General features: G+C 41.4%; 1 protein-coding gene and 1 non-coding gene across 2 annotated transcripts; both read right to left on the bottom strand.

Annotated features, from left to right (window-relative positions):
* Positions 1 to 1,317: 1,317 nt before the first annotated feature.
* Positions 1,318 to 40,124, bottom strand: LOC123486462 (polypeptide N-acetylgalactosaminyltransferase 18-like; the record flags this gene model as incomplete). The annotated part of the gene is given in 4 exon segments (XM_045217791.1): positions 1,318 to 1,501; positions 4,643 to 4,809; positions 4,919 to 5,114; positions 39,317 to 40,124. Coding segments are annotated over 4 exon segments (788 nt in total), but the record flags the coding sequence as incomplete, so codon positions are not given.
* Positions 40,125 to 41,333: 1,209 nt separating this feature from the next.
* On the bottom strand, positions 41,334 to 41,408 carry trnaa-cgc. The gene has a single exon. It is a non-coding gene; the product is annotated as a tRNA-Ala (tRNA).
* Positions 41,409 to 62,041: the final 20,633 nt, after the last annotated feature.

Below are 62,041 nucleotides of genomic sequence, written 5' to 3'. Positions count from 1 at the left end.
TTCCCAAACAAATTTACTGAGCTTGAGCAATGTTGATAAAAACGATGGCTATATGTTACCCTAATAAGAGTAGTGCAAGGTTGGTAAAATTGTATTCAAAATTATTCACAGTTATGTTCATGGCTGCCAAAGGTGCTTCACCAATTATTAACTTTTTTAAATTCATTTGTAAAATGTTCTATAAATGTTTATTCACTTTGAAAAATCTAATTGAATCTGTGAACAACAGATGCATATCTCTAGATATCCATAGATTAGGGCCTAATATTTTTTTTTTTCATTTGACAGATTTCCTTATATGAACTGTAACTCAGTAAAATCTTTGAAATTGTTGCATGTTGCGTTTATATTTTTCTTCAGCGTAGTTCTACTCACTAAAGGTCATTTGAAGTCTTCTACATAGGTGTTTTGAGTTTTCCATTATAGACCAGATAGTACACATCAAGATAGACAGAAAATATGTTGCTGACTGGCACTTAACTGGTATTAGACAAAATGTGCACAGTTCCTGATAATTGAATGTAGAGTAGACTGATGTGATAAATAAATATAGCAGTCAGTCACCCTCTCTTGTTTAATGACAGCCATTTTTCAATCAATCATTTAAAATAACAACGTTAGAGCTCCACAAATACGTATGGAATTACATTGGGAAAATGACAGGTCATCAGCAGACACCGCACAAATAGCATCAGACTTGTTCTGTACAAAAAGGCCTCTGATCAATGTTAATATGAATAGCCAACATGTTTGTGTGCATAAAAGACAGGCTGAGAGCCTCATGCACTCTCCTTTTCAAGCACTGCAGTCGCATTGAACCAAATGATTTAATTAGTCGAAGACACAAAATCGGGTAGCTGGGAGGAGTGAGGAGGCCTCCGAAATGTCTGTTCTGAGATCTGTGCCAAAGCACCTCAGGAGTGAGTGGAGTTTTTTGGGATTGAGCCCAGGCTCTTCAGAGATATACGTGTCGGTCGGTCGACCGGTCAAGCTGTGGAGAGAATGATTAACAGGCACATAAACTCTGTCAGACGACAGAAAGCCCTGATACACTACGTTGCCATGAACAACATATCTCAACTCCAGTCAGCAGCATGTCAGCACTCCTGAGCTGAGGGCAGTCACATAGTATATTATTCTGACAACCCTCTCATCTATCACAGTTATGTAATAGCTATATTAAGTCATTACTGAGAAAATGCAGCACTTATCAATTATACCAGTCTTGCATATTCATACAGCAAAGATCATAAATAGACATGAAATGTTTTTAGCTGTTGGATAGTGGAACATACACGTGGCATCCCAGTCCCTTACCATCCGATGTTGAACTCCACGTGGGCATCAAACAGGGCAACGACGGGGGCACTGGAGGCTCTCCACCCACTGACCCTGGAGCGGATCAGCCCCTCCTGCTTGTCGTGGCGGACCACCTTGATGAAGTCTGGCCGCTGGGAGTTGGTTTCCTTCACAAAGTTCTGCAGGTTCTCCTTCAGCTCAGCTATAGAAACATTAATAGAGAGACACATACAGTACAGAAAGAGAGAAAAAGGGAGAGAAGTTTTACAGAGTCTGTCTGTCTGACCTTTACAAAGAACCAGAGTGGCTGAAACATTGTTGAATGAAACTCTGGGAAGCCTTGAAACAGTGTGTAGGTATTTCTCATTATGTCTTATAATATACTGCACCTGTGAAATTTTGCAGGTTTTCCTACTTACAAAGCATGTAGAGGTCTGTAATTTGTATCATAGGTACACTTCAGCTGTGAGAGACGGAATCTAAAACAAAAATCCAGAAGATCACATTGTATGATTTTTATGTAATTAATTTGCATTTTATTGCATGACATAAGTATTTGATACATCAGAAAAGCAGAACTTAATATTTGGTACAGAAACCTGTTTGCAATTACAGAGATCATACGTTTCCTGTAGGTCTTGACCAGGTTTGCACACACTGCAGCAGGGATTTTGGCCCATCCTTCAGGTTTCGGGGCTGTCGCTGGGCAATACGGACTTTCAGCTCCCTCCAAAGATTTTCTATTGGGTTCAGGTCTGGAGACTGGCTAGGCCACTCCAGGACCTTGAGATGCTTCTTACGGAGCCACTCCTTAGTTGCCCTGGCTGTGTGTTTCGTGTCGTTGTCATGCTGGAAGACCCAGCCACGACCCATCTTCAATGCTCTTACTCAGGAAGGTTTTGGCCAAGATCTCGCGATACATGGCCCCATCCATCCTCCCCTCAATACGGTGCAGTCGTCCTGTCCCCTTTGCAGAAATGCATCCTCAAAGAATGATGTTTCCACCTCCATGCTTCACGGTTGGGATGGTGTTCTTGGGGTTGTACTCATCCTTCTTCTTCCTCCAAACACGGCGAGTGGAGTTTAGACCAAAAAGCTATATTTTTGTCTCATCAGACCACATGACCTTCTCCCATTCCTCCTCTGGATCATCCAGATGGTCATTGGCAAACTTCAGACGGGCCTGGACATGCGCTGGCTTGAGCAGGGGGGACCTTGCGTACGCTGCAGGATTTTAATCCATGACGGCGTAGTGTGTTACTAATGGTTTTCTTTGAGACTGTGGTCCCAGCTCTCTTCAGGTCATTGACCAGGTCCTGCCGTGTAGTTCTGGGCTGATCCCTCACCTTCCTCATGATCATTGATGCCCCACGAGGTGAGATCTTGCATGGAGCCCCAGAACGAGGGTGATTGACCGTCATCTGGAACTACTTCCATTTTCTAATAATTGCGCCAACAGTTGTTGCCTTCTCACCAAGCTGCTTGCCTATTGTCCTGTAGTCCATCCCAGCCTTGTGCAGTCTACAATTTTATCCCTGATGTCCTTACACAGCTCTCTGGTCTTGGCCATTGTGGAGAGGTTGGAGTCTGTTTGATTGAGTGTGTGGACAGGTGTATTTTATACAGGTAACGAGTTCAAACAGGTGCAGTTAATACAGGTAATGAGTGGAGAACAGGAGGGCTTCTTAAAGAAAAACTAACAGTTCTGTGAGAGCCAGAATTCTTACTGGTTGGTAGGTGATCAAATACTTATGTCATGCAATAAAATGCAAATTAATTACTTAAAAATCATACAATGTGATTTTCTGGATTTTTGTTTTAGATTCCGTCTCTCACAGCTGAAGTGTACCTATGATACAAATTACAGACCTCTACATGCTTTGTAAGTAGGAAAACCTGCAAAATCGGCAGTGTATCAAATACTTGTTCTCCCCACTGTATGTACCTTGGACTATTGACTCTAACTACACATTTGAAAAGTGCTTTACAGTCCCAAGTTCTATTTATTCCACAGTGTAAATGGGATTTCAAATAAATAATATTGCTGTTGTGAAAGGTCCTCTGGAAATATCCTATTATTGATGTCTATCAGCATCGTCTGGTTGAGGGAAGTCAATTCTACTTTCCCACAAGCTCCATCTGCCATCTGTTTGTTTTAATTTGCTAGGTGGTCATGGCAGTGTCTCACCATGGCAACCAGATGGAGTGATTGGGACATGAAGGGCGAGGACTGGTCATCAATGTCTGTTTTCATTACAGTAGTGTTGGGGAGTTAGCTGAGACACTTCATGGGACAATGGCTTTCAGACATGTTCTTTATGACAATATTGATTATTCAACCATGAACTGATTAGGATTAACCAAGTAATATCCAGCAATAGTTAGCGGTGAAAATACAGTAATTTAACTCGTTAAGAAATGAAGAGGACAAATAAGAGGACTAAGGTCGATTTGGTTAATTGGATTGTCATGGGAAGTAATCCCAGCTGACCCTATGAGACACCCCACTCAGGATGGGGAGCCGTTAGCCAGACTCCTGAAACTGTACAGACGGGAAGAGTCGCATTGTTCAAAGTGAGCCAACTGCCAAGGAATTAATTAGAATACCAATGGTCATAAAGGAAACTTTTACAGCTTCATTTCCACTCTCAGCAATACTCTGCATCTCAGCTATACAGCTCCGTTTTCCAATTAATTTACATTACAGAAGCTCCTCTTTTTTTATGTAATGATTCAACATTTACATCCTGAAATTGGAGGCCTTAATAAAAATATCAATTCAAAAGAAGCAGTCAGTTTTTTTAATCCCTCTGCCAGACTCTTTTGACCCTCATTTGTCATCTCAACAGATATGTTCAGTAAAGTATGCAGCTAAAACACCTTCATACAAATGATCAGTCTAGGTAAAATAGAGCCTTTAAATCCCCTCTGGCTCTATAGCTGATTAGTATGCAGGTCGGTCCTGCGGAAATAACTAGCCTAACAAATGACTTAATTCGGAGCCGTGTGAAAGTAATCCATTAAATTGGCAGGCAACACCAACACATTTTTAAAAGATATTGTAAATGTGTATGGGGTAAGATACATTATGAGTTTATTACCAGTAATAAGATTATAGAGAAACTCCTGATGTACTGTCGGTCCTCAAGCATGTCAAGTGTGAATGGATACACAGTGCTTTCAGAAAGTATTCACACCCCTTGACTTTTTCCACATTTTGTTGTGTTACTTCCTGGATTTAGAAGTTATTTAATTTAAGATAGTAAGCAGTCTGAATGGATTCCTGTTGACAATGCAGTGTGTATACTTTGTAGGCTACATTTAGAAGGAATGTAGGAGTTACCATTGTTGCTGTTGTCATCGACCAGGATGATCTCCTTAAGGAGGTGGGAGGGAGTCCTGTTCATGGCTGTGTGGATGGAGCGCAGGATGACCGACAGGGCCTCGTTCACAAAAATAAAGATGATACTTACTTGTGGGAGATTGGTGGGGTACGACATGTTTCTGCACCTGAGGAGAAACAGCAAACAGACAAGATATGAACAAGAACCTTCTGTCAGATTTTTTTTTTTTTATGGACAATAAAAAGGAGCCAACAAAAGGGTCAAAGGTCATGTACCCATCAGGTCTGAGGTCTGGGATGGGTCTGGCCAGAGAGAGGCGGTCACTGAGGTAGCCGTTGTAGCCGTAGTACTGGAACTTCTTCAGCGCCACCCGACGACTCTCAGGACCGAGGTCATGACCCCAGCGGACAAACAGGGAGGAGTCTGAGAGGGACTCCCCTACTTTTTCATCACTACCCTTCTGGGGCAACTCTGTAAGCAAGAGAGAGAGAAAGGAGAGTGGTAAAATGGTGTGTGCCTGGGCTATAGAAAGAATACATGTTTACATTCATGCCGCCTACTGCACATACTGTAGCTTACATTAAAAATAGTTATACCAGTGGGGAAAAGCATGATCACAGGCACAATTCCTGGAATGCATTAGCATTTGAATTGATCCATCTAAAACGCTGCAATGTGTTACTGCAGCCTTGGACAACTGATGCCAGTCTTGCATATTCCTACTTTTCCTGTGGTCTACTGAAAGCAGCAAAACCAAACAGGTTAGTCCTACTATATCACATTGTCTGGACAAGACAATCATTTCTCCTTCACTCAACACCACTATTGTGAGCTGAAAGAATGCAACGCAATGGAATGTTGCTAAGGTATTTATGATGCCGGGAAATGTCCTCACAAACCACAGCGAGAGATGAAGGACTTGGTGCAGGTAATTAATGAATGCTAATTATCAGCCAAGATTATTTAATTATAGCCACTGCATTGCACTCTCTCTCAGCACTAAGTCATTCATCTCTGCCACGACTGGGATCCCAACATTTGCATTTGCTACTCTGAGGGCAAAACTTAATCTGAGGAGGAGGATGTTGACATGAAGGGCTCGGCTACACAGTCGCTCCTCACAGCACCATAATACTCAGATCCTGATCATAAATATATTTCTATGGATAGGTGTGGTTTCGGGTTAATATCCAATGACAATGTCTCTTTGACAGAACACTCCCCTGTAGCTCAGTTGGTAGAGCATGGCGCTTGCATACGCCAGGGTTGTGGGTTAGTTTCCCACGGGGGGCCAGTATGAAAATGTATGCACTCACTAACTGTAAGTCGCTCTGGATAAGAGCGTCTGCTAAATGACTCAAATGTAAAATGTAATTGGAGCCTAAATTAACAATATTTTGCACAGTGTTAAATACATTTAAATGAAGTCAGATAATTAATATTTACATAGAGGCTTTATGGATAACATAAAATAGAGCTCAAAAGGTCACCCACCAAATATGACAAAAGAAAAGGCGTCGTCTTTTGTTCACAGAAGTACTTATGGAATATAGACTACCAGTCAAACGTTTGGACACACCTACTAATTCAAGGGTTTTCCTTTATTTTTACATTGTAGAATAATAATGAAGACATCAAAACTATGAAATAACTCATATGGAACCATATAACCAAAAAAGTGTTAAACAAATCAAAATATATTTTATATTTGAGATTCTTCAAATAGCCACCCTTTGCCTTGATGACAGCTTTGCACACTCTTGGCATTCTCTCAACCAGCTTCATGAGGTAGTCACTTGGAATGCATTTCAATTAACCAAAGAGCTCTCCAAGGATGTCAGGGACAAGAATGTAGACCTACACAAGGCTGGAATGGGCTACAAGACCATCGCCAAGCAGCTTGGTGAGAAGGTGACAACAGTTGGTGCGATTATTCGCAAATGGAAGAAACACAAAATAACTGTCAATCTCCCTCGGCCTGGGGCTCCATGCAAGATCTCACCTCGTGGAGTTGCAATGATCATGAGAACGGTGAGGAATCAGCCCAGAACTACACGGGAGGATCTTGTCAATGATCTCAAGGCAGCTGGGACCATAGTCACCAAGACAATTGGTAACACACTACGCCGTGAAGGACTGAAATCCTGCAGCGCCCGCAAGGTCCCCCTGCTCAAGAAAGCACATATACAGGGCCGTCTGAAGTTTGCCAATGAACATCTGAATGATTCAGAGGAGAACTGGGTGAAAGTGTTGTGGTCAGATGAGACCAAAATCGAGCTCTTTGGCATCAACTCAACTCGCCGTGTTTGGAGGAGGAGGAATGCTGCCTATGACCCCAAGAACACCATCCCCACCGTCAAACATGGAGGTGGAAACATTATGCTTTGGGGGTGTTTTTCTGCTAAGGGGACAGGACAACTTCACCGCATCAAAGGGACGATGGACGGGGCCATGTACCGTCAAATCTTGGGTGAGAACCTCCTTCCCTCAGCCAGGGCATTGAAAATGGGTCATGGATGGGTAATTCCAGCATGACAATGACCCAAAACACACGGCCAAGGCAACAAAGGAGTGACTCAAGAAGAAGCACATTAAGGTCCTGGAGTGGCCTAGCCAGTCTCCAGACCTTAATCCCATAGAAAATCTGTGGAGGGAGCTGAAGGTTCAGGTTGCCAAAAGTCAGCCTCAAAAATCTTAATGACTTGGAGAAGATCTGCAAAGAGGAGTGGAACAACATCCCTCCTGAGATGTGTGCAAACCTGGTGGCCAACTACAAGAAACGTCTGACCTCTGTGATTGCCAACAAGGGTTTTGCCACCAAGTACTAAGTCATGTTTCGCAGAGGGGTCAAATACTTATTTCCCTCATTAAAATGCAAATCAATTTATAACATTTTTGACATGCGTTTTTCTGGATTTTGTTGTTGTTATTCTGTCTCTCACTGTTCAAATAATCCTACCATTAAAATTATAGACTGATCATGTCTTTGTCAGTGGGCAAACGTACAAAATCAGCAGGGGATCAAATACTTTTTTCCCTCACTGTACATTAGTGTGTCTAGTTTGAGAAACAGACGCCTCACAGGTCCTCAACTGGCAGCTTCATTAAATAGTACCTGCATAACACCAGTCTCAACGTCAACAGTGGAGATGCGACTCCGGGATGCTGACCTTCTAGGCAGAGTTGCAAAGAAAAAGCCATATCTCAGACTGGCCAATAAAAATAAAAGATTAAGATGGGCAAAAGAACACAGACACTGGACAGAGGAAGATTGGAAAAAAGTGTTATGGACAGACGAATCAAAGTTTGAGGTGTTCGGATCACAAAGAAGAACATTTGTGAGACGCAGACCAAATGAAAAGATGCTGGAGGAGTGATTGATGCCATCTGTCAAGCATGGTGGAGGCAATGTGATGGTCTGTGGGTGCTTTGGTGGTGGTAAAGTGGGAGATTTGTACAGGGTAAAAGGGATCTTGAAGGAAGGCTATCACTCCATTTTGCAACGCCATGCCATACCCTGTGGACGGCACTTGATTGGAGCCAATTTCCTCCTACAACAGGACAATGACCCATAGCACAGCTCCAAACTATGCAATAACTATTTAGGGAAGTAGCAGTCAGCTGGTATTCTTTCTATAATGGAGTGGCCAGCACAGTCACCAGATCTCAACCCCATTGAGCTGTTGTGGGAGCAGCTTGACCGTATGGTACGTAAGAAGTGCCCATCAAGCCAATCCAACTTGTGGGAGGTACATCAGGAAACATGCAGTGAAATCTCTTCAGATTACCTCAACAAATTGACAACTAGAATTCCAAAGGTCTGCAAGGCTGTAATTGCTGCAAATGGAGGATTATTTGATGAAAGCAAAGTTTGAAGGACAATTATTATTCCTATTAAAAATCATTATTTCTAACCTTGTTAATGACTACATTTCCTATGCATTTTGCTATATTTCCTATTCAAACTCATTTCATGTTTATTTTCATGGAAAACAAGAAAATGTCTAAGTGACCCCAAACTTTTGAACGGCAGTACTGTATGTACAGTTGAAGTCAGAAGTTTACATACACCTTAGCCAAATACATGTAAACTCAGTTTTTCACAATTCCTGACATTTAATCCTAGTAAAAATTCCTTATTTTAGGTCAGTTAGGATCACCACTTTATTTTAAGAATGTGAAATGTCAGAATAATAGTAGAGAGAATGATTTATTTCAGCTTTTATTTCATTCATCACATTCCCAGTGGGTCAGAAGTTTACATACACTCAATTAGTATTTGGTAGCATTGCCTTTAAAATGTTTAACTTGGGTCAAATGTTTCGGGTAGCCTTCCACAAGCTTCCCACAATAAGTTGGGTGAATTTTGGCCCATTCCTCCTGACAGAGCGGGTGTAACTGAGTCAGTTATGTAGGCCTCCTTGCTCGCACCCACTTTTTCAGTTCTGCCCACAAATTGTCTATAGGATTGAGGTCAGGGCTTTGCAATGGCCAAGCTTTAACTTCCTGACTGATGTCTTGAGATGTTGCTTCAATATATCCACATAAAAAGTGCACCAGTCCCTCCTGCAGCAAAGCACCCTCACAGCATGATGCTGCCACCCCCGTGCAGGTGTTCTTCAGCTTGCAAACAACCCCCTTTTTCCTCCAAACATAACGATGGTCATTATGGCCAAACAGTTCTATTTTTGTTTCATCAGACCAAAGGACATTTCTCCAAAAAGTACGATCTTTGTCCCCTTGTGCAGTTGCAAACCGTAGTCAGGCTTTTTTATGGCGGTTTTGGAGCAGCGGCTTCTTCCTTGCTGAGTGGCGTTTCAGGTTATGTCGATATAGGACTTGTTTTACTGTGGATATACATACTTTTGTACCCATTTCCTCCAGCATCTTCACAAGGACCTTTGCTGTTGTTCTGGGATTGATTTGCACTTTTCGCACCAAAGTACGTTCATCTCTAGGAGACAGAACGCATCTCCTTCCTGAGCGGTATGACGGCTGCATGGTCCCATGGTGATTATACTTGCGTACTATTGTTTGTACAGATGAATGTGGTACCTTCAGGCATTTGGAAATTGCTCCCAAGGATGAACCAGACTTGTGGAGGTCTATAAAAAAAAATTCTGAGGGCTTGGCTGATTTCTTTTGATTTTCCCATGATGTCAGGCAAAGAGGCACTGAGTTTGAAGGTAGGCCTTGAAATACATCCACAGGTACACCTCCAATTGACTCAAATGATGTCAATTAGTCTATCAGAAGCTTCTAAAGCCATGATATCATTTTCTGGAATTTTCCAAGCTGTTTAAAGGCACAGTCAATTTAGTGTATGTAAACTTCTGACCCACTGGAATTGTGATACAGTGAATTAAAGTGAAATAATCTGTCTGTAAACAATTGTTGGAAAAATTACTTGTGTCATGCACAAAGTAGATGTCCTAACCGACTTGCCAAAACTATAGTTTGTTAACAAGGAATTTGTGGAGTGGTTGAAAAACAAGTTTTAATGACTCCAACCTAAGTGTATATAAACTTCCGACTTCAACTGTACAGTGGGGAGAACAAGTATTTGATACACTGCCAATTTTGCAGGTTTTCCTACTTACAAAGCATGTAGAGGTCTGTAATTTTTTATCATAGGTACACTTCAACTGTGAGAGAGGGAATCTAAAACAAAAATCCAGAAAATCACATTGTATGATTTTTAAGTAATTAATTTGCATTTTATTGCATGACATAAGTATTTGATCACCTACCAACCAGTAAGAATTCCGGCTCTCACAGAACTGTTAGTTTTTATTTAAGAAGCCCTCCTGTTCTCCACTCATTACCTGTATTAACTGCACCTGTTTGAACTCGTTACCCGTATAAAAGACACCTGTCCACACACTCAATCAAACAGACTCCAACCTCTCTACAATGGCCAAGACCAGAGAGCTGTGTAAGGACATCAGGGATAAAATTGTAGACTGCACAAAGCTGGGATGGGCTACAGGACAATAGGCAAGCAGCTTGGTGAGAAGGCAACAACTGTTGGCGCAATTATTAGAAAATGGAAGTAGTTCAAGATGACGGTCAATCACCCTCGGTCTGGGGCTCCATGCAAGATCTCACCTCGTGGGGCATCAATGATCATGAGGAAGGTGAGGGATCAGCCCAGAACTACACGGCAGGACCTGGTCAATGACCTGAAGAGAGCTGGGACCACAGTCTCAAAGAAAACCATTAGTAACACACTACGCCGTCATGGATTAAAATCCTGCAGCGCACGCAAGGTCCCCCCTGCTCAAGCCAGCGCATGTCCAGGCCCGTCTGAAGTTTGCCAATGACCATCTGGATGATCCAGAGGAGGAATGGGAGAAGGTCATGTGGTCTGATGAGACAAAAATAGAGCTTTTTGGTCTAAACTCCACTCGCCGTGTTTGGAGGAAGAAGAAGGATGAGTACAACCCCAAGAACACCATCCCAACCGTGAAACATGGAGGTGGAAACATCATTCTTTGAGGATGCTTTTCTGCAAAGGGGACAGGACGACTGCACCGTATTGAGGGGAGGATGGATGGGGCCATGTATCGCGAGATCTTGGCCAACAACCTCCTTCCCTCAGTAAGAGCATTGAAGATGGGTGGTGGCTGGGTCTTCCAGCATGACAACGACCCGAAACACACAGCCAGGGCAACTAAGGAGTGGCTCCGTAAGAAGCATCTCAAGGTCCTGGAGTGGCCTAGCCAGTCTCCAGACCTGAACCCAATAGAAAATCTTTGGAGGGAGCTGAAAGTCCGTTTTGCCCAGCGACAGCCCCGAAACCTGAAGGATCTGGAGAAGGTCTGTATGGAGGAGTGGGCCAAAATCCCTGCTGCAGTGTGTGCAAACCTGGTCAAGACCTACAGGAAACGTATGATCTCTGTAATTGCAAACAAAGGTTTCTGTACCAAATATTAAGTTCTGCTTTTCTGATGTATCAAATACTTATGTCATGCAATAAAATGCAAATTAATTACTTAAAAATCATACAATGTGATTTTCTGGATTCTAGATTCCGTCTCTCACAGTTGAAGTGTACCTATGATAAAAATTACAGACCTCTACATGCTCTGTAAGTAGGAAAACCTGCAAAATCGGCAGTGTATCAAAATCTTGTTCACCCCACTGTATGTACAGTGAGGGAAAAAAATATTTGATCCCTTGCTGATTTTGTACGTTTTCCCACTGACAAAGACATGATCAGTCTATAATTTTAATGGTAGGTTTATTTGAACAGTGAGAGACAGAATAACAACAAAAAAATCCAGAAAAACGCATATCAAAAATGTTATAAATTGATTTGCATTTTAATGAGGGAAATAAGTATTTGACCCCTCTGCAAAACATGAGTCAGTACTTGGTGGCAAAACCCTTGTTGGCAATCACAGAGGTCAGACGTTTCTTGTAGTTGGCCACTAGGTTTTCACACATCTCAGGAGGGATTTTGTCCCACTCCTCTTTGCAGATCTTCTCCAAGTCATTAAGGTTTCGAGGCTGACGTTTGGCAACTCGAACCTTCAGCTCCCTCCACAGATTTTCTATGGGATTAAGGTCTGGAGACTGGCTAGACCACTCCAGGACCTTAATGCGCTTCTTCTTGAGCCACTCCTTTGTTGCCTTGGTCGTGTGTCTTGGGTCATTGTCATGCTGGAATACCCATCGACGACCCATTTTCAATGCCCTGGCTGAGGGAAGGAGGTTCTAACCCAAGATTTGACGGTACATGGCGCCGTCCATCGTCCCTTTCATGCGGTGAAGTTGTCCTGTCCCCTTAGCAGAAAAACACCCCCAAAGCATAATGTTTCCACCTCCATGTTTGACGGTGGGGATGGTGTTCTTGGGGTCATAGGCAGCATTCCTCCTCCTCCAAACACGGCAAGTTGAGTTGATGCCAAAGAGCTTGATTTTGGTCTCATCTGACCACAACACTTTCACCCAGTTCTCCTCTGAATCATTCAGATGTTCATTGGCAAACTTCAGACGGCCCTGTATATGTGCTTTCTTGAGCAGTGAAGGACTGAAATCCTGCAATGCCCGCAATGTTGCGGGCATTGCAGGATTTCAGTCCTTCACGGCATCGTGTGTTACTAATTGTTTTCTTGGTGACTATGGTCCCAGCTGCCTTGAGACCATTGACAAGATCCTCCCGTGTAGTTCTGGGCTGATTCCTCACCGTTCTCATGATCATTGCATCTCCACGAGGTGAGATCTTGCATGGAGCCCAAGGCTGAGGGAGATTGACAGTTATTTTGTGTTTCTTCAATTTGCAAATAATCGCACCAACTGTTGTCACCTTCTCACCAAGCTGCTTGGCGATGGCCTTGTAGCCCATTCCAGCCTTGTGTATGTCTACAATCTTTGCCCTGACATCCTTGGAGAGCTCTTCGGTCTTGGCCATGGTGGAGAGTTTGGAATCTGATTGATTGATTGCTTCTGTGGACAGGTGATTTTTTATACAGGTAACAAACTGAGATTAGGAGCACTCCCTTTAAGAGTGTGCTCCTAATCTCAGCTCATTACCTGTATAAAAGACACCTGGGAGCCAGAAATCTTTCTGATTGAGAGGGGGTCAAATACTTATTTCCCTCATTAAAATGCAAATCAATTTATAAAATGTTTGACATGCGGTTTTCTGGATTTCTTTGTTGTTATTCTGTCTCTCACTGTTCAAATAAACCTACCATTAAAATTATAGACTGATCATTTCTTTGTCAGTGGGCAAACGTACAAAATCAGCAGGGGATCAAATACTTTTTTCCATCACTGTATGTATGTATGTATGTATGTATGTATGTATGTATGTATGTATGTATGTATATGTATATATTATATATATATATATATATATATATATATATATATATATATATATATATATATATATATATATATATATATATATATAGTGTTTGGAGGGGGTATATCAGCTTTAATATTGCAGATAGATTGTGGCTTCCATCAATGTAGTTGTCTGCATCATTTCCAATCCCCCATATTTTTTATTGAATATTGTTATTAAAAGATTGAGACATGAATTGAGAAATGAGAATTTTTCAGTCTGAGACTATTATTACCGATAGCATGCTGTGGAAATTACACGATAGCATTTAAGCTGAAGTAAAATAAAATCTTCAAGCGCCTATGGTAATGATTTCCTATTATCCATATGTGCAATAAGCAGTTTCCCCCCGAGTCTTGGAAACAGAAAAATTATCAGCGTAATAGAAAAGTCACAGAGAACAATATTTGCCCACAATAGAAAACATGATTGTAGTTTTGTGAAATAGTGAGTGCAAGATGTGCGTCTAGTCTCGTGTATAACAAAAACGACCACAAGAATTCAAAAACAATATTTCTATGGCATGCATTCAAGTCTTTTTGTCCACACTGTCAACAACAGTACAGTATGTCTATGGGAAATGGACTAGATTCCATAGTTTTTCAATGCTCAATGAAGGTAAACGAGATGTGTGCATTCCGCATGATGAGTTTCAGTATTCAATTATACATCATACAATCTGCAAAATCTATGAGATTAAATAATTTTACACAATCCTATTTCAAGTAAATACTTGTAAAAATGTAAAGCTCAGAAAAAGTAATTGCCTCTCCACTTAGGTAATGGCATTCACTGTGTACTTCGAAAAAACACAGTTCTGTGTCTTTTTTCACTTCAAATTCATTAGCAGTCGTAATAGCAGGGTAAATGTTTACCCTGTGCTCTAGGCGGGCTGTACACTTCTGTATACATTATAATGCATTTGGCTTGGCCTAGGCCCCCCAACACACCTCTGGGCCATAGTGGACCTCTATGGTTAATCATGTGGAAAAGAGGTGAGCCGTGTAGGCATGTGTGAAGGCTTCAATAGACAGCAGTGTTTTGGACTGAAAAAAGTAGCCACTTTGCTTTGAGTTTTAAGTAATTTAGTCATGAAGTACAAATACAGTCATGCGATTATAGCTTGTCTCTGAGGCCTACTACGTAAGATTCAGATTTCCGTCCTGCCTTATAGTTTTGGGGTAGGTATCCTCCCTCTCAACCTTGTACAGTACCCCTACCCCCTTAGATCACTGAGAGCCTAGAGCCTTTCATCTATAGTGTCATTTGTTTAGGGTTGGGAGGTGGTGGGGGTTTGTGAGCTCCGGGGTACAGCCCAAAAAGCTACTGCCACCAAACACTGATGTCATCATGGCAAACAGCAGGCTGAAGTGACCTTGCTGAGAAAACGCTGGCTTGTTTTCAATGTTTGCTCAGCTGGAGTAACACAATATAGAGACCCTCACAGTCTGTAGAGCTTCCTCCCACAGAGAGCAGCGAGGATGAACATGATTATCATCAGTGTAGGTAGAATTTATAGCTACATCATCATGAAACTCAGAAAAATGTCAAACCATTTATGTTTTTATCTATTCATGAGAACACAGCACATCACAAGGACTTAGATCATCAGATCAAATTTTGTGCCGCTTGCAAGCGGGAATATTGTTACCATCATTTTGTTACCATAACGAATGGCAATATCTTGATCCAGCACAAGAAAACTACATTGTGCAGATGGTCTCAGACAGCTAGAGTTTGTGAGTTCCAGGTTGGTCATTTTCGGAGGTCACTCTCTCATTAGAACACAACACTGGCTGACAGCCCACAGCAGTCTGGAGGGCATGCATGCCTGTCTGCATGTCTGTCTGCATGTCTGTCTGCATGTCTGTCTGCATGCCTGTCTGCATGCCTGTCTGCATGCCTGTCTGCATGCCTGTCTGCATGCCTGTCTGCATGCCTGTCTGCATGTCTGTCTGCATGCCTGTCTGCTGCCTGTCTGCATGCCTGTCTGCATGCCTGTCTGTCCTGTCTGCTGCTGTTGCTCCTGTTGCTGCTGTCTGCATGTTGTCTGCATGCCTGTCTGTCTAAACATCTACATGACCCCTATGAATTAAACAGATGAATTCATGCTGCATTGCATCAGAGCCGGTACATCAGTCACTTTTGGGTTTGATGAAAGTCACAGATTGTAGTACAACTTTTACAGGGAAAAAAGTATTTGATCCCCTGCTGATTTTGTACGTTTGCCCACTGACAAAGAAATGATCAGTCTATAATTTTAATGGTAGGTTTATTTGAACAGTGAGAGACAGAATAACAACAAAAAAATCCAGATAAACGCATGTCAAAAATGTTAAATTAAATTGATTTGCATTTTAATGAGGGAAATAAGTATTTGACCCCCTCTCAATCAGAACGATTTCTGGCTCCCAGGTGTATTTTATACAGGTAACGAGCTGAGATTAGGAGCACACTCTTAAAAGGGAGTGCTCCTAATATCAGTTTGTTACCTGTATAAAAGACACCTGTCCACAGAAGCAATCAATCAATCAGATTCCAAACTCTCCACCATGGCCAAGACCAAAGAGCTCTCCAAGGATGTCAGGGACAAGATTGTAGACCTACACAAGGCTGGAATGGGTTACAAGACCATCGCCAAGCAGCTTGTTGAAAAGGTGACAACAGTTGGTGCGATTATTCGCAAATGGAAGAAACACAAAATAACTGTCAATCTCCCTCGGCCTGGGGCTCCATGCAAGATCTCACCTCGTGGAGTTGCAATGATCATGAGAATGGTGAGGAATCAGCCCAGAACTACACGGGAGGATCTTGTCAATGATCTCAAGGCAGCTGGGACCATAGTCACCAAGAAAACAATTGGTAACACACTACGCCGTGAAGGACTGAAATCCTGCAGCGCCCGCAAGGTCCCCCTGCTCAAGAAAGCACATATACAGGCCCGTCTGAAGTTTGCCAATGAACATCTGAATGATTCAGAGGAGAACTAGGTGAAAGTGTTGTGGTCAGATGAGACCAAAATCGAGCTCTTTGGCATCAACTCAACTCGCCGTGTTTGGAGGAGGAGGAATGCTGCCTATGACCCCAAGAACACCATCCCCACCGTCAAACATGGAGGTGGAAACATTATGCTTTGGGGGTGTTTTTCTGCTAAGGGGACAGGACAACTTCACCACATCAAAGGGACGATGGACGGCGCCATGTACCGTCAAATCTTGGGTGAGAACCTCCTTCCCTCAGCCAGGGCATTGAAAATGGGTCGTGGATGGGTATTCCAGCATGACAATGACCCAAAACACACGGCCAAGGCAACAAAGGAGTGGCTCAAGAAGAAGCACATTAAGGTCCTGGAGTGGCCTAGCCAGTCTCCAGACCTTAATCCCATAGAAAATCTGTGGAGGGAGCTGAAGGTTTGAGTTGCCAAACGTCAGGCTCGAAACATTAATGACTTGGAGAAGATCTGCAAAGAGGAGTGGGACAAAATCCCTCCTGAGATGTGTGCAAACCTGGTGGCCAACTACAAGAAACGTCTGACTTCTGTGATTGCCAACAAGTACTAAGTCATGTTTTGCAGAGGGGTCAAATACTTATTTCCCTCATTAAATTGCAAATCAATTTATAACATTTTTGACATGCGTTTTTCTGGATTTTTTTGTTGTTATTCTGTCTCTCACTGTTCAAATAAACCTACCATTAAAATTATAGACTGATCATTTCTTTGTCAGTGGGCAAACGTACAAAATCAGCAGGGGATCAAATACTTTTTTCCCTCACTGTATGTTAACATTTATTGGAGGCTTACATTGTCAGATTTGACGATAAAGATTTAGAAAACGTCACATTTTGCGGGGGGGATAACTGCAATAACTATACGTTTCCAAGTCAATGTGCCTAGGGCAATTCCACAGTAACAGAATTATGCCAAACAAAAACCATTGATTTCAAAGTTTAACAAACCATACAACTCTATGCAAAATGATTTTGGTCGGTGCTCAGTGGGTGAGGATGCTAGTTACAGTAAATGGAAAGAACGGGAGCTGATGGGTAGGTGTCAGTAAGATCTGGGAGAGAGAGGCAGGGGTTGTCCAGAATCCAACTGTTTTAACACTCAAAAAGAGAAAGAAAACAGTTATGAGCTAAACGTAACAGTATGCCAGTGGAAGGGAGGACAGTAGCAGGTGACACAACTGTGGTTAGTGACTATTGTGATTTCCCATTGTAGCTAATTCAGTTGCAGGAATATAAGTGTACTGTATATAAATACACTGTGTACAAAACATTAAGAACACCTTCCTAATATTGAGTTGCGTTCCCCTCCCCCTCCTCTTTGCCTGGATGTCCTTTGGGTGGTGGACCATTCTTGATACACAAGGGAAACTGTTGAGCGTGAAATACCCAGCAGGGTTGCAGTTCTTGACACACTCAAACCGGTGCGCCTGGCACCTACTACCATACCCCATTCAAAGGCACAAATCTTTTGTCTTGCCCATTCACCCTCTGAATGGCACACATACACAGTCCATGTCTCAATTGTCTCCAGGCTTAAAAATCCTTCTTTAATCTGTCTCCTGCCCTTCATTGATTGAAGTGGATTTAGTGACATCGATAAGGGATCATAGCTTTCACCTCGTTAGTCCATGTCATGAAAAGAGCAGGTGTTCATAATGTTTTGTACACTCAGTGTGTACTGTAAGTGTTGGCAGGGGTCTTTACGTCAACATCAAAGCCTTTACTTATGCCTAATTTTTAAGATGAAAATGGTTTAGAAATGTTTTATCTATGCCTTCAATTTTGACACCCAATATGATATGCTCCTATGAACTTCACATGTTGGTGCTCATGATTTATTTTCTATGGAAATGCACCCTACACCCTACAATCATTTTAGATATCATCTACATTACCATTTCCTGTTGCATTTTTATTTTCTTCATTTGTACTTCTCTAACATTGTAATGGGAGATCCTATTGGCTAAGAGGTAAAGTTACATTCCCCTTTACAACATCAGTTCAACAGCCTCCTGCTGTTAAAGGGACAATCTGCAGTTGCTACATCCATTTTTGGTACCCATTGATCCTTGAAAAATATAACTTATAAATGCCTCATGAGCTTAGTTCAACTGTCGTACCGGATCAGAACCCAAGATATAAGCTTGTTTTACGCCAATGTTTGTAAAAGTAAACAAACACTGTATAGCCTCCAAACATGGTTAAAACTATAATTTTGATATAATGGCTGGTCAGTCCATTTGAAAGTGGAAAATATTTACAGCGCCATCCCTCAGCTTTTTAGCGAAACAGTGGCGGGGAAAACGCTTTGTTATTGTTTCAACTGCTGATTGCCGCTTTAAGGCTTCATAGAGCGTATCCCAGCATGCTTTGCACTTCTAAAGCAAACGCACTCCCCCTAAAATAAGGGAATTTGGTTTTTAAAGGAGAATCTCATTTGCTCTCCAATCTATTGAAATTCTCTCTTGCCAAAGCCTTTGTTTTATCTGTTTGGTTACAGAACTTTACTAAATCACACAGAAAAAGTTCCCTCTTGTACAATAATGCTTGTGGACCAGTGGTGCTGAAGTGCTGCTGTGCCTGGAGCGTTGTGCCTCAGCTCTGAAATTATTAATTTCATCATCATTTAAACAGATGGTCTTCCCACCTATTTCCTCAACCGTGAATAATGATCAACCATTTGCAATGCATCTCTTTCAAGAGCTTTAGTTTTGTTTGCCAAACTGTTCTTTTCAACCATCAGGCACCATTTATGCTTACATAGTGTGACGGCCTACTGAATCTGTCCAAATGGGCATCGTATTTCACTCTGTTCATCTGTCCTAAATCCCTCTATGTGGGCTTTGGATCACCTCCCTCTGCAGTCAGGGCACTATCAGTATCCATCATGTCTGAGGATTACCCACAAGGCCTGTCGGGAGGCTCTTACATGCACACACATCGCTTGCACGTGCGCACACTAGGCTTGGCCAGTATCCAGATTGTCATACCTTCGTACCGACCTTGTGCCATACTGGAATATTCGGTAATACTGGCACTGGACACAAGGGGCGCCATTTTTAAACCCCACTGAGCCTTTGTAATCCAAAGGTTAGCAATGCTAACAAGTACATGTAAAATCCGATAGAGAATGTAACTAAATGCTAAAAAGCGCATTGCGAACATTTTATACAGTCTGACCTAAAGTATTTGCAAGACAGACATCCCAGCTCAAAAGTAATACAAGTAACAAAACAATTACTCACAGTTTGCTGCACACACAAAACAAAACATTAAACAGCAAGGCTCTTGATCCAGAAGGGGATTCTCCGCTGTTACCAAGCAACGCTTGATTTTGGGAGAAGCTAACCACTTAGCTAACTAGCTACTAAATGCACAACTGCAGAGCATTTAGCACATTTTAGAGAGTTAACTTAATAGTTATAAGATGTCTAGCTGGCAAACATTAAGTTGTGAATTCCATACTGTAACTAGATCACCTGGCGTGTGCTGCATTACAGTGAGTGACTCACAAGCAATGTTCCCTCTAAGCTGTGCGCAGTAGCCCCTAGACTGCCACACAGAAGAAATACAGTATCAGCCCACAGAGAGAAGCACGAGATTGAACTTCACTCAACTTTCTAGTTTTCCCTGTTAGTTAACACTATCAACGTTTCCCGTTACTGTGGCAATTGTGATCGAATCAACGCAATATTAGCCACTTTCAATGCAACATACCAAAACAAAACGAACTATGCAAGACTTAGTATGCAAAAGTAACTACACAAGAGATTTTGTTGTAGGTAGAACGCATCGGAGCAGGATTCTATTGTATTGACATGCACAACTCAGCCCATACTCTACACAAACCGGTGCGGCATAACCAATCAGAGCTGCAGTAGGCCTATATGCAAATAGACCATTGCCATATATGGATCTGTGCCACTTACTTTGAACTGGACTGTTTACAGCACGAGCGGTCGTGAGTAGATGCACTTGTTTTGAGATCAAAGCCATGGCTGCATGTAGTCACATGTGCACATTTTGTTAATATCCTTTGCTAGTTAGTGAGTTATTAGCCCAGTTATAGATAATTTATAGTCAACAATAGGGGAGTGATTACTTCCTACAAGAGCACAAAACTTTTTTTATACACATCTTTGAAAAGCATGTCAGGTAAAGAGCTTTTTATGTCTTAAAGGGGCAGTGTTGTATTTTGAGACAGGCTTGAATAAGCTAAGAAGCCAATATGCAGAGGGTATCATAATTTTGTCTGATTCTGTGATAATGGTATGGAAATAATAATGCATTTTATTTTGTAAAGTGGTTTCTTGCATCAAACACCACAACATTTTCAGTCACCTCCTTGTCTGAAGAACAAGTGGATAAACAGGTTAATGTCAAGCCCTGCATGTTTTTTTCAAAAGTCTCATGGAATGTAGGCCTACATTGAACACCACACATTGGCTGCTACTTTAGGCTGAACAACAGAACAGCTATTTCCATGTTAAAATGTTATGGGATGCATTTTCTCCATTGTTTTTGATGGTAGGCCACTCTGGTAGGCCTACATTATGATCAAATAGCCACAGTAGCCTACTTGTAACTTAAAGCGGGTACAGCCTCAATGTTCACAGTAAACGCACGCTGGAAGTTGCACCAAATTTTCACAACACTCAAGTTTGTGCTTAGCAGACCTGAAATTTGCTCAGTGCCGAAAACATTTTGAGGGAACATTGCTCACAAGGCTCCGGTCTTTCGTGGTTTATGTGACAGGTGAAATGAAGAACGAGCTCTTCTTTATCTCCTAACATATTGCACAAGTTGACTGCAGGTATTTACTTAAAAAGTAGCTACAAATATTAAAAAGGTATAAAAATAAAAATAAAAAATAGTTTCAAATGGTATTGACGTTAATGAAAAATCACCCCACGGCTATTTTCAAGCCTAGCAAGCCCCCCCCACCACCACCACCACCACCCACCACCCATACACACTTTAACAAGCAGGAAACATGACTGGATGTTTCATAATTCAGCTCACCAACTTAAGCCTTGGGTATACTAGCTACATCCTGACACCCTGAAATCAATAGTTAGCTTTGAATGGATCTTTCTTTCTGCAAGTTCATACTGCTTGATTGAAACGGAAGATACAACTTCTTACCTAATCAAGTTACAGCATTGCTGATACGATTTAATTTATCCTACACAAGAGATTAGGGGAATGTAATTGCTCAGAGAGTAACTTCCTGGAAAGCTGTGGTAGAGAGACAGTACTGCTGTGCTTCAATTATCTGACACATAATAGGACTAATACATTCTCACTGTCCTGAAAATGCAGTTCATTGTAACAACAATTTCCCCAAATTCTTGCTTGAAAATATATATTTTTTCGAGCATTATTGTGTAGAATCTGGACCTAGCATGTTGTCTGGATGAAGGGAGTACACATGTCTAAGGCATTCTGGGTCATAATTAAGAAGTTTCAAGTTTTATTTGTCACATGCACAAGTACAGTGAAATGCTTGACTTGCAAAGCCCTACCCAACAGTGCAGTACTCAATATCAAAATAGCATAACTAATAAAAAAACAAAAAAAAACACAATAAATAAGAAATGAAGCTATATACAGGGTCAGTGCCAGTACCAAAAGTACAATATGCAGGGAGGGATACTGGAGTATTTGAGGTAGATATGTACATCTAGGCAGGGATTATGAGAAAGTGACTGTTAGTAGGATAAATAATAATCATGGAAAACAGTATGGCAGCAGTGTAAGTGTGTGGGTGTTAGTGTGAGTGTATGTGCAAGAGTGAACGTGTAGGTGTGATAGGCGGATATACAGTGCCTTCTGAAAGTGTTCATACACCTGGACTTATTCCACATTTTGTTGTGTTACTGTCACAAGCTAGGCTTGAACTCAGGTCTCAGATGTGGAGAGTTGGGTGTTCTACCCCTTAGCCACAGAGGAGGTATAGTAGGACCCAAACGAAACACCCAAGGCAATACTCCAGGCAAAGTAGGTTTAATATAAAAAAAGGTATTTCTTTGCACGTCAAAAATAATCCAACAAAAGTTCTTCTCAGAAAGAGGTATACTAACAGAGGTACAGTAAACAAAACAGGAGGACAAAACAAAATAACTCCACGAGGGGAGAAAAACAAAATAAAGATAACTTAGAAAAGCTTACTCGGAAAGACTCTGTGGGACACAGCAGGAGACACATAGCCAGGACTCAAAAACCAAGTGAGGAACAAGGGGAAAAAACACAGCTAAAATACTCTAGGGGAAACAAGGCACAGGTGACCTGGATAAAGCTAATAAGGACACACGAGGAAGAACTAAGGCAGAGGGGAACACAGATGACCTCTAGAGGCCCGGAGACAAACAGGAGGCAGGAAGCTGACAGTTACAGCCTGAATTCAAAATGGATTCAAATTAATTTGTTTTCCTCTCACCCATTACAGCTGTGAGTCTTTCTGGGTACGTTTCTAAGAGCTTTGCACACCTGGATTGTACAATATTTTCCCTTCATTCTTTAAAAAATTCTTCAAGCTCTGTCAAATTGGTTGTTGATCATTGCTAGACAACCATTTAAGCCTTGCCATAGATTTCCAAGTACAGTGCATTTGGAAAGTAAGAACCCTTGACTTTTTCAGCCTTATTCTAGAATGGATTAAATTGTTTTTTTCCCCCTCAACAATCTACACACAATACCCCATAATGACAAAGCAAAAACAGTTTTTTTTAAATGTTAGCACATTTATAAAAAAACACACATACATATATATATACACACACATTTACATAAGTAAATATGGTGGTTCAAAACTTATTCCATTTAAGAATGATGGAGGCCATTGTGTTCTTGGGGACCTTCAATGCTGCAGACATTTTTTGGTACCCTTCCCCAGATCTGTGCCTCGACACAATCCTGTCTCAGAGCTCTACGGACAATTCCTTCGACCTCATGGTTTTGCTCTGACATGCACTGTCAACTGTGGGACCTTATATAGACAGGTGCATGCCTTTCCAAATCATGTCCAATCAATTGAATTTACCACAGGTGAACTCCAATCAAGTTGTATAAACATCAAGGATGATCAATGGAAACAGGATGCTCAATTTCGAGTCTCATAGTAAAGGGTCTGAATACTTATGTAAATAAGGTAATTTGCAAACATTTCTAAAAACATGTTTTCATCTTGTCATTATGGGGTAGTGTGTGTAGATTGATGAGGATGTTTTATTTATTTAATCCATTTTAGAATACTGCAGTAACATAACAAAATGTGGAAAAAGGGAAGGGGTCTGCATACCGTAGTATACTGTAGATTTTAGTCAAAACAGTAACTCGGCCACTCAGGAACATTCACTGTCTTCTTGGTAAGCAACTCCAGTGTAGATTTGTCCTTGTGATTTAGGTTATTGTCCTGCTGAAATGTGAATTGATCTCCCAGTGTCTGGTGGAAAGCAGACTGAACCAGGTTTTTCTCTAGGATTTTGCCTGAGCTTAGCTCCATTCAGTTTCTTTTTTATCCTGAAAAACTCTTCAGTCCTTAACAATTACAAGCATACCCATAACATGATGCAGCCACCACTATGCTTGAAAATATGGAGAGTGGTACTCAGTAATGTGTTGTATTGGATTTTGCCCCAAACATAACACTTGGTATTCAGGACAAAAAGTGAATTGCTTTGCCAATTATTTTACAGTATTCCTTTGGTGCCTTGTTGCAAACAGGATGCATGTTTTGCAATATTTTATTCTGTACAGGCCTCCTTCTTTCACTCTGTAATTTAGGTTAGTATTGTGGAGTAACTACAATGTTGTTGATCCATCCTCAGTTTTCTCCTATCACAGCCACTAAACTCTGTAACAATTTTAAAGTCACCATTGGCCTCATGGTTAAATCCCTGAGCAGTTTCCTTCCTCTCTGGCAACAGAGTTAGGAAGGATGACTGTATCTTTGTAGTGCCTTGGTGTACTGATACACCATCCAAAGTGTAATTAATAACTTCCCCATGCTCAAAGGAATATTCAATGTCTGCCTTTTAAATTGTTACCCATCTAACAATAGGTGCCCTTTGCGAGGCATTTGAAAACCTCCCTAGTCTTTGTAGTTGAATCGGTGTTTGAAATTCACTGCTCGACTAAGAGACCTTACAGATAATTGTATGTGTTGGGTACAGAGATGAGGTAGTCATTCAAAATCATGTTAAACACCATTATTGCACACAGAGTGAGTCCAGGCAACTTAATATGTGGCACACTTTTATTCCTGAATGTATTTAGGCTTTCCATAACAAAGGGGTTGAATACTTATTTACTGAAGACATTTTTCTATTTTTAAATTATTTTAATTTGTACAAATTTCAAAAAACATAATTCCCATTTTACATTATGGGGTAGTGTGTAGGCCAGTGACATACATCTCTATTTAGTCCTTTTTATATTCAGGCTGTAACACAACAAAATGTGAAAAAGTCAAGGTGTGTGAATACTTTCTGAAGGCACTAAACATGTAAACTGGGCTGAAAAGTGACTGGTAGCGGGAATATATAAATACTTAAAATGGTTACCAATACAATGGTAACATACTATGATAATTTATACATGTAAACAGGAGTAATAGTGACCAGAAGCAGGATAAATAGATAGATACTAATGGTAATGGAAATCAATATTTAATGAACAGCAGCGTAGTGGTAGTAATAAATCTAATCAATAATCATTTTAGCAGTAGCGTAGGTGTGAAGGGGTGTGTGTGTGGGTGTAAGTGTGTGGCATCAGTAATGAGTGTGTGACTGAGGGTGTGGTGAGTGTGTGTATAGTGAGTATGTGTGTGTGCGTGTGAGTAAGCATGACAGTGAGGATAGTCTGAGGGAGGGAGAGCAGTAGTTGTTAGCCATTTAACAGTCTTATGGCCAGAGGATAGAAGTTGTTTAGGAGTGTGTTGGTCTGAGCCTTGATGTACCCGTACCGCCTGCCAAACCGGAGCATAGAGAATTGTGACAAGTTCTGAAATAACGTCCTTCAAAAAGATAAAAAAGATTAAAATGATATTGATATAGACCAGACTGCACAGATGAAACTGCTGTGATAGATCAAGAGACAATCAAGTTGAGAGGTCTTATAAACGCTAGGTCTAATGCACATAGTCACATGACCTTTCATTACTGTCATTCTGATAGAGACGCAGGGTCTATGGAAATGGTATTCACTTGTCAGGACCAACCTATATCCTTCAAAATGAAATATTCATCTTAGTGTTGTGGAGTTTAAATATTCAGTGATACAGATTTTAAATGTTTTCCTGAGAACAAGGTAATTTGCCGCACACTCCTGCCCACAATATGCTAGACTTATGCTCCTAATCAGGAAAACAGGGCACATGTTTAGGAAACATATTGGCCCCGAGTGAGAGGAAAACCAAGTCTTCAAAATACCAATTACTCCACAGCTGGAGGCCAATGTGAGAAAAGTGCTATGCTGAAGCCTTTGTTCAAACCACTCCCAGTCAAATCTGCACCTGCTCGCATCCTCTACTGTACAATTACCACCTCTGCATTTAACACAGCCAAATGAGCTAAAAATAAATCACAAAAATATCTACTATAATAAAATCATGGAATTAGTGTGGCTTGGTTTGAAAGCAAGGTAGCGTCTACATTTCTTTCTTTCAAATGAAATTAATATTCATTACATAACACAACCAGCATGCCTAAATGAAAATGTTTTCCTTTAGACATGAAGATAAATTACAGCCTCCAGATTTTCAACCATATCTGAGCCTGTAGCTGTTCCTTTCAAGGCCCACTAATTAACATGATAAGGTTCATACCTGTTTCACTCCAACTCTGATTTCTTCCGCCACACTGAGCATGCAAATGGCCTTGTAAATGTGAGGAACCAATCGTTTTTGCAACAGTGGCAGTCTTGCCTTCTGGATTTGTACGGACACTGGCGAAACTGATTCAGAATTGTACTTTTAGCTGTGAGTAGATGATGCACCACTGCTGTACGGAGTATGGCATCGCACTATCCCAACAACCACAAAACAGATAGTGAACTACAATAACTCGATAATAGAAAAGGCCTAATATGTGATCTGAATTCATTTGTTGTTGCTGGCGGGAGTGTCTTAGCAACTGCCAATGAGACTGCTTATCAGAGAACAGCTAAATAAGAGCTAATTGTTTCTGTAGCTGTGCTGAGACAATGGCTTTGCCTTTTCCCCATTACCGGTTTTGCTTATTTTCAAGGCAACAGTCATTTTGAACAGAATGGCTATTTTGCAATGCAAGTAATTATTACTATATAATACAATAAATAATATATGCATTATATTTAGCAGATGCTTCTAATAATTTTGTATTGCCTCTTCCGTCCCATTTTGCAAAAAAAAAAGTGTTTTCAAGTGTTGTCTTGTGTTGATGTAGAGTTTGTATAATTTCCCCCCCCCTTTACAGGTCCACATCCCCACATCTCAGAGAGTGTGAATGAAATGGATCAAAATGCTAAGTGTGCTTCCTCAAACTAAAACAGACAGCGTCTCTCGAGGCCCCGTGGGCCTGAAGGGAAACGAAAGGTTTGAAAGAAGAAAAAGGCCTCGCTCTCAAGTCCTATCCGTCACACCTGGGACAGAGGTTGACTGGGGGAATAGTAAGAGCTAAGAGTTATTGTGAGAGAATACCAGGGCTACACAAGCTCCATGTTGAGTTTTGAGCATGCGGCACAGTATGGGTGCACGATTACCCTTGCAATGTAATGACAGTAAGGTCAAGACAACTGCAATGATATTAAATCATTCAATAATATGCCAACCTGAGGGAGGCCAGCCAGCGGCAACCTCTGTTCCGCCGAGGCAATTGAGGAAAACGTGCCCTGACAGACTAAATACAACATTTGCACGTATTCGCCCTGCCACCTCCCCACCAGAGAGGCTTATGGGAACAGACAGCCCACTCACGTATCCTGGGAAATATAATTTATTCATTTCTTGCAGACACACATTTACTGAAGCTTTCACAGGGGAAAGGGCCCTTCACTGAGACGCTGGGATGGGCTGGGATGTGCTGGGTTGGGCAGGGCGGTGCCGTGATATTCTGGGCGGGAGGAACTATGCATGGGAGATTCAGACGTAGGGCTGAATGGGATGTGCCCAGTTCTTGCTGACCATCTGCCTGACCAGCCAGGGGAGGCGTGGCAGAGTGCCCACCTCTGTGGGATGGGAGGGCAGAGGGCAGTTGTAATTCTTTGTGCCCTCTAAGCCCTACAATTACCAATCTGTTTACCATGCATTTATGTAAACGGAGCCCAGGACTTCAAAAACTCACGGCAAGAGGTAATTAACGACTTTAAAACAACCTCTTTTAAAAAGGTTTGTTGTTGACAAAATTGACCCACTACGGTTGTTTACATTGAGTATCTATGTCATCGCGAGTCTACTGTTAAGGCCTTTAAGTGCTAATACACCCAGAGTGTCCTCCTCATCCCTGTCACAGATGCATGTCACCCTGGAGTGTATGCACAGCCCTCAGTATCAGTCTGGCTTGAGAGGAGAGAGAGCCACGTCCAATCAGCTCAGTCAGAGGTGTTATTTAAGTAAGTATCTGCCTGCTGTCCCTGACCTCCGGGTGGCGCCACACACAGAAGTGGGCGAGAACGCATCCCAGCCGCCACTATCTGTCACCTCGTTTAAAGAGAGAGTCGGGACATCTGACAGAGGCTGGTGGCAATCTTTTGCACCATTACCTACTGTTAGGGCCCGCTTTACCTTTAAGTGTTCGGAGGAAAACACCATTTTATTTTGAACCTTTCTCGAATCCCCTACACAAGAAAAAAGCCAATAAATAATGCAGGTAAGTCCTTAGTAGGGTGAGGGTTATAGATATCATGTGAAGGTCAGAGCAGAGGAGCCTATAGTGCCGTGTTCTTGACCTCCATTGTCCTCCTACTGTTTTGTAGGCTGTTAGAGATCCATTAACTAGAGTGGAATATTCAAGAGGTGCCTGAAACCCAGGAAGATCTGATCTGATGAGCGGGTGTCACTGAGTCACTGATGTAATCAAAATGCAACGCCCCCACACTTCAAAGAGGATTGGAAACGCATCTGAACTTCACACTAGTGAGCGTGCTCCATTCCTCTCAGTGACAACCTGAAAAATAACAAGAGGCGTAAGATCCCCAAAAGCTCCCATTCCATCAATCATCTGTTGGTGTCAAAGGTATGTCACTCTCGCCAAGTCGCAACCATTAGCTCACTAAACCCAGCCCACAGCAAGAGTCATCTGGCAAAACTGGCAAGGACACGCCAACTCTAAAGACCCTCTCAGAAACAGAGACACACTCAGATGCCCACCGCTGCTTCCATGCCCATTGCACAGTCATGCCCCAGATCAGTTGGCACAGCTAGGCCAGTATGTGGGTGGATCAGTGGGTCAACGTGGGGCTTAGGGTGATTCATCAGATTAGTGCATATGCCTGCATCAGTAGGTTACTGGAATATAATCAATCACAACCCTGGTGGTTTACATAGGAGGGTGTATATGGTGATGTTGTCTGTGGTTGATTTATGCTACATTCTAGCCTACAACAACAGCTGTTTCAAAGCACTGTGTCCTCACTTTAACAGCCAATTCATAACATTGATTAATCCACTGCTTCATTCATACAACGGTGTAAGTGAGACAGGATAAAAGGCAGTGACATTCAGATGACGATGAGAAGTGTGCTCGCAGAACGGATGCCCAATTAACCTCCATCGCATGGCTCCGTGGAGGGGCCCCAGAGTTATAATAAGCCCACTAGAGAGCAGCCTGTGCTGGGCAGATGGCAGCTCACAAACCCCTGAGGAGGACGGAGGGGGATGCAGGTGCTACATGTTTCTACTGAACACTTTACAGAGAAGCCACAGGTGCATATTGAATTGAAAGTCACCTCTTCTGTTGCTACAGAATATTTCACATATGCATACTGTCAAGCTAATTAGATAGCATTAATTTTCTTGTGGTTAGAGGAATCTTTTCCTTGACAGGGTAAAAGGCAGACTCAAGCCACTCCAGGGACAAATACAATTTTGCACCAATTCAAAACATTTCACAGGAAATTATTTCTTAATTTGGGCAACTAGGGTGTCTTGAGGGCATCTCCAGAATTAGATTTGATCTTGATTTGAATTTGAGTAAGACAAACTAAATTAACTTCCAATGAATTACTTTGTGCTCAAATTATGTCCAATACACTGTATACTGTCATGGGAGCAGCATAGAGTATAGAATACAGTATTCTGCATGTTGCTCATATGAAGTGCTATCACTTTTCTCTACACATCTCCTTTGGGATTCTCTCTGTAGCACAATGCTCTACAAATCAAACTGCACAATCTTGTGGTGCACTGCTGAAAATATAATGGTAAATGCAAAATAATACTTCTCAGGCTATCTAGCCTATAGTACAGGCCCTCCTACTTGACAAAGGACATCTCTCCCTCTCGCTGCTATATCCTGTGTTGAACAGAGTAGCTCTCTGACTCGTCTATTGACTGACTGCTCTACTAACCTGGTTCCATTTCCATCTGTTACGGAAACATTTGCCGACATGCTTCAAAACTGTTACACGTTTCAAAACTGTTACATGTTTTAAAGCTGCCTCATAATATGTTGATTGTATTTATGTTAATAAATAACTATGACAGACACAGGCAGCTGGATTTCTGCATGACTCTAGGTTGAAAAGGAAATTAGCAAGAGTGGCACTGAACTGTGTCTTCTTGCCTGTCATCGCAGCGTCATGCAATCAGGAGACCAATCATGGGTTAATTGTGGGCATGGACAAAGATAAATATGGTGGAAAGAGAATGTAAGGGGGTTCAAGCATATAGTGATGCATTTTTGGTAAAATAGCGTAGGACATGGTGCACTGTGAACATGTTTATGTATGCAGGCAATGCTTGTGAGTCACAAAGCAAGATGGTGGGAGAGAGTTGGTAGGCCTGTCTGTCTGTCTGTCTGTCTGTCTGTCTGTCTGTCTGTCTGTCTGTCTGTCTGTCTGTCTGTCTGTCTGTCTGTCTGTCTGTCTGTCTGTCTGTCTGTCTGTCTGTCTGTCTGTCTGTCTGTGTGTGTGTGTGTGTGTGTGTGTGTGTGTGAGAGACCGAGTGTGAGTGAGTGAGTGAGTGAGTGAGTGAGTGAGTGAGTGAGTGAGTGAGTGAGTGAGTGAGTGAATGTGTGTTTGTGAGAGTAAGTGTCTGTGTGTGAGAGAGACGAGGCCAAATCAAACGAAACGCGAACGAGCAAAGAGCGTGTACGTACTGGAATTAGAATGCACGGTAGAGAATGACAGAAAACAGACAGGCCACGAGTGTCAACGCCGTCAAAAGCGTCATGTGCTTCAAGTTAGAAAGCAAGTCTATTTTTCTCACGTCTACGCAAAGCATTGCTCGTTCACGTTTCGTTTGATTTGGCCTACAGAGAGTGTGTGTGTGAGTGAATGAGTGTGATTGAGAGATAGACAGAGAGTGTGTGAGTGTGTGTGGGTGAGAGAGCGAGAGTGAACGTGTGCGCTTGTGTGTAGTTGTTTGCTTTGTTTCTCATCCTCAGCAGTCTGTACGCTGCTACTCATCTCTGATGAGTTTTGGAGATGAGAGAACGCCCTCTCTCTCTCCTCTCTGGTTTATCCAGAACTCCACACAGGTTCTCTGTTTGCCCAATTAATCTGGGTTACATCCCATTGCCTCTAATTACAACGTTCATCCCATAATCCAGGAGAGAAGATGGTAATTATTATTGCCTTGCTTGGGCTTCATCTGTGGAGCAGTATCACCCTCAGTCTTTGGTAGTAGTCATGACAGCAGGAGGAGGACTGTCTGTTGGTGAGACTCAGATGATTCATCTGGCGGTCTCAGAATAATTGGCTTTTTCTTTTCTTACACAGACATGAAACAACCATTTTTCAACCACGCTCAACTTCACTTCTGGTGGGATGCTGAGTGAGCCAAAACAGATCTCTCCACCTCCTGTGTGGTCACTCTGCTTACTGTCACAGCCTGACAGTCGCAGGCTGTTTTGTCTGAAGTCAGTAGAGACCTGACAAACAGGAACAAGTGGGAAGCACCATTCAACATTGCTCTTGAGTCATATGGAAGGCACAACTGACCACCTAAGATCAATAAAGGTACATCTTTGAAGAGGGATATTCACACCTAAAACAACACATACAGAGGAACCATGAACATCATTTCAGTTTGTGTAGCAGATCTTTGGATGTACAGTCCTACCATCATCATCTACTAATTCCACAAGTGGTGAAAGGGCAGGAATGTTATTATCACACAGCACAGTCAGCCACAGCAGCCTGAGAGGATCGGAGTGACATTGGACCACAACCCCAGAGGAGAGGTTCTGAACAAGGAAAGGTTATCATCAAGGAGCTGTCATGGGTCAACAGATAATCTGACCATCTAGTCGCCATAGTACTCATTCACACTCTGGGCATGTGGCTTTGAACTCTCACTCTAGATAGCCTCTCACTGACCACAATGAACTCCCGTAGAATGCCAGTTCTAGACAGTAAATGCTTACCTGCTATTACTTTCTGTATAAGCAATTCTCTTGTTGAAAAATGAAAAATGTAGAATATGTATTTTGGTGTACAGTATAGAATAAGTAATACTCTGCTTTATACATTTCTTTGTGTGTACTTTTTGCCCCTTTTTTCGAGATATCCAATTGGTAGTTACAGTCTTGTCCCATCGCTGCAACTCCCCTACGGACTTGGGAGAGGCGAAGGTCAAGAGCCATGTGTCCTCCAAAACACAACCCGCCAAGCCAACACTGCTTCTTGACACACTGCTCGCTTAACCCGGAAGCCAGCCGCACCAATGTGTTGGAGGAAACACTGTACAGCTGGTGACCAAAGTCAGCGAGCATGCGCCCGGCCGCCACAAGGAGTCGCGATGGGACAAGGACATCCCAGCCGGCCAAACCCTCCCCTAACCCGTATGACACTGGGCCAATTGTGCGCCGCCTCATGGGTCTCCTGGTCGCGGCCGGCTGCGACACAGCCTGGGATCGAACCCGGATCTGTAGTGACGCCTCTAGCACTGCGGTGCACTACCTTAGACCGCTGCGCCACTCGGGAGGCTCCAATCCTCTGCTTTCTTTAAAGGTCGGAGAATCTAAGTTATAGAATTTTGCTTTGCATTGTATGTGTTGCCTTACAAAGTAGGTGAATAATTCCTCTCTGGTGTCCCTGGGTAGTTTGTGGGCATAGACAAATACTTCCTCATTGCCAATGGAAAATGACAAACTATTTCATTTAGCGGAGAGAAAGATTGCTTTAAACATGGTCTGTTGAGCTGGAAACTTGGATTCCTCACAACTTACATAATTTTGTCTCAGAAAACTCCATATATTTGGACAAAACAACCACCTACTGTCTCTGGATGTGAAACATCAAGATCAAGTGAAGGCTGGGGCCCAGAAATGTTTTTCATTTTCTACAGAGGAGATTAAGGTCAATAATCAGTGCACTACAGCACAGATGGGTGGACAGGCAGATTTATCCACTACCCAGCAGAGAAAAGCCTCAGCTTCAGCTACAGAGAGAGCATGTGAGAGCTTACAGTAGAAGCATAACTAGAGAACACCCAATAAAAACCTCATTCTGGTTAATTTGCCATTCACAATTAGAATATAATAAAACTGTGGGGAGTTATTTACACTAAGAACTGAAAACAGCTTCATAACCTCAAAAGGTTCAACGCAGTTCTCTGTCAAAAGCTATTTGGTGTTTTCTTTCATTCAAGCAAAAACTTCACCGCAACAAAGTCCCCCTGCTGCGCTCATCTGCATCGTATGGCCAGATTACACCAACATAATCTACTGTGAAATCAATCTAGTCAAAAAGGAGACTTGTGTTAAGATCCTTTGATTCTGCATATTTAGCAGTATATCCAGACGCGAGAAAGCCTAGTTTGATCACTGACCTCTCAAGGAGAAAGGTATTGTAATGTACACATGGACAGTTCCAATATAACCTTTAAATATCAAATCCCATCACAAGGTATTTCATATTTGTAATGAAAGAAAAACATTCCTTGAAACAAGATTGAACATTTCGCCTAGCTGTTTGTAAATCACTGGATTCAGTCGGATCGATGTCGGTCTAACTTGTGGAAGGATGCATTCGCATCATAATCCATTTTTTATCATAGACAAATCAGGAGAGGTTAACGGAGAGTGACCTTGATATCCCACTCTTCCTTCCTCTTTCCTGTTGCCTACAAGTGGGAAACAGAGTATCATCTTCTCTTATATTCTGACAAAACCCTGTTTCCTCATCAACAGCTGTGAATGAGGTAATCAGAGTCCCAGCTCAATAGTGATTACAGATATACGTTATCTATTCACAGACGTCAGCAAATGTGTGAAGCTCTCGAGACATCAGACAAGGGTTTTGATTAGACAGATGAAAATGACAAATTATGATTTTGCAGCATTGATCTAAATATATAGCATTTTTCTAAACTTAAAGAAGTGCCTTCTGTACAGCCAATCAATACCTTTTAAACATCTGATTGAAGAAAATAACATTTTGTCATTTCAAACTAAGGCGGCCTACTATTTAAAGTACCACAGCTTTCTCTTTCGACATACTTTTGCAAAGCACTGTATATCTCACCAAAACTTTTCACTTGCAATTTAGTCAAAAAACAACTAGTCGTTAGATACTAACACCAGAAAAGAATTTGTACAGTCTGCGCTGCTGTATATTCTACAGAGTGCTCTGTACGATACAAACCGTGTGAACTGTGAGGCAAGTTGGATGACTTGAGAGAAAGTGGAAAGAATACTTTTTCTTATCTTGCCAAAGGGATGTCAGTCAAGTAAATAGCCGCAGGGCACAGACACTTTTCCTCCACTGCTATGGGGAGCAATAAAGGGTAGTGACAAAGTTTCAAATGATAGTGAACGACAGTGACAGTCATGCAGTATTAGATTCCAAGTCAAACAGATCATGTGTGAAATGTCAACGGATCCTCAGAGCACCCTATTTTTATATGACAAACTTGGTGACACACTGCTTAGGTAAGAGTGAGACAGGCATACTTTAAGTTTTCATCATTAAGTTTGCTGACGATCAACAGTGGTAAGCTTGATCACCGACGACAATGAGACCGCCTATAGAGAGGTGGTCAGTGACCTGGCAGTGTGGTGCCAGGACAACCTCTCCCTCAACGTCAGCAAGACAAAGGAGCTGATCGTAGACTACAGGAAATGGAGGGCCGAACACGCCCACATCCACAGGGCTGTAGTGGAACGGGTAGAGAATTAAGTTAATCAGTGTCGACATCATTAAGGAATTAACATGGTCCACACCAGTTGAGGTCCTCAGAGGAGGAAGGGGAGGACAATCCTCCTCAGAGAATTTCATAAAATCATTTTTAGATAAAACTATACTAAATATAGTCATGTCACCAATTAATTTATTAAACCAAACTGTTTTGCAATGAAGGTCTACAGCACTCTGTAGGGTAGCACCATGGTGTAGCCGGAGGACAGCTAGTTTCCATCCTCCTCTGTGTGTAGCGGTTAGTGGTTATGATATGAAGGTTTGGCTTGGAAAGGTTTTTTCGCCAGTTCACAGAAATCTGATGTGTTGTGCACTGAAGTCCACAAGCGATGGGAAAAAGTGAGAGGAGAGCGTATAGATGCAAGAAGTAATTATACAACGATCAATGGGATCATGCTGTTTGTATGTGGCTGCTATGAAAGTGAACTGTGTTTGCGTGTGATCAGGGGTGTATTCATTCCGCCGATTCTGTTCAAAAACGTTTCTTCAACAGAAGCAAATGGAATGGGGATAAGAATACCTGAATTTGTCCAATAGAAACTCCCATTTGCAACTGTTGGACTAATGAATACACCCTAGATCAGCTAGATGCAGGCAAGAGTGTGCAAGGCGGTATTGAATGTGTCAATGTCTGTCACCTTGATTACTGAAAAAATTATTGATCTGCGCACCTACGTTGTAAAATTCATTCACAGGCTAGGTTGTTGCAACCTCATGATGGGTATAGGGAAATTTAGAATATCATGCAGTAGCATAAACCTATCGATGTTCCATTGAGCTGGTTGAATGGAATATGAATGACAGTCATCCAATATACTGTAATAAAAATAAGGCCATGCTCATAAAAAATAAAATCGTACTCCCTCAACTTAAACGGCATTGACCGCCACTGGTCCACACACCCCAACACAGTCGTGAAGAAGGCACGACAACGCCTCTATCCCATCAGGAAGCTGAAAAGATTTGGCATGGGCCCTCAGATCCTCAAAAGGTTTTACAGCTGCACCAATGAGAGCATCTTGACTGGTTGCATCCCCGCTTGGTATGGCAACTGCTTGGCATCTGACCGCAAGGCACTATAGAGGGTAGAGCGCATGGCCCAGTATATCAATGGGGCAGAACTCCCTGCCATCCAGGACCTCTATACCAGACGGTGTCAGAGGAAGGCCCTAACAATGGTCAAAGACTCCAGTAACCCAACTCATAGACTGTTCTCTCTGCTACCGCACAGCAAGCAGTACCAATGCACCAAGTCTGGAACCAACATGACCCTGAACAGCTCCTACCCACAAGCCAACTAAATAGTTATCCAAACAGCTACCCGGACTATCTGCATTGACTCTCTTTGCACTAACTATTTTGACTCATCACATATGCTGCTGCTACTGTTTATTATCTAGCCTGTTACCTAGTTACAATTGTACTTTTGTATTTAACCTTTATTTAACTAGGCAAGTCAGTTAAGAACTAATTCTTATTTACAATGACGGCCTACCCCAGCCGGATTGAGATACATCCTGGAATCGAACCAAGGTCTGTAGTGACGCCTCTAGCACTGAGATGCAGTGCCTTAGACCGCTGCGCCACTTGACTTTTGGAAGCTTACCGCCCCAATAGATCCACAGATGATGCAATCGCCATCACACTGCACACTGCCCTATCCCATCTGGACAAGAGGAATACCTATGTAAGAATGCTGTTCATTGACTATAGCTCAGCATTCAACACCATAGTACCCTACAAGCTCATCATTAAGCTCGAGGCCCTGGGTCTGAACCCCGCCCTGTGCAACTGCCACAAAGTTGGAAGCACAGAATCATCTAGAACATCATTGTATGCTGTAGCTTTGAGATTTCCCTTCACTGGAACTAAGGGGCCTAGCCCGAACCATGAAAAACCGCCCCAGACCATTATTCCTCCTGCACCAAACTTTACAGTTGCCACTATGCATTGGGGCAGGTAGCGTTATCCTGACATCCGCCAAACCCAGATTTGTCCGTCAGACTGCCAAATGGTGAAGCGTGTTTCATCACTCCAGAGAATGCGTTTCCATTGCTCCAGAGTCCAACGGCAGCGAGCTTTACACCACTCCAGCCAAAGCTTGGGATTGCGCATGGTGATCTTAGGCTTGTGTGCGGCTGCTCGGCCATGGAAACCCATTTCATGAAGCTCCCAACAAACAGTTATTGTGCTGACGTTGCTTCCAGAGGCAGTTTGGAACTTGGTAGTGAGTGTTGCAACCGAGAACAGACGATTTTTACACGCTACGGCGGTCTCGTTCTGTGAGCTTGTGTGGCCTACCACTTCACAGCTGAGACATTGAATGAACCTAGACGTTTCAACTTCACAATAACAGCACTTACAGTTGACCTGGGCAGCTTTAGCAGGGCAGAAATTTGACAAACTGACTTGTTGGAAAGGTGGCATCCTATGACCGTGCCACATTGAAAGTCACTTAGCTCTTCACTAAGGCCATTCTACTGCCAATGTTGAACTATGGAGATTGCATGGCTGTGTGCTCAATTTTATACATCGGTCAGCAACGGGTGTGGCTGAAATAGTCGAATCCACTAATTTGAAGGGGGTGTCCACATACACTATATAAACACAAAAGTATCTACCTCAATTCTCGTACCCCTGCACATCAACTCGGTTCTGTTTCCCGTGTAAATATAGCCAAGCTATCGTTACTCATTGTGTATTTATTCCTAGTTTTATTATTTTTCTCTCTGCATTGTGGGAAGGGCCCGCATGTAAGCATTTCACTGTTATTCTACACCTGTTATTTACGAAGCATGTGACAAATAAAATAGTATTTGATGGGAACAGGGTTGTGTGGCATCTAATGAGAAACATTCTTAATGCAAGACCTGACATGCCTTCTACTGTACACATGTGTCACAAACTGCTGCCATGTACTGTATATTTGAAGAACAATCAATCAATCAATCAATTTTATTTTATATAGCCCTTCTTACATCAGCTAATATCTCGAAGTGCTGTACAGAAACCCAGCCTAAAACCCCAAACAGCTAGTAATGCAGGTGTAGAAGCACGGTGGCTAGGAAAAACTCCCTAGAAAGGCGAAAGCCTAGGAAGAAACCTAGAGAGGAACCAGGCTATGAGGGGTGGCCAGTCCTCTTCTGGCTGTGCCGGGTGGAGATTATAACAGAACCATGCCAAGATGTTCAAAAATGTTCATAAGTGACAAGCATGGTCAAATAATAATCAGGAATAAATCTCAGTTGGCTTTTCATAGCCGATCATTAAGAGTTGAAAACAGCAGGTCTGGGACAGGTAGGGGTTCCATAACCGCAGGCAGAACAGTTGAAACTGGAATAGCAGCAAGGCCAGGCGGACTGGGGACAGCAAGGAGTCACCACGGCCGGTAGTCCCGACGTATGGTCCTAGGGCTCAGGTCTCTCAGTTGGCTTTTCATAGCCGAAGAACAAGCACTCACACGTAAGAATCTCACTCCCTATAGTCCACTGCAAAGATGTGAAACTCCACGTTATCCCTCATTTCATCATAAAGGGACAAATTGGACATTCAGACATTTTTTGGAGAATTAGGCTAGGTGTTAAAGGTCTTTTGAGGTCCCACAGTTTGTCAAGTGATCTCCTCAGCTCCCTGCGTGCTAACAGATATCATTGACAACATAAAAAGATCCACAGTAATGTAATATGGCACCAGCTACAGGGGTGCATCTATGTGAGACTGAGTACTTTGCCAAATGCATGCTCCAAGTGCTAAATTTACTCATCAGTTCACACCAGCACTGGCACTACTCTGCATTCTGACCTCCAGTGTGAAGTGCACTGCACTAATTAATATTTCATATTTATCCATCATATTGTAGCCCATGGGTCGGCAACATGCCCACAAGTGATTATTTTTTGCCCCAGGATTTTAGTTTTTGGTAAAATATATTTACAATAAAATCACCAGGAATTCATCTAAAAATTAGTTTAATTTAGGAAATCTGTTCCCAAGTATTCCAACAAATACAAAAAGAGACATGTGATTGTGTCTCAATGTAATCAAGGTATGAAATGATTGTTATTTTCAAATACAATCTATTTGTAGGCTTAGTTGTGGTCAATTCGCAGTGTACACATTAATTTAATTATGTTCTGTCCCAACCATCCACTCCCGACAAAATCGTCCAGCGACTGAATCTCGTTGCCTACCCCTGTTGTAGCCTATTAGTGAAAAAATATTATGCCTCTATCAGCATGGTATTTAAAGCACTGCTTAGTTCGTCTTACAGTACTTGGACTACAATATGTGGTTGATATTGATAATCACATTAAAATAAAGAGTTTTGGTTACATTTTATTTTACATCAGGCCTACATTATTTTCCAATTACTTTAATATAATTTTCTATTCTAAATAAGTACTTGCTAAAACAGAACTGTGGATATATCCTATGCATTGGCCCTACAAAAGTAAATTAGCATGTAGCCTACCTTGGATGTGTTGGTTGACCACATTTTCCAGTCGGTCCAGTCTCTCTATAATCTTCAGAGTTTCTCCCTTGTTGTCATCTTCAAACTTTCTCTCCGGTTCGGTCACTGGGACTTTGGTGTTCACATTGGCCACATAATTTGTGATCCAGCCGACGTAGAGAAGACAGACAATATTGGTCATGCCACTCAAAATAACGCATGTCGACACCAAAGTTTTGGTTCTCCTAGTGCAGACCATCATCGCGACATCCCCCCATACGGTCCAATGCGTATACAAACGCAATATAAAAAGCTTACAAAACTCAATTACAATACGGTAGCTTCAGATAATCCAGGATTATAACATTGCAGCTACGGGCGAAAGCCTTCCAGCTGCTGAGACTGACAGCAACCTAAATTCGTAGATGCGCTATACTGTACAGGGGGGCACCAGCTGAAATCCGCTGCTACGAAGTAATCATAGAGCTGGCGGCCAATGAAATCCTCCGAAAACGTACACTGCATATTCGATCATTACACTAACCAATTGTAGAATGTGAGGCGTGTTCTCCACAATTCTCTCGTCCCTTCAGGTGGGACACACTTTTCACGCCACTTCGATACAAAGTTATTTTCGTAGGTTAGGAGAGCATTTTGCTAACCCTAACCATTTTCCTAACCTTAACCTCATTCACCTAACCTGCTACTTTAATTATCCTAACCAGGGCCCCTTTTCCCAAAAGCATCTATAAGGATACATTCATCGTTAGAACCTTCGTCGTTAAATCTCCGAGCTGTTTCCCAAAACCATCGTTATTAACGTTGCACTTGAAAACGCTAGTAATCTAACAGCTGCCTCAGACCACTCATAGAACAGCTAAATGCGTCGTTAGATGCTTTTCCCCCTCCCGCGTCACTTCATATACAGAAGAACTCCGCTAAACATAGAATCACAGTGTTTATCAGTCTCTCTGTGACCGCCGATAACTTCACAACGAAGTTGGCTACAAATACAATGTTACTAATTTCTTTGCAATTGTTACAAACAAGCGAAGGATAAAACTATGCTTCAAATGAAAACCGAGATGACTGCATTAAAATACAAATAGCCTACCTACAGTAAAGGCCTATATATTTCAATTATATTAAAATCTATTTCATGTTCATTCAATTTAGTTTTATTCTGCCAAATGGCTACTGTCAAAATGTTTGCCTCAGTATATTTAATGATGTGTATGTATGTAGCCTAACATGTAAGCAATGATGTGCCTAATCTTGATTTAGTGCATTATTATAGGTTAAGGATTATTATAAGCTACCTGATTATTTGCAGCCATAGGTGATACTTTCTCTCTAGGAGCTGATCCGTCGTGAGTATTGTGGAATAATTTTAATGTTAAGGTAAGATTTGAATGGAGAAAGCTGACCCGAGAGCAGCGCTGCCTTCCATTCGATCCTATCAGCCTCAACGACGCACTTAACGAACGTTCTCTCTGCTTGGTGTTTTCAGAAATGCATGCTACATCTTCGGCAGTTGGAGGAAAGATGCATCGTTAAAACACTCGTAAGCCTAAATTCCATCGCTATCAGAAAACTGGGCCCTGCTGCCAAAGTGTGGATAGAGTTAATGTATGTCTCATCAATACCGTAATAATGGAATTTACTTATCAATAATTGATAGCGATTTTTGTAAAGGTTCTTATCTACTTTATCTCCTCATCGATAAAATGGGAAATTATACTGCAGTACTCGATGAGGCCACAGGGGGCCTCCTTTAATAGACTTTATTGTTAGGCTACCCAAGCACTTATTCATGATCCAAAAACACATACCGTGTAAGACTTCACAGTTTATTGAGACTTTCAAATCACATGTTAAGTTACACATTCAAAATGTATATTGAAATTATTTCTATAACAATAATTGTAAAATACATCCATAGGATCATACATTATTATGAATAATTTTACATTTTAGTCATTTAGCAGACGCTCTTATCCAGAGCGACTTACAGTTAGTGAGTGCATATATTTTCATACTGGCCCCCCGTGGGAAACGAACCCACAACCCTGGCGTTGCGAGCGCCATGCTCTACCAACTGAGCTACAGGGGACTAATAATAATGCAGGCTTGTTCAGAATAGCCGCAAATGTTTTGAGCCCCACACTTTTAGCAAAAAAAGTGTTGCCTGTTTTGCATGTTATTTTGGCATTAATACAGTTTAAGTCGGAAGATTACATACACTTAGGTTGAAGATTTACATGCTAAAATTGCCACTGCAGCTAGCTGAGTCCCTTTGCCAACAGCAGAGACAGGTGAGAGCAGAGCAGTTCAAATCATTTCTATGACAGCTGATGAGAGACAGAAGAGCCAGGAGCCTCCCCATCACCCTTTCGTCTCCCTGATACAGACCTGCTGGGATGAGAGCTGGAGCGCTAAAATAATATCAGAGCAATGCTGCACCAACAGATGGTTTCCACAGATAGTGCCTTGAGGCAGCAGCTTTGATATTTGTCTTTCATGCAATGGTTCACTAAATTACTTCTTCACCTTTACAGCTCCACCATAAACCTCATTCACCAAGAGGAGCGCCTGGAAGGATGCAGATGACGGATGAAATATGCATGAGCACTGAAATATTAAATTAATCCAATTGAAACTTTCTCATGACTTTCTCATGCGGCAAAAGTATGAAAGAGTATGGAATATTATGTCTTCATACGAAACAGCAAGGATACTGCCAATGATATTTTGTATTTTATTTCAAGGTAAAAAACAAAAAAACAACTTGTGATAATAAAGTGTTAAAGTAGCAGTTGGCTAAGTCTACTGGAGGACCATCCCACTGGGCACAAACTGGTTGAATCAACTTGTTTCAAAGTAATTTGTCAATGTATTGTGACATAGAATCTATGTGGAAATACATTGGATTTGCAAAAAGTCATTAATTTCAACCATAGGATTATGTCATCATGGTAACACATTTTCAACATAGACAATCCTTGTGTAAAATCTGTTGAATTTTTAACTTTGAAAGAACGTCAGATTTTCTACGTTAGATCCACTATCAACTTTTTTTTTTTTTAAATCCAATAGGCTGGGAAGCACTTCCTACTGGAGTGTTGATCTACCTATACCGGTCCCTTTGGTCCCCCTCCCAGGGTTTTAACCAAGCCCAGCTTAGCTTTGATATTTGTCACTGATTACTACAGTGAGGGAAAACAGTATTTGATCCCCTGCTGATTTTGTACATTTGCCTACTGACAAAGAAATGATCAGTCTATAATATTAATGGTAGGTGTATTTGAACAGTGAGAGACAGAATAACAACAACAAAAATCCAGAAAAACACGTCAGAAATGTTATAAATTGATTTGCATTTTAATGAGGGAAATAAGTATTTGACCCCCTCTCAATCAGAACGATTTCTGGCTCCCAGGTGTCTTTTATACAGGTAACGAGCTGAGATTAGGAGCACACTCTTAAAGGGAGTGCTCCTAATCTCAGTTTGTTACCTGTATAAAAGACACCTGTCCACAGAAGCAATCAATCAATCAGATTCCAAACTCTCCACCATGGCCAAGACCAAAGAGCTCTCCAAGGATGTCAGGGACAAGATTGTAGACCTACACAAGGTTGGAATGGGTTACAAGACCATCGGCAAGCAGTTTGGTGAGAAGGTGACAACAGTTGGTGCGATTATTTGCAAATGGAAGAAACACAAAATAACTGTCAATCTCCCTCGGCCTGGGGCTCCATGCAAGATCTCACCTCGTGGAGTTGCAATGATCATGAGAACGGTGAGGAATCAGCCCAGAACTACACGGGAGGATCTTGTCAATGATCTCAAGGCAGCTGGGACCATAGTCACCAAGAAAACAATTGGTAACACACTACGCCGTGAAGGACTGAAATCCTGCAGCGCCCGCAAGGTCCCCCTGCTCAAGAAAGCACATATACATGCCCGTCTGAAGTTTGCCAATGAACATCTGAATGATTCAGAGGAGAACTGGGTGAAAGTGTTGTGGTCAGATGAGACCAAAATGGAGCTCTTTGGCATCAACTCAACTCGCGTGTTTGGAGGAGGAGGAATGCTGCCTATGACCCCAAGAACACCATCCCCACCGTCAAACATGGAGGTGGAAACATTATGCTTTGGGGGTGTTTTTCTGCTAAGGGGACAGGACAACTTCACCGCATCAAAGGGACGATGGACGGGGCCATGTACCGTCAAATCTTGGGTGAGAACCTCCTTCCCTCAGCCAGGGCATTGAAAATGGGTCGTGGATGGGTATTCCAGCATGACAATGACCCAAAACACACGGCCAAGGCAGCAAAGGAGTGGCTCAAGAAGAAGCACATTAAGGTCCTGGAGTGGCCTAGCCAGTCTCCAGACCTTAATCCCATAGAAAATCTGTAGAGGGAGCTGAAGGTTTGAGTTGCCAAACGTCAGCCTCGAAACCTTAATGACTTGGAGAAGATCTGCAAAGAGGAGTGGAACAAAATCCCTCCTGAGATGTGTGCAAACCTGGTGGCCAACTACAAGAAACGTCTGACCTCTGTGATTGCCAGCAAGGGTTTTGCCACCAAGTACTAAGTAATGTTTTGCAGAGGGGTCAAATACTTATTTCCCTCATTAAAATGCAAATCAATTTATAACATTTTTGACATGCGTTTTTCTGGATTTTGTTGTTGTTATTCTGTCTCTCACTGTTCAAATAAACCTACTATTAAAATGATAGACTGATCATGTCTTTGTCAGTGGGCAAACATACAAAATCAGCAGGGGATCAAATACTTTTTTCCCTCACTGTACCAATGTGCTATTGTGAGAATGATTATTGAGAGATCTCCACTTAACAACTAAACAGATTCACTTTTGCTATCAAAGTCATTCCAAAGGGTAGGTTTAACAGAGCAAATAAAATGTATCCATACTTTATAAAAGTCATATACTGTATCAATGATACTATTTCGGCGTATATAGCATTTGCAAAGTCATCAACAGCTATTGTTTCTATTCAACCCAGGGTTAAACTAAAAATAGACAATACATATAGACTGGTTGGCTGACAACGTCACGGAAATGATGTGCTGGAAGGTGTGCATTGTTATGATTCTGAACGGTCAGATAGCTAGCAACAATGACAAGATAGCTGCCAAGTGGGGAATCATAGGTGGCTCGTTTCAGCTCATTGTATCTTGTTATAGAAAGCATGTCTTGTTTTGAGGTGTTTTGACTGATGTCATGTCTATGCTAATATGGCAACAATTCACTATCTAGCTAACCAACAACTGTAACAATGTATTTATGATTTAGGTGGAACCAACAAAGCCCCGTAATTTAAAATAATCTCTGGGGAAACAAGGGTGTCTCATTTCACCCAAATGGATTGAATATCTCCAACCTGCAGGAGTTTAACCGCCATCAGACAATATCAGATTATTATGTTGGGTCATGCTCTGCTGTTGCGAGGCCTTAATTAAATCAAGCGCTGGGTGAATCAATTGAAAAGCCTTCTGTCTTGATAAGTGTTTACTCAGAGTGAAGCATCAGCCTGGTCCTGCTCAGGAATCTAATCACATAGTCAACAAGCATTGATGACACCGACAGACTACTGGTCAGGGATGAGTCAAGCAAAAGGCTCCCTCAATGCATTGCCACTCATAACATCAGGGAATGAATTGAAACTGCCATAATTTGAATGGGCTGCTGTTGACATCTGGGATGTCCTAGCTATGCTATCATTAACACAGTGGAATAACCAGGAAAACTAAATATGCATTGCACAGAATTTACACAGAAACCATCTGACTCTTGAAGGATAGAAAAGGCTTTTAGCCTCCTCCGTTGCGTTTCACTGTCAGTTTCAAGTATATCTTAAGATCTTACAATGACCTTCGAACTCAAGTAAGGGAACATATATACTGTAAAAGCATCATTAAATGTATTGCTTGTTTTAATCACGCATGTTGGTTGTCAGAGAGCTCATGAAGCTTACACCACAATATTCACAACTCAATGGCAAATATGCTCTCCTTAAAATTCTCACTCTTTTGAAATGAAATGTCTCTATTGAAACATTGTGGCTACATTATGATATATACAGTAGAATGATTTACTGAGCTGCAATCAATTTGGTTCCAATACAATCTCTGTCATTTTCTATATCTGCACTTCAAATTTAAAACGCATTAATCATGTCCCATGGAATGACAAACCAACCTTATCAAAAGTGATGACAGATGAACTTACATTACAAGTTTACAAGTCTTTCAAAAAAGTCCCCCCAAAATGTCAGTCAAACTGCACTGTGCCTTTGCCAAAAGCAATAATCAGTTGAAAGTACAATGATCTGTCAGGAACCTAATGAAATGGAAAGCTCTGATTTGTATGAAGCTGACTGCTGTGGCTCTCCCATACAGCTGAGTGAGTGACATCCTTTGAACACATTCAATCATTATTATAATAACATTCATTGCAGAAGGTAAAGACTTACTTCCTCTTTACATCAACCCACACTTCCCGAGAAGGAAAAGATCAAGGCATCTGAATTTTGCATGTTTCCAGCCACTGGGCACAGATGTCAATTCAATGTCTATTCCACGTTGGTTCAGCGTAATTTCGTTGAAATAACGTGGAAACAACGTTGATTCAACCAGTGTGTGCCCAGTGGGCTCCCTCCAGTTTTTAAGATAAGTGTCATTGCCTTCTGCCTGAGAGGGACTTATTTCCCCAGAATCCATTTAAAGCAGGGAGTCCGGTTTTCACGCTTGTCTGAAATGTCTGATTAAATTGTAATCTGAGGAAAACGACACATTTTGCTGCAGCCTGCTCTGAGTTTGGCTCCTGTGTCGAGGCACTGCTTTCCTGAAGGGGACGAGGACATTTCACAATTACCAGCACATCCTCCCTTATTGAGCCTGACTGTCCCAAACTGACCCCAGTGTAATTCACTCTACAATTTAACAGCAGGCGACTCCTCAGATTATAGTCCCCCTCTTCCATCATGCCTGTGACGGGCATATAAAATGCTTTTAAAAGGTAGGGTTTGCCAATCACAACCACAGGTCTACGCCAAATCCATTGCCATGCAATTTACCTCAAAGTGCCCCATCAGTCTTTTATTGTGTTGATTTCCATATGGTTGGAAAATACATTAATGTGCCTAGTTTTCTGTGGGTTAGGAGAATATTCCATCAACATCCCACCAAACATACACAGAACATGGTTGCCATGTTCTCAGAACATAAGATATTAATTTTCTAGACACATTTCATGGAACGTTGCAAGAACATTTATGTGTCACAAAAAAAAATCATTACACATCACAGTAATTTTGCCGAGCCAATCAAGGCCCTGATTGGTGAACCACTGATCCATTCATAGCTCTTTCTCTTTTGGCAAGGTTAGGGATACTCAAACACACAGTGCTTTTAACATAGTGTTTTCAACCTACATACAGTGCCTTCAGAAAGTATTCATACCCCTTGACCTATTCCACATTTTGTTGTGTGAAAGCCTGAATTCAAAATGGATTAAATTAAATTATCTTACCCATCTACACACAATACCCCATAATGACAAAGTGAAAACATATTTTTAGAAATTGTACAATTGTTTTTGAAAATGAAATACAGAAATATTTCATTTACATAAGTATTCACAGCCCTGAGTCAATACTTTGTAGAAATACCTTAGGCAGTGATTACAGCTGTGAGTCCTTCGGGGTAAGTCTCTAAGAGCTTTCCACACCTGGATTGTGCAACATTTGCCCATTATTCTTTACAAAATTCTTCAAGCTCTGTCAAATTGGTTGTTGATAATTAAAAGTAGATTTAAGTCAAAACTGTAACTCGGCCACTCAGGAACATTCACTGTCTTCTTGGTAAGCAACTCCAGTGTAGATTTGGCTTTGTGTTTTAGGTTATTGTCCTGCTGAAATGTGAATTGATCTCCAGTGTCTGATGGAAAGCAGACTGAACCAGGTTTTTCTCTAGGATTTTGCCTTTGCTTAGCTCCAATACATGTATTATTGATCCTGAAAAACTCCCCAGTCCTTAACGATTACAAGCATACCCATAACATGATGCAGCCACAACTATGCTTGAAAATATGGAGAGTGGTACTCAGTAATGTTTTGTATTGGATTTGCCCCAAACATAACACTTTGTATTCATGACAAAATGTTTATTGCTTTGCCACATGTTTTGCAGTATTACTTTAATGCCTTGTTGAAAACAGGATGCATGTTTTGGAATATTTTTTATTCTGTACAGGCTTCCTTCATTTCACTCTGCAAATTAGGTTTGCATTGTGGAGTAACTACAAGGTTGTTGATCCATCCTCAGTTTTCTCCTATCACAGCGATTAAACTCTGTAACAGTTTTAAAGTCACCATTGGCCTCATGGTGAAACCCCTGAACGGTTTCCTTCCTCTCCGGCAACTGAGTTAGGAAGGACGCCTGTATCTTTGTAGTGACTGGGTGTATTGATACACCATCCAAAGTGTAATTAATAACTTCAACATGCTCAAAGGGATATTCAATGTCTCCTTCTTTTTTATCCATCTACCAATAGGTGCCCCTCTTTGCGAGGCATTAGAAAACCTCCATGGTCTTTGTGGTTGAATCTGTGTTTGAAATTCACTGCTCGACTGAGGGACCTTAAAGATAATTGTATGTGTGGGTTACAGAGATGAGGTAGTCATTCAAAATAATGTTAAACACTATTATTGCACACAGAGTGAGTCAATGCAACTTATGATGTGACTTGTTAAGCACATTTTTACTCCTGAACTTATTTAGGCTTGCCATAACAAAGGGGTTGAATACTTATTCACTCAAGACATTTCAGCTTTTCATTTGTAATTAATTTGTAAAAAATTCTAAAAACATAATTCCACTTTGACATTATGGGGTATTGTGTGTAGGCCAGTGACAAAAAAAATCGAATTTAATTGAATACTAAAAATAAAAAAATCCATTTTAAATTCAGGCTGTAACACAACAAAATGTGGAAGAAGCGAAAAGGCGTTAATACTTCCTGAAGGCACTGTATTTGACACACGAGTACATTGTGCATGTTCATTTATACAGTAATTATTATATTATAATCAGACTATTCTCTCATCATTGATTGTATTGACTTATTTCAGCAATTAAAGGGCTTTCTGTATAGTTGTCTAATGTTGGTGGGGCATATACTCCTGAATCACTATGATCAATAAAATATTTTCTTGAGTGTACTTTTAACAGAGCTGAGATTTACTTCAAAGTGCAATTACCCTATTGCTTACACCTATGAAGTTGTTTCAGTGCCTACGGAGGAGGGGTTAGGGTTTATTCTGGACAGGGCCTAACTATACTAGCCCAATAAGCACATGCCCTACAGATATCCCTTATCGTGACACTGGTTAGAGTGTCTGTTATTGGTGCTGGTGGCTTGGGTTCAAGACCTGCTAGGGGAGTCACCCTACTCTCACATTCTTAGCAATATATGTTAATGTCATTATTGCCGTTTTGAATTGCATTTATCAGACATTTCGATTGTTTATATGGAAATGTCATGATTATTTATGCATCTTTGTTTATTATCATAATGTGTTTATATTTCTGCTCTTTCACGCATTTCTGGAACTTTGGCTACCTTTGTGCCTTGTGCACGACCTCCAGACATAGCCGCGGAAAGATGTTTGGGGGTGGGGTTGCTCGCGCGATAGACGGCTGGCTATATTGGTCCGCTAATACAGGACTAGTAAAGGCCCAGTTCACAACTTTGTGAAAAATATATATATATATTAACATTGAAAATTATTATTTAAAATCAGATTTTTCAGGGGGTCTACAGCACCCTCAGCACCCCTACTTCCCGCGGCCATGCCTCGAGATGCTTTTTCAGGTTTCATGTGGTGTTTCTGGAAGAAGAGATTAATGCTGCCTTTGCAGAGTTTGCATTTGACTAAAATGTTGTTCACTTTCTTCTCGATTAACTCAAAATAATGGGAGCATTTCCACAAGGAAAAGGTTAAGCGGGGTAACAACACAGCTTTTTAGATTTTCAACTTTATGATAGCCTATTGGAAACCAGTTAACCTACAGCATGAATTCCGTTACATGAGAAAAGGCTGTAAAAAATACACATAGCACGCCAGTATTAATAGGCTTTTGAAAGTAATAATGGGTTACTTGAAAAAGTAACTGTAATATTATTACAATATTTGCAAACAGTAAAGTTATATTACTCCATTACTCATAAAAGTTATACAGTACCAGTCAAAAGTTTGAACACACCTACTCATTCAAAGGTTTTTCTTTATTTTTACTATTTTCTACATTGTAGAATAACTATGAAATAACATATATGGACTCATGTAGTAACCCAAAAAGTGTTAAACAAATCAAAATATATTTTAGATTTGAGATTCTTCAAATAGCCACCCTTTGCCTTTACGACAGTTTTGCGCACTCTTGGCATTCTCTCAACCAGCTTCACCAGGAATGCTTGAAGGAGTTCCCACATATGCTGAGCACTTGTTGGCTGCTTTTCCTTCACTCTGCCGTCCGACTCATCCCAAACCATCTCAATTGGGTTGAGGTCGGAGGATTGTGGAGGCCACGTCATCTGATGCAGCACTCCATCACTCTCCTTCTTGGTAAAACAGCCCTTACACAGCCTGGAGGTGTGTTGGGTCATTGTCCTGTTGAAAAACAAATGATAGTCCCACTAAGCCCAAACCAGATGGGATGGCGTATCGGTGCAGAATGCTGTGGTAGCCATGCTGGTTAAGTGTGCCTTGAATTCTAAATAAATCACAGACAGTGTCACCAGCAAAGCACCCCCACACCATAACACCTCCTCCTCCATACTTTACGGTGGGAAAAACACATACAGAGATCATCCGTTCACCCACACCGTGTCTCACAAAGACACGGCGGTTGGAACCAAAAATCTCCAATTTGGACTCCAGACCAAAGGACACATTTCCACCGGTATAATGTCCATTGCTCGTGTTTCTTGGCCCAAGCAGGTCCCCTCTGAGCAGTTGATGTTGAGATGTGTCGGTGACTTGAACTCTGTGAAGCATTTATTTGGGCTGCAATTTCTGAGGCTGGTAATGAACTTATCCTCTGCAGCACAGGTAACTCTGGGTCTTCCATTCCTGTGGCGGCCCTCATGACAGCCAGTTTCATCATAGCGCTTTATGATTTTTGCGACTGCACTTGAAGACATTTTCAAAGTTCTTGAAATGTTCTGTATTGACTGACCTTTATGTCTTAAAGTAATGATGGACTGCCGTTTCTCTTTGCTTATTTGAGCTGTTCTTGCCATAATATGGACTTGGTCTTTTACCAAATAGGGCTATATTTTGTATACCCCCCCCTTCCCTGTCACAACACAACACAACTGAAATTCCACAAATTAACTTTTAAGAAGGCACACCTGTTAATTGAAATGCATTCCAGGTGACTACCTCATGAAGCTGGTTGAGAGAATGCCAAGAGTGTGCAAAGCTGTCATCAAGGCAAAGGGTGGCTATTTGAAGAATTTCAAATATAACATATATTTTGATTTGTTTAACACTTTTTTTGGTTACTACATATGTGTTATTTCATAGTTTTGATGTCTTCACTATTGTTCTACAATGTAAAAAATAGTAAAAATAAAGAAAAACCCTTTAATGAGTAGCTGTGTCCAAACTTTTGACTGGTAGTATATATTACTGTAAGTAATATATTACCCCCAACACTGGTCCCAAGTTATTCTGTTGCGATTTGTCTATTTTTCCACATTAAAACTTGGAGATGGAACTCTATGTTGTGGACACTGGCGGACTTACCATTAGGCAGAAGAGGCAATTGCCTCAGGCCTCACATCATATATATTAAAATAATTTCTCCGCTTGAGGCCCCCCCATGCTCCGCTTGAGGCATAATAAAAAATGATTTAAAAAATCCCCATCAAAATCTGTCTGTTTAAACTAGAGATATCTGTATGGGCTGCATCCACCGAGTCGGCCTTCCGCATCTGCGGTGGAAGGTGGCAGAGCTACAGCTGTGTTTGTCAGACCAGGGGACATCTTGAAAATTGGTCTTCTCATGAAAACGTCTGTAGTGTCCGAACGGTTTGGTCTATAAATTATTATGGCCCCTCTATGGAAATATGAGACTCTCACGAACACTATGTTCTCCGTTTTGATCTACGACTCCCTCAAGTGGGACTCGTCTGAAGGTAAACTGGTACCGGGCTGAAAAATGAATGGAAGTGAATAGGGCATTTTTACTTCAAAGGTTTTCACGTAATTCCAGTTTAAAAAAAAAAAGAAATCCTGAGCTTTCTTATATCTCTCAGGCACTTCAAAACATACATCCTTTTGATACACATTTTTACTATCTGTTTTCCCATGTATTAATCTGTTATTCAATGCGTTTCTATGGGCTAATAGCAGTAAGGCCAAATTCAATGTTTCATCATATAAACAATTTTGATATCTTTTTTTTATACCTACAGGGTCCTACAATTCAAAATGAAATAGCAAAATTATGCATGGTATGACCATATTAAAACAGTTCCATATGTTAGCTTAGTAGAAGTCTGACGTTGCCATACCTCCAAAATCACGTTGTTGTCATGCCTCCCTTGGAGGCCTTGAGAATTATAGTATAGCAAATATGGTTTGAATGGTCCGTTGGCTCCCAGCTGCAAGATTTTGATTGGATGTTATATATCAAGAACCCTCCCCCAACATTCTCGTTGTTACTACGTGTTATGTTCGTCACTGTTTTCAGACCGGGAAAGACACATTTTGAGTTGAGAGTTGTTCCATATGCTAGTTTGCAACATTGCAGAAAATGAAAGAAAAGCTGGATGAAAAACGTAATTATGTTTTGTCAGAAGTGTGCCCTATACACAAAATCGACATACAGTACATCAACATATTGTCAAAGTGGAATTATGTTTGTAGAAATGTTTACAAATTAATAAAAAATGAAAAGCTGAACTGAGCTGAAATGAAAAAAAGCTGAAATGAGCTCTTGAGTCAATAAGTATTAGACCCCATTGTTATGGCAAGCCTACAGTGCTATGAAAAAGTATTTGCCCCCTTTCTAATTTTCTCTACTTCTGCATATTTGTGATACTGAATGTTATCAGATCTTCAACCAAAACCTAATATTAGATAAAGGGAACATAAGTGAACAAATAACACAACAATTACATATTTATTTCATAAACAAAGTTATGCAACACCCAATTCCCCTGTGTGAAAAAGTAATTGCCCCCTTACACTCAATAACTGGTTGTGCCACCTTTAGCTGCAATGACTCCAACCAAATGCTTCCTGTAGTTGTTGATCAGTCTCTCACGTCGCTGTGGAGGAATATTGACCCACTCTTCCATGCAGAACTGCTTTAACTCAGTGACGTGTGGGTTTTCAAGCATGAACTGCTCGTTTCAAGTCCTGCCACAACATCTCAATTGGGATTAGGTCTGGACTTTGACTAGGCCATTCCAAAACTTCCAATTTGTTGCTTTTTAGCTATTTTCATGTAGACTTGATTGTGTGTTTTGGATCATTGTCTTGCTGCATGACCCAGCTGCGCTTCAGCTTCAGCTTCAGCTCACAGACGGATGGTCTGACATTCTCCTGTAGAATTCTCTGATACAGAACAGAATTCATGGTTCCTTCTATTAAGGCAAGTCGTCCAGGTCCTGAGGCAGCAAAGCATCCCCAAACCATCACACCACCACCACCATGCTTGACCTTTGGTATGATGTTCTTACTGTGGAATGCAGAGTTTGGTTTTCGCCAGGCATTACTGGAACCATGTCGTCCAAAAAGTTATACTTTTGAATCATCTGTCCATAGAACGTTCTTTCAAGAGTATTGATGATCATCCAGGTGCTTTTTGGCAAACTTGAGTCAACTTTTTGGACAAGATGGGTCCCATTATGCCTGGCGAAAACCAAACACTGCATTCCACAGTAAGAACATCATACCAAAGGTCAAGCATGGTGGTGGTGGTGTGATGGTTTGGGGATGCTTGGGTGACATCGGATTCTCCCGGGGACTTCCGAGATTCCTCAGAGGTGAGGTGGGAGCCGTGGACGAGCGAGTGTGACCGGGAACAGACCTCCTCTATGAAGGAACGTGTCGAACAGAGACTCCGGGTTCCAGGCACTCTCGGCGGCCAAAGTGCAAAAATCCACCACGTAGTCTGCCACACTACGGGAGTCTTGACGCAGTTGAAGTAGCTTCCAAGCAGCCTCTCTCCCAGACAATGGAGAATCGAACACCTTTCTAACCTCCGCCACAAACTCCTCCAGACTGAGGCAAACAGTGGATTGTTGCTCCCACACCGCCGTAGCCCAGGCGAGTGCCCTCCCGGACATCAGCGCTATCAGGTACGCTATCGTTGAGTGATCTGAGGGAAACGAAGAGGGCTGCAGCTCAAAGATGAGGGTGCACTGGGAGAGAAACGTCTGGCAGGTTCCTGGATCTCTAGCGTAGCGCTCCGGAGGAGGTAAGCAGGGCTCTCGGGAAGCCGGGGTAGGCTGGGGAGAAGCACTGCTGGTAGCGGGGTTACTGAGAGTCTGGGGGGTTAACATAGTGGCTTGCTGCCTAGTGGATAATCCGCAGAATTGCTCCAGCAATGCATTGACGGCGTGATCATGTTGTTCCGCCAAGGTCTGGAGTCCTTTCATAAGGTTTTGAAGTAGCTCCTCGTGTCTTCCAATGGTGGCTTCTTGGGAGGAGACAGCGTTGCGAAGCTGGTTTGAGTCTGCTGGGTCAGTCATGGCCAGTTCATACTTTCACGGCTCAGGATATGACCCAGACGCAGACACAGGAGGCGGATAGTTCGATTCTCTGAATATTTATTATAACAAAGGGACAGGCAAAAGGCAGGTCGAGGGCAGGCAGGGGTTCGTAAATTAGGTCAGAGTCAGGCAGGTACAGGACGGCAGGATCAGGACAGGCATAAAGGCAGGCTCATGGTCAGGACAGGCAGAAAGGTCAGAACCGGGAAGACTAGAAAACAAAAACTTGAGAACAGGAGAAACGGGAAACACGCTGGTAAGACCTGACAAAACAAGATGAACTGGCAACAGACAAACAGAAAACGCAGGTATAAATACACAGGGGATAATGGGGAAAAATGGGAGACACCTGGTGGGGGGTGGAGACAAGCACAAGACAGGTGAAACAGATCAGGGTGTGACAGTACCACTCTACATATTTTCAAGCATGGTGATGGCTGCATCATGTTATGGGTATGCTTGTCATCAGCAAGGACTAGGAAGTTTTTTAGGATAAAAATAAATGGAATAGAGCTAAGCACAGGCAAAATTCTAGAGGAAAACCTGATTCAGTCTGCTTTTCAACACTGGGAAACAAATTCACCTTTCAGCAGGACAACTAAAACACAAGGCCAAATATACAGGAGTTGCTTACCAAAATGACATTGAATGTTCCTGAGTGGCCTAGTTACAGTTTTGACTTAAATTGGCTTGAATATCTATGGAAAGACTTGAAAATGGCTGTCTAGCAATGATCAACAACCAATTTGACAGAGCTTGAATAATTTTTTTAATAATAATGTGCAAATATTGTACAATCCAGGTGTGCAAAGCTCTTAAAGACTTACAGCTGTAATCGCTGTCAAAGGTGATCGGGTCGGAATTGGGCCCTAAGTCCGCCCCTGGTTGTGTATTGTTTTGGTATAAATGGCATCATCATTGCTTAAATGGCAAATGTGAGAAAGTACAGACATGCTACTGTAAATATACACATTTCTGATATTCTGAGAATATGGCAACCCTATTCTGGGTATGCTTCCATCAGAAGTAACACTACCACCTGGGCCATGTTTCGGCAACAAATTAGGAATGTTAGAGATAGAAATCCAATGACCAGAGCGGATGTGATTCCTTTTTCAAAGACACGTTTGTTCTACATGGTGTGTGGTGTCGATTTCAAGAAGATGATAGAGAGTTCTCTTTGAGATGCTCAGCTATCTAGAATTATACTAATCTCCATGTTTCAATGAGAAACTAATTTTAATTAGATCAGATTGGTGTGTTGTAACTGTTGCCAAATAAGGAAATTAACATATATTGCTAAGAATGTGAGATTCCCCTAGTAGGTCTCAAACTCAGGCCACCAGCACCAATGACGAACACCCTAACTACATTCCCTATAAGGGATATCTCTAGGGCATGTGCTTATTGGGCCAGTATAGTTAGGCCCTGTCCAGAATAAACCCTAACCCCTCCTCCCCAGGCACTTGTGTAGATCTGAAACAACTTGATATGTGTAAGCAATAGGGTGAATGCACTTTGAAGTAAATCTCAGCTCTGTTAAAAGTACACTCAAGAAAAACTTTTATTGATCATAGTGATTCAGGAGTTTCATTAAAACAGGTTCATATGCCCCACCAACATTAGACAACTATACAGAAAGCCCTTAAATTGTTGAAACAAGTCAATCAAATCAATGAAGAGAGAATAGTCAAATTAATTGATAACTGACACATACATGTTGGCGTAGGAGGAAGATCTGAATGCTGTGAACCAAGAGGTTGTGAATTCAAATCCCAGGTGACAACATGTTGAAAAATAATTACTGTATAAATGAACATGTGTCAAATATGTATGTTAAAAGCACTGTGTGTGTGAGTATCCCTAACCTTGCCAACAGACAATTATGAGCTGTGAATGGATCAGTGGTTCGCCTTGATGAGCTTGGCAACAGTAACAAGGTGTAATTGAACTTTTCTTTTGGAGAATGTTTCTTTTGGACCATCAGGCGATGTCCTGATACACAGAAATGTTCTTGCAACGTTCCCATGAAGCGTGTCTAGAGCATTAATATCGTATATTCTGAGAACATGGCAACAATATTCTGTGTATGTTTGGTGGGACATTGATGGAATATTCTCTTAACCCTCAGAAAACTGGACAGATGAATTTTCTTACAACGTCCCATGAAACGTGTCTAAAACATAAATATTGTATATTATGAAAACATTGTAACCACGTTCTAGATACAGTAAGGTTCTGCTTGACATTAAGGTAATATTCTCCTAACTTTAACACTAAAACATGCTAAAAAAGGTTCTCAGAAAGTTTTTGCTAACATATAGTAGATAGTGTTCCCCTAACTAACAGAAACGGGACACTCAAACATTAGAAGAACATTACTGGTAACATTACAAAAATGTTCTCTCCCTACAATTGTTAGCTGGGGATTGCCAGTAACTATCCAAGTTATTGAATGCAAACCTCAATGAAGCACTGGATGGAGAAGTGAAGTAATTGTGGGAGGGAGTGAAGCAGAGCACTCATGAATGTGCTTCTGTGATGCAGTCTGAGTCTAATTAAAGATTGTGTAGAACCACCAGAGATCTCTCAGTAATAAAAACGATCAATTTAAATGACATGAGAGAGCAAACATTGTGCCTAAATATTACAGTGATTCATGTACGCTTTTCACATATCTCAGCAGGCAACCAAAGTCTGCCCTGCAACTTCAAGAATCTGAACCACCATTCTCCAGTCAGAACAGAGTTTGCTTTATACTATGCATACCAAACCTGAGTGTCTTTCAGGTGCATAGAGCAGTGGTTCACTAAACGCTTTTGTGCTGCATGACCCACCTAAAGCTTTTTGGGCTTTTCTTGTGTAACCCACTATGTAAACAAGCCAACATCTAGCTAGTCAGTCCTGTGACCCTACACTTGGGAAACACTAGTTTAGATATTTTGGACATGAAATTAACTTCCTTGTCAGTTTTTACTAAGTGACCGCTTTAACCTTTACTTAGGTACTAATCATCCTGCCAACAACTAAAATAGTTCAATACGATTTGAATAAGATAAATGACATGTATTTGTATGTAAAATTCAGTGGGGTACCTAACCTTTAAAAGTTAAAGCCGGCCATCATCGCACTCATAAATTAGGGCTCACAATCTCTCCTTCCCAGACGTGTCTGTCTGCAGATTGCTGAGAGAGCTATGTTAAAGGTGAATACAACACCTTCTCCATATTAATGAGGTCATCACCGGTTCCTGATGTGTTTTATTCTAAATGGCAACAGGAAGAAAGCAACACCTAACTTCATGTTCCAAACCACCCCACCAGTCCAGACATCTCCTGTAAAAGAAGTAAATCCAGATGCATAATTCTATACATATCAGTTTCAAAACATGAAACTTGTATACAAACATGAGTTGGCTGCTATGGGAAGGAGTTTACCCTGTATCTCATGCTTTGGGGTCTGATGAAGCTATGAGCACTCAGTAATTCCCTCAGGAGGGAACCGTTGGAAGCTCCATGTGCAATAAGGTCACACTTCCAACAAGTGCTAACCACACTGTTAGGGCCATCATGCAGAAGTAACAGATGAAGATGCTGGCAATTCAATGCAACTCATCTGACTCCAAACATGTCAACAGCCATGGGAGAGTAATGGAACTGTTATGACATGACCCCGTAGCCTATAGTAATAAATATGACAAAGGCATTGATTGCATTAATCTTTTATCTCTCAGATCTGCTGGCCAAGTATTGTAGGCGTACACACAATGTATAGAACAATTACTTCCTATCAAATAAGTGTAGTTGTTGCCAAACTGTGAAAGAAAGGCTCAACCTTCTTTGAGAGAGAAAATAGGGAGAGCACGTGTCTGAATGACAAGCAGAGAATCAATAAGTGTCCAAGTATGAAAAGAGAAAAGGACACCAAACTTGAGATTAGAATCTACTGAATAAAGTATACCTGAGGAAAAAAGACAGACAAACACAATGACTCTCCAGCTCTGTCCCTCTCGGTCCCCCTAGATCCACTTGATGCTCCTGGCCAGCAGACCATTGTGGTCCTGCAGGAGATTATTCAACAGTGGGAGTCACTGATCTAATGAACACAGTCCTTCTCCTGCTGTCATGAACACTACCACAGATGGTGTGGGACTATCCAGAGAGCAATAATGACCATCTTCACTCCTGGATTAATGTTGGGATGAATGTTGTAATTAAAGGGCAATGGGATGTAACTCCAGATTAATAAAGCAAACAGAAAGGAACCTGTGTAGAGTGCTGGATAAACCAGAGAGAGAGAGAGAGAGAGAGAGAGAGAGAGAGAGAGAGAGAGAGAGAGAGAGAGAGAGAGAGAGAGAGAGAGAGAGAGAGAGAGAGAGAGAGAGAGAGAGAGAGAGAGAGAGAGAGAGAGAGAGAGAGAGAGAGAGAGAGAGAGAGAGAGAGAGAGAGAGAGAGAGAGAGAGAGAGAGAGAGAGAGAGAGAGAGAGAGAGAGAGAGAGAGAGAGAGAGAGAGAGAGAGAGAGAGACGCAACAAATGAGCACACACACACACACACAGGCAGTCTTAGTTTCCCCTCTGGAAGGCAATTAATTGGTGTTACAGATAGTTCTGCTTATTGTTTCATCTGCCACACATATCGACTAGGGGCCCTTTAACCCATGTCATTCTGGCATGCTTATTAAATTTAGACTATTCCCCCAATTACCATGGCAGTCTATAGATCCTTGGCTACCCACAAACACTATACAATACCCTGGCAGCAGGGGAACTATTTTTTTCATCACTACCTGGTGAATAGATTGTGTTATATTAAGTGTGTGCCCAGTGCCCTCCCAATCATACAGTGAGACTCAGTGAAGTCACAGATAGCATGGAAATATCTGCCTTGACAGAATCTCTAACCTGTCTAAAGTGCAGTCTGGCTGAGAGAAGCTACAAACTCCCGCCCTGGGAGTGTAGAACTGAGGGTAAAATATAAAACACACAAAAGGTGAATTAATTATAAGAGTAAAATCTGTGTGTAGTGGCACTGGTTGACTGGCAACAGTTAGAGGCAGAGATGAGAGAGAGAGAGAAAACAAAGGCTTTGAAGCCGCCTCCCACTTGGCAGACACTGGTTGAATCAACGTTGTTTCAACATAATTTGTCAACATATTGTGACGTGGAAACAATGTGGAAAATACATTTGATTTGAAAAATGTCATCAACCAGTACTGTTTTCATCTCATTTCAACCAGCATTGTAAACATTGAAATTAGTGTAAAACTTCAACTTAAATACATTGACTTAACCAGACTAACAGGTTGTTACATCAATCTAATTTCAACATTATCAGAACTATGTATACGTTGAAATTGCGTAGAAATGTTGACGTAGAAACATTAATATTTTTAATCCAAAGATCCAATCAACCATGTATGAATTATAGTATACCTAGCTACACATTGAAATGATGGTGTCCTTTGGGAAAATCAGATATCAATGTAGCCTACATAAACCCAACCTCATTCCCAATTTACTTTTACAGCTTGTATAAGAAAAGTTAGAAAAGTTAATTTAAACTATTCAATGTTATTAAGGTAGTTTACACAAATGAGTATGGAAGCTGATCAATGTCTAAATGTTTACATGATAGCTCAGCTGAAACAGTGCCTTCAGAAAGTATTCATACCCCTTGACTTATTCAACATGTTCTTGTGTTACAGCCTGAATTAAAAATGGATAAAATAAAATAAAATCTCACCCATCTACACACAATACACCATAATGACGAAGTGAAAACATGTTTTTAGAAATGTTTGAATTGTTTTTTTAAATGAAATATATCAATATCTAATTTACATAAGTATTCACACCCCTGAGTCAATACTTTGTAGAAGCACCTTTGGCAGCGATTACAGCTGTGAGTCTTTCGGGGTAGGTCTCTAAGAGCTTTCCACACCTGGATTGTGCAACATTTGCCCATTATTCTTCTCAAATTTCTTCAAGCTCTGTCAAGTTGATTGTTGATAATTGCTAGACAGCCATTTTCAAGTCTTGACATAGAGTTACAGTCATAACTGTAACTAGGCCACTCAAGAACATTCAATGTCGTCTTGGTAAGCAATTATTGTAAATTATTGTCCTGCTGAAAGGTGAATTTGTCTCCCAGTGTCTGTTGGAAAGCAGACAACCAGGTTTTCCTCTAGGATTTTTCCTGTGCTTTTCTCTATTCCATTTATTTGTATCCTAAACAACTCCTTGCCGATGACAAGCATACCCATAACATGATGCAGCCACCACCATGCTTGAAAATATGAAGAGTGGTACACAGTGATGTGTTGTGTTGGATTTGCCCTAAACATAACGCTTTGTTTTCAAGACGTAAAGTTAATATCTTTGCCACATTTTTTGCAGTTTTACTTTAGTGCCTTATTGCATGTTTTTAAATATTTTTATTCTGTACAGGCTTCCTTATTTTCACTCTGTCATTTAGATTAGTATTGTGAAGTAACTACAATGTTGTTGATCCATCCTCAGTTTTAATAGTTTTAAAGTCATCATTGGCCTCATAGTGAAATCCTTGAGCGGTTTCCTTCCTCTCCGGCAACTGAGTTAGGAAGGACGCCTGTATCTTTGTAGTGACTGGGTGTATTGATACACCATCCAAAGTGTAATTAATAACTTCACCATGCTCAAAGGGATATTCAATGTCTGCTGTTTTTGTTGAGGCATTGGAAAAGCTCCCTGGTTTTTGTGGTTGAATCTGTGTTTGAAATTCACTGCTCAACTGAGGGGTTGAATAGTTATTGACTCAAGACATTTCAGCTTTAAATTTTTTTACATTTGTAAACATTTCTAAAAACATCATTCCACTTTGACATTATGGGGTATTGTGTGTAGGCCACTGATACAAAATCTCAATTGAATCCATTTTAAATTCAGGCTGTAACACAACAAAATGTGAAAAAAGTCAAGAGGTGTGAATACTTTCTGAAGGCACTGTAGAGGTAGGCATCTGGTGTAGACTCGTTCTCACTGAAGTGCAATACCCCTCATATACCAGTAGGAGTCACTGTTAAGGCAGAAATCGTTGGACTGTGGCTTCAAACATGTTTACCTCTTTATTTAGGTTGATAGCATGACGTTGAAACAATTCACATTGTAGCAAGGTCAAATAAAGTATTTCTAATCAAATATGAAATTCTACATAATTTCAACCACCCAATTGAATATAGGATGAAAAAGTGGTTACGTTCTATGTGGAATTTTCAACACAATTTCAACATATACATAGTTCTAATTATTATGTTGAAATTAGATTGACCTAACAACCTGTTAGTCTGGTTAAGTCAATGTATTTAAATTGTAGTTTTACCCTAATTTCAACGTTTACAACGCTGGTTGGATGAGATGAAGACAGTACTGGTTGATTACTTTATTCAAATCCAATGTATTTTCCACGTCGATTCCACGTCACAATACGTTGACAAATTACATTGAAACAACGTTGATTCAACCAGTGTGTGCCCAGTGGGCTCCTTTTGTTTGCAAATTAAGCACTATTATTGCCAGGTGTTGTGAATGATAAGGCAGCTCTTCTAAAATTAGCTCTCTAAGCCATGTATCTTTTGTGTGTTTCATCTTCAGACGAGAATCAGAAATCAGATAACAAAATACATCCTCAGTAAGCCCACAATGGCCCTGGCAAAACTGCCCTGGTAATACACAACACACTTGAACGCCAAAACCCACACATTTCCTGTCTGATTATTTTATAATCAGCCACGTTATTCCTAATCGTAACATATACGGCAACCAATAATTTGTGTGCGTGGCGTGGGTGTGTGTTTGCACGTGCATGCGTGAGCCTCCTGACAGGCCTTGTGGGTAATCCTCAGACATCCCCTGACTGCAGAGGGGGGTGATCCAAAGCCCACATAGAGGGA

Source organism: Coregonus clupeaformis, unplaced genomic scaffold, assembly GCF_020615455.1.
Source record: "Coregonus clupeaformis isolate EN_2021a unplaced genomic scaffold, ASM2061545v1 scaf1228, whole genome shotgun sequence".
Taxonomy (NCBI): Eukaryota; Metazoa; Chordata; class Actinopteri; order Salmoniformes; family Salmonidae; genus Coregonus; species Coregonus clupeaformis.
Note: the sequence above shows the minus strand (reverse complement) of the source record. Positions and strands in the feature narration are given on the sequence as shown.